We start from the raw sequence: 71,896 nt of genomic DNA, 5'->3' as shown, positions 1-71,896 counted from the left end.
AGACTATAGGGCCAAAGGAAATATCCTCGGATAACAAAGGGAAAGAAGCTTTCTGAGAAACTTCTTTGTGTTCTGTGAAATCATCTCACAGAGTTACAGCTTTCCCCTCAAGAAGCCTTTCGCTTGGACAGTTCTTGTGGAATTGGCAAAGTGATATTTGGAAGCCCATAGAGGGCTATGGTGAAAAAGGAAATATCGTCAGATGAAATCTGGAAAGAAGCTTTCTGCGAAACTGCTTAGTGTTCTGTTAATTCATCTCACAGAGTTACATGTGTATTTCGAGGATCTCTTTGCTAGTCCTATTTCTGTGGAATCTGAAAACAGATATTTCGGATCCCTTTGAAGACTATAGGGCCAAAGGAAATATCCACGGATAACAAAGAGAAAGAAGCTTTCTGAGAAACTTCTTTGTGTTCTGTGAAATCATCTCACAGAGTTACAGCTTTCACCTGAAAAAGGCTTTCGCTAAGACAGTTCTTGTGGAATTGGCAAAGTGATATTTGGAAGCCCATAGAGGGCTATGGTGAAAAAGGAAATATCGTCAGATGAAATCTGGAAAGAAGCTTTCTGAGAAACTGCTTAGTGTTCTGTTAATTCATCTCACAGAGTTCCATGTGTATTTCGAGGATCTCCTTGCTAGCCCTATTTCTGTGGAATCTGAAAACAGATATTTCGGATCCCTTTGAAGACTATAGGGCCAAAGGAAAAATCCTCCGATAACAAAGAGAAGGAAGCGTTCTGAGAAACTTCTTTGTGTTCTGTGAAATCATCTCACAGAGTTACAGCTTTCCCCTCAAGAAGCCTTTCGCTAAGACAATTCTTGTGGAAATGGCAAAGTGATATTTGGAAGCCCATAGAGGACTATGGTGAAAAAGGAAATATCGTCAGATGAAATCTGGAAAGAAGCTTTCTGCGAAACTGCTTAGTGTTTTTTTAATTCATCTCACAGAGTTACATGTGTATTTCGAGGATCTCTTTGCTAGCTCTATTTCTGTGGAATCTGAGAACAGATATTTCGGATCCCTTTGAAGACTATAGGGCCAAAGGAAATATCCTCGGATAACAAAGAGAAAGAAGCTTTCTGAGAAACTTCTTTGTGTTCTGTGAAATCATCTCACAGAGTTACAGCTTTCCCCTCAAGAAGCCTTTCGCTAAGACAGTTCTTGTGGAATAGGCAAAGTGATATTTGGAAGCCCATAGAGGGCTATGGTGAAAAAGGAAATATCATCAGATGAAATCTGGAAAGAAGCTTTCTGAGACACTGCTTAGTTTTCTGTTAATTCATCTCACAGAGTTACATGTGTATTTCGAGGATCTCTTTGCTAGCCCTATTTCTGTGGAATCTGAGAACAGATATTTCGGATCCCTTTGAAGACTATAGGGCCAAAGGAAATATCCTCCGATAACAAAGAAAAGAAGCTTTCTGAGAAACTTCTTTGTGTTCTGTGAAATCATCTCACAGAGTTACAGCTTTCCCCTCAAGAAGCCTTTCGCTAAGACAGTTCTTGTGGAATAGGCAAAGTGATATTTGGAAGCCCATAGAGGGCAATGGTGAAATAGGAAATATAGTCAGATGAAATCTGGAAAGAAGCTTTCTGAGAAACTGCTTAGTGTTCTGTGAATTCATCTCACAGAGTTACATGTGTATTTCGAGGATCTCTTTGCTAGTCCTATTTCTGTGGAATCTGAAAACAGATATTTCGGATCCCTTTGAAGACTATAGGGCCAAAGGAAATATCCTCGGATAACAAAGAGAAAGAAGCTTTCTGAGAAACTTCTTTGTGTTCTGTGAAATCATCTCACAGAGTTACAGCTTTCCCCTCAAGAAGCCTTTCGCTAAGACAGTTCTTGTGGAATTGGCAAAGTGATATTTGGAAGCCCATAGAGGGCTATGGTGAAAAAGGAAATATCCTCAGATGAAATCTGGAAAGAAGCTTTCTGAGAAACTGCTTAGTGTTCTGTGAATTCATCTCACAGAGTTACATGTGTATTTCGAGGATCTCTTTGCTAGCCCTATTTCTGTGGAATCTGAGAACAAATATTTCGGATCCCTTTGAAGACTATAGGGCCAAAGGAAATATCCTCCGATAACAAAGAGAAAGAAGCTTTCTGAGAAACTTCTTTGTGTTCTGTGAAATCATCTCACAGAGTTACAGCTTTCCCCTGAAGAAGCCTTTCGCTAAGACAGTTCTTGTGGAATTGGCAAAGTGATATTTGGAAGCCCATAGAGGGCTATGGTGAAAAAGGAAATATCGTCAGATGAAAACTGGAAAGAAGCTTTCTGCGAAACTGCTTAGTGTTCTGTTAATTCATCCCACAGAGTTACATGTGTATTTCGAGGATTTCTTTGCTAGTCCTATTTCTGTGGAATCTGAAAACAGATATTTCGGATCCCTTTGAAGACTATAGGGCCAAAGGAAATATCCTCGGATAACAAAGAGAAAGAAGCTTTCTGAGAAACTTCTTTGTGTTCTGTGAAATCATCTCACAGAGTTACAGCTTTCCCCTCAAGAAGCCTTTCGCTAAGACAGTTCTTGTGGAATTGGCAAAGTGATATTTGGAAGCCCATAGAGGGCTATGGTGAAAAAGGAAATATCCTCAGATGAAATCTGGAAAGAAGCTTTCTGAGAAACTGCTTAGTGTTCTGTTAATTCATCTCACAGAGTTACATGTGTATTTCGAGGATCTCTTTGCTAGCCCTATTTCTGTGGAATCTGAGAACAGATATTTCGGATCCCTTTGAAGACTATAGGGCCAAAGGAAATATCCTCCGATAACAAAGAGAAAGAAGCTTTCTGAGTAACTTCTTTGTGTTCTGTGAAATCATCTCACAGAGTTACAGCTTTCCCCTCAAGAAGCCTTTCGCTAAGACAGTTCTTGTGGAATTGGCAAAGTGATATTTGGAAGCCCATAGAGGGCTATGGTGAAAAAGGAAATATCCTCAGATGAAATCTGGAAAGAAGCTTTCTGAGAAACTGCTTAGTGTTCTGTGAATTCATCTCACAGAGTTACATGTGTATTTCGAGGATCTCTTTGCTAGCCCTATTTCTGTGGAAACTGAGAAAAGATATTTCGGATCACTTTGAAGACTATAGGGCCAAAGGAAAAATCCTCCGATAACAAAGAGAAGGAAGCGTTCTGAGAAACTTCTTTGTGTTCTGTGAAATCATCTCACAGAGTTACAGCTTTCCCCTCAAGAAGCCTTTCGCTAAGACAGTTCTTGTGGAATTGGCAAAGTGGTATTTGGAAGCCCATAGAGGGCTATGGTGAAAAAGGAAATATCGTCAGATGAAATCTGGAAAGAAGCTTTCTGCGAAACTGCTTAGTGTTTTTTTAATTCATCTCACAGAGTTACATGTGTATTTCGAGGATCTCTTTGCTAGCTCTATTTCTGTGGAATCTGAGAACAGGTATTTCGGATCCCTTTGGAGACTATAGGGCCAAAGGAAATATCCTCGGATAACAAAGAGAAAGAAGCTTTCTGAGAAACTTCTTTGTGTTCTGTGAAATCATCTCACAGAGTTACAGCTTTCCCCTCAAGAAGCCTTTCGCTAAGACAGTTCTTGTGGAATTGGCAAAGTGATATTTGGAAGCCCATAGAGGGCTATGGTGAAAAAGGAAATATCGTCAGATGAAATCTGGAAAGAAAGTTTCTGCGAAACTGCTTAGTGTTCTGTTAATTCATCTCACAGAGTTACATGTGTATTTCGAGGATCTCTTTGCTAGTCCTATTTCTGTGGAATCTGAAAACAGATATTTCGGATCCCTTTGAAGATTATAGGGCCAAAGGAAATATCCTCGGATAACAAAGGGAAAGAAGCTTTCTGAGAAACTTCTTTGTGTTCTGTGAAATCATCTCACAGAGTTACAGCTTTCCCCTCAAGAAGCCTTTCGCTAAGACAGTTCTTGTGGAATTGGCAAAGTGATATTTGGAAGCCGATAGAGGGCTATGGTGAAAAAGGAAATATCCTCAGATGAAATCTGGAAAGAAGCTTTCTGAGAAACTGCTTAGTGTTCTGTGAATTCATCTCACAGAGTTACATGTGTATTTCGAGGATCTCTTTGCTAGCCCTATTTCTGTGGAATCTGAGAACAAATATTTCGGATCCCTTTGAAGACTATAGGGCCAAAGGAAATATCCTCCGATAACAAAGAGAAAGAAGCTTTCTGAGAAACTTCTTTGTGTTCTGTGAAATCATCTCACAGAGTTACAGCTTTCCCCTGAAGAAGCCTTTCGCTAAGACAGTTCTTGTGGAATTGGCAAAGTGATATTTGGAAGCCCATAGAGGGCTATGGTGACAAAGGAAATATCGTCAGATGAAAACTGGAAAGAAGCTTTCTGCGAAACTGCTTAGTGTTCTGTTAATTCATCCCACAGAGTTACATGTGTATTTCGAGGATCTCTTTGCTAGTCCTATTTCTGTGGAATCTGAAAACAGATATTTCGGATCCCTTTGAAGACTATAGGGCCAAAGGAAATATCCTCGGATAACAAAGAGAAAGAAGCTTTCTGAGAAACTTCTTTGTGTTCTGTGAAATCATCTCACAGAGTTACAGCTTTCCCCTCAAGAAGCCTTTCGCTAAGACAGTTCTTGTGGAATTGGCAAAGTGATATTTGGAAGCCCATAGAGGGCTATGGTGAAAAAGGAAATATCCTCAGATGAAATCTGGAAAGAAGCTTTCTGAGAAACTGCTTAGTGTTCTGTTAATTCATCTCACAGAGTTACATGTGTATTTCGAGGATCTCTTTGCTAGCCCTATTTCTGTGGAATCTGAGAACAGATATTTCGGATCCCTTTGAAGACTATAGGGCCAAAGGAAATATCCTCCGATAACAAAGAGAAAGAAGCTTTCTGAGAAACTTCTTTGTGTTCTGTGAAATCATCTCACAGAGTTACAGCTTTCCCCTCAAGAAGCCTTTCGCTAAGACAGTTCTTGTGGAATTGGCAAAGTGATATTTGGAAGCCCATAGAGGGCTATGGTGAAAAAGGAAATATCCTCAGATGAAATCTGGAAAGAAGCTTTCTGAGAAACTGCTTAGTGTTCTGTGAATTCATCTCACAGAGTTACATGTGTATTTCGAGGATCTCTTTGCTAGCCCTATTTCTGTGGAAACTGAGAAAAGATATTTCGGATCACTTTGAAGACTATAGGGCCAAAGGAAAAATCCTCCGATAACAAAGAGAAGGAAGCGTTCTGAGAAACTTCTTTGTGTTCTGTGAAATTATCTCACAGAGTTACAGCTTTCCCCTCAAGAAGCCTTTCGCTAAGACAATTCTTGTGGAATTGGCAAAGTGATATTTGGAAGCCCATAGAGGGCTATGGTGAAAAAGGAAATATCGTCAGATGAAATCTGGAAAGAAGCTTTCTGCGAAACTGCTTAGTGTTTTTTTAATTCATCTCACAGAGTTACATGTGTATTTCGAGGATCTCTTTGCTAGCTCTATTTCTGTGGAATCTGAGAACAGATATTTCGGATCACTTTGAAGACTATAGGGCCAAAGGAAATATCCTCGGATAACAAAGAGAAAGAAGCTTTCTGAGAAACTTCTTTGTGTTCTGTGAAATCATCTCACAGAGTTACAGCTTTCCCCTGAAGAAGGCTTTCGCTAAGACAGTTCTTGTGGAATTGGCAAAGTGATATTTGGAAGCCCATAGAGGGCTATGGTGAAAAAGGAAATATCGTCAGATGAAATCTGGAAAGAAGCTTTCTGCGAAACTGCTAAGTGTTCTGTTAATTCATCTCACAGAGTTACATGTGTATTTCGAGGATCTCTTTGCTAGTCCTATTTCTGTGGTATCTGAAAACAGATATTTCGGATCCCTTTGAAGATTATAGGGCCAAAGGAAATATCCTCGGATAACAAAGAGAAAGAAGCTTTCTGAGAAACTTCTTTGTGTTCTGTGAAATCATCTCACAGAGTTACAGCTTTCCCCTCAAGAAGCCTTTCGCTAAGACAGTTCTTGTGGAATTGGCAAAGTGATATTTGGAAGCCGATAGAGGGCTATGGTGAAAAAGGAAATATGCTCAGATGAAAGCTGGAAAGAAGCTTTCTGAGAAACTGCTTAGTGTTCTGTGAATTCATCTCACAGAGTTCCATGTGTATTTCGAGGATCTCTTTGCTAGCCCTATTTCTGTGGAATCTGAGAACAAATATTTCGGATCCCTTTGAAGACTATAGGGCCAAAGGAAATATCCTCCGATAACAAAGAGAAACAAGCTTTCTGAGAAACTTCTTTGTGTTCTGTGAAATCATCTCACAGAGTTACAGCTTTCCCTTAAGAAGCCTTTCCCTAAGACAGTTCTTGTGGAATTGGCAAAGTGATATTTGGAAGCCCATAGAGGGCTATGGTGGAAAAGGAAATATCCTCAGATGAAATCTGGAAAGAAGCTTTCTGAGAAACTGCTTACTGTTCTGTGAATTCATCTCACAGAGTTACATGTGTATTTCGAGGATCTCTTTGCTAGCCCTATTTCTTTGAAAACTGAGAAAAGATATTTCGGATCCCTTTGAAGACTATAGGGCCAAAGGAAAAATCCTCCGATAACAAAGAGAAGGAAGCGTTCTCAGAAACTTCTTTGTGTTCTGTGAGATCATCTCACAGAGTTACAGCTTTCCCCTCAAGAAGCCTTTCGCTAAGACAATTCTTGTGGAATTGGCAAAGTGATATTTGGAAGCCCATAGAGGACTATGGTGAAAAAGGAAATATCGTCAGATGAAATCTGGAAAGAAGCTTTCTGCGAAACTGCTTAGTGTTTTTTTAATTCATCTCACAGAGTTACATGTGTATTTCGAGGATCTCTTTGCTAGCTCTATTTCTGTGGAATCTGAGAACAGATATTTCGGATCCCTTTGAAGACTATAGGGCCAAAGGAAATATCCTCGGATAAAAAAGAGAAAGAAGCTTTCTGAGAAACTTCTTTGTGTTCTGTGAAATCATCTCACAGAGTTACAGCTTTCCCCTCAAGAAGCCTTTCGCTAAGACAGTTCTTGTGGAATAGGCAAAGTGATATTTGGAAGCCCATAGAGGGCTACGGTGAAAAAGGAAATATCGTCAGATGAAATCTGGAAAGAAGCTTTCTGAGAAACTGCTTAGTGTTCTGTTAATTCATCTCACAGAGTTACATGTGTATTTCGAGGATCTCTTTGCTAGCCCTATATCTGTGGAATCTGAAAACAGATATTTCGGATCCCTTTGAAGACTATAGTGCCTAAGGAAATATCCTCGGATAACAAAGAGAAAGAAGCTTTCTGAGAAACTTCTTTGTGTTCTGTGAAATCATCTCACAGAGTTACAGCTTTCCCGTCAAGAAGCCTTTCGCTAAGACAGTTCTTGTGGAATTGGCAAAGTGATATTTGGAAGCCCATAGAGGGCTATGGTGAAAAAGGAAATATCGTCAGATGAAATCTGGAAAGAAGCTTTCTGAGAAACTGCTTAGTGTTCTGTTAATTCATCTCACAGAGTTACATGTGTATTTCGAGGATCTCTTTGCTAGCCCTATTTCTGTGGAATCTGAGAACAGATATATCGGATCCCTTTGAAGACTATAGGGCCAAAGGAAATATCCTCGGATAACAAAGGGAAAGAAGCTTTCTGAGAAACTTCTTTGTGTTCTGTGAAATCATCTCACAGAGTTACAGCTTTCCCCTCAAGAAGCCTTTCGCTAGGACTGTTCTTGTGGAATTGGCAAAGTGATATTTGGAAGCCCATAGAGGGCTATGGTGAAAAAGGAAATATCGTCAGATGAAATCTGGAAAGAAGCTTTCTGCGAAACTGCTTAGTGTTCTGTTAATTCATCTCACAGAGTTACATGTGTATTTCGAGGATCTCTTTGCTAGTCCTATTTCTGTGGAATCTGAAAACAGATATTTCGGATCCCTTTGAAGACTATAGGGCCAAAGGAAATATCCTCGGATAACAAAGAGAAAGAAGCTTTCTGAGAAACTTCTTTGTGTTCTGTGAAATCATCTCACAGAGTTACAGCTTTCCCCTGAAAAAGGCTTTCGCTAAGACAGTTCTTGTGGAATTGGCAAAGTGATATTTGGAAGCCCATAGAGGGCTATGGTGAAAAAGGAAATATCGTCAGATGAAATCTGGAAAGAAGCTTTCTGAGAAACTGCTTAGTGTTCTGTTAATTCATCTCACAGAGTTCCATGTGTATTTCGAGGATCTCCTTGCTAGCCCTATTTCTGTTGAATCTGAAAACAGATATTTCGGATCCCTTTGAAGACTATAGGGCCAAAGGAAAAATCCTCCGATAACAAAGAGAAGGAAGCGTTCTGAGAAACTTCTTTGTGTTCTGTGAAATCATATCACAGAGTTACAGCTTTCCCCTCAAGAAGCCTTTCGCTAATACAATTCTTGTGGAAATGGCAAAGTGATATTTGGAAGCCCATAGAGGACTATGGTGAAAAAGGAAATATCGTCAGATGAAATCTGGAAAGAAGCTTTCTGCGAAACTGCTTAGTGTTTTTTTAATTCATCTCACAGAGTTACATGTGTATTTCGAGGATCTCTTTGCTAGCTCTATTTCTGTGGATTCTGAGAACAGATATTTCGGATCCCTTTGAAGACTATAGGGCCAAAGGAAATATCCTCGGATAACAAAGAGAAAGAAGCTTTCTGAGAAACTTCTTTGTGTTCTGTGAAATCATCTCACAGAGTTACAGCTTTCCCCTCAAGAAGCCTTTCGCTAAGACAGTTCTTGTGGAATAGGCAAAGTGATATTTGGAAGCCCATAGAGGGCTATGGTGAAAAAGGAAATATCATCAGATGAAATCTGGAAAGAAGCTTTCTGAGACACTGCTTAGTTTTCTGTTAATTCATCTCACAGAGTTACATGTGTATTTCGAGGATCTCTTTGCTAGCCCTATTTCTGTGGAATCTGAGAACAGATATTTCGGATCCCTTTGAAGACTATAGGGCCAAAGGAAATATCCTCCGATAACAAAGAAAAGAAGCTTTCTGAGAAACTTCTTTGTGTTCTGTGAAATCATCTCACAGAGTTACAGCTTTCCCCTCAAGAAGCCTTTCGCTAAGACAGTTTTTGTGGAATAGGCAAAGTGATATTTGGAAGCCCATAGAGGGCAATGGTGAAATAGGAAATATAGTCAGATGAAATCTGGAAAGAAGCTTTCTGAGAAACTGCTTAGTGTTCTGTGAATTCATCTCACAGAGTTACATGTGTATTTCGAGGATCTCTTTGCTAGTCCTATTTCTGTGGAATCTGAAAACAGATATTTCGGATCCCTTTGAAGACTATAGGGCCAAAGGAAATATCCTCGGATAACAAAGAGAAAGAAGCTTTCTGAGAAACTTCTTTGTGTTCTGTGAAATCATCTCACAGAGTTACAGCTTTCCCCTCAAGAAGCCTTTCGCTAAGACAGTTCTTGTGGAATTGGCAAAGTGATATTTGGAAGCCCATAGAGGGCTATGGTGAAAAAGGAAATATCCTCAGATGAAATCTGGAAAGAAGCTTTCTGAGAAACTGCTTAGTGTTCTGTGAATTCATCTCACAGAGTTACATGTGTATTTCGAGGATCTCTTTGCTAGCCCTATTTCTGTGGAATCTGAGAACAAATATTTCGGATCCCTTTGAAGACTATAGGGCCAAAGGAAATATCCTCCGATAACAAAGAGAAAGAAGCTTTCTGAGAAACTTCTTTGTGTTCTGTGAAATCATCTCACAGAGTTACAGCTTTCCCCTGAAGAAGCCTTTCGCTAAGACAGTTCTTGTGGAATTGGCAAAGTGATATTTGGAAGCCCATAGAGGGCTATGGTGAAAAAGGAAATATCGTCAGATGAAAACTGGAAAGAAGCTTTCTGCGAAACTGCTTAGTGTTCTGTTAATTCATCCCACAGAGTTACATGTGTATTTCGAGGATCTCTTTGCTAGTCCTATTTCTGTGGAATCTGAAAACAGATATTTCGGATCCCTTTGAAGACTATAGGGCCAAAGGAAATATCCTCGGATAACAAAGAGAAAGAAGCTTTCTGAGAAACTTCTTTGTGTTCTGTGAAATCATCTCACAGAGTTACAGCTTTCCCCTCAAGAAGCCTTTCGCTAAGACAGTTCTTGTGGAATTGGCAAAGTGATATTTGGAAGCCCATAGAGGGCTATGGTGAAAAAGGTAATATCCTCAGATGAAATCTGGAAAGAAGCTTTCTGAGAAACTGCTTAGTGTTCTGTTAATTCATCTCACAGAGTTACATGTGTATTTCGAGGATCTCTTTGCTAGCCCTATTTCTGTGGAATCTGAGAACAGATATTTCGGATCCCTTTGAAGACTATAGGGCCAAAGGAAATATCCTCCGATCACAAAGAGAAAGAAGCTTTCTGAGAAACTTCTTTGTGTTCTGTGAAATCATCTCACAGAGTTACAGCTTTCCCCTCAAGAAGCCTTTCGCTAAGACAGTTCTTGTGGAATTGGCAAAGTGATATTTGGAAGCCCATAGAGGGCTATGGTGAAAAAGGAAATATCCTCAGATGAAATCTGGAAAGAAGCTTTCTGAGAAACTGCTTAGTGTTCTGTGAATTCATCTCACAGAGTTACATGTGTATTTCGAGGATCTCTTTGCTAGCCCTATTTCTGTGGAAACTGAGAAAAGATATTTCGGATCACTTTGAAGACTATAGGGCCAAAGGAAAAATCCTCCGATAACAAAGAGAAGGAAGCGTTCTGAGAAACTTCTTTGTGTTCTGTGAAATCATCTCACAGAGTTACAGCTTTCCCCTCAAGAAGCCTTTCGCTAAGACAGTTCTTGTGGAATTGGCAAAGTGGTATTTGGAAGCCCATAGAGGGCTATGGTGAAAAAGGAAATATCGTCAGATGAAATCTGGAAAGAAGCTTTCTGCGAAACTGCTTAGTGTTTTTTTAATTCATCTCACAGAGTTACATGTGTATTTCCAGGATCTCTTTGCTAGCTCTATTTCTGTGGAATCTGAGAACAGATATTTCGGATCCCTTTGAAGACTATAGGGCCAAAGGAAATATCCTCGGATAACAAAGAGAAAGAAGCTTTCTGAGAAACTACTTTGTGTTCTGTGAAATCATCTCACAGAGTTACAGCTTTCCCCTCAAGAAGCCTTTCGCTAAGACAGTTCTTGTGGAATTGGCAAAGTGATATTTGGAAGCCCATAGAGGGCTATGGTGAAAAAGGAAATATCGTCAGATGAAAACTGGAAAGAAGCTTTCTGCGAAACTGCTTAGTGTTCTGTTAATTCATCCCACAGAGTTACATGTGTATTTCGAGGATCTCTTTGCTAGTCCTATTTCTGTGGAATCTGAAAACAGATATTTCGGATCCCTTTGAAGACTATAGGGCCAAAGGAAATATCCTCGGATAACAAAGAGAAAGAAGCTTTCTGAGAAACTTCTTTGTGTTCTGTGAAATCATCTCACAGAGTTACAGCTTTCCCCTCAAGAAGCCTTTCGCTAAGACAGTTCTTGTGGAATTGGCAAAGTGATATTTGGAAGCCCATAGAGGGCTATGGTGAAAAAGGAAATATCCTCAGATGAAATCTGGAAAGAAGCTTTCTGAGAAACTGCTTAGTGTTCTGTTAATTCATCTCACAGAGTTACATGTGTATTTCGAGGATCTCTTTGCTAGCCCTATTTCTGTGGAATCTGAGAACAGATATTTCGGATCCCTTTGAAGACTATAGGGCCAAAGGAAATATCCTCCGATAACAAAGAGAAAGAAGCTTTCTGAGAAACTTCTTTGTGTTCTGTGAAATCATCTCACAGAGTTACAGCTTTCCCCTCAAGAAGCCTTTCGCTAATACAGTTCTTGTGGAATTGGCAAAGTGATATTTGGAAGCCCATAGAGGGCTATGGTGAAAAAGGAAATATCGTCAGATGAAATCTGGAAAGAAGCTTTCTGAGAAACTGCTTAGTGTTCTGTTAATTCATCTCACAGAGTTACATGTGTATTTCGAGGATCTCTTTGCTAGCCCTATTTCTGTGGAATCTGAGAACAGATATTTCGGATCCCTTTGAAGACTATAGGACCAAAGGAAATATCCTCCGATAACAAAGAGAAAGAAGCTTTCTGAGAAACTTCTTTGTGTTCTGTGAAATCATCTCACAGAGTTACAGCTTTCCCCTCAAGAAGCCTTTCGCTAAGACAGTTCTTGTGGAATTGGCAAAGTGATATTTGGAAGCCCATAGAGGGCTATTGTGAAAAAGGAAATATCGTCAGATGAAATCTGTAAAGAAGCTTTCTGCGAAACTTCTTAGGGTTTTGTTAATTCATCTCACAGAGTTACATGTGTATTTCGAGGATCTCTTTGCTAGCTCTATTTCTGTGGAATCTGAGAACAGATATTTCGGATCCCTTTGAAGACTATAGGGCCAAAGGAAATATCCTCGGATAACAAAGAGAAAGAAGCTTTCTGAGAAACTTCTTTGTGTTCTGTGAAATCATCTCACAGAGTTACAGCTTTCCCCTCAAGAAGCCTTTCGCTAAGACAGTTCTTGTGGTATTGGCAAAGTGATATTTGGAAGCCCATAGAGGGCTATGGTGAAAAAGGAAATATCGTCAGATGAAATCTGGAAAGAAACTTTCTGCGAAACTGCTTAGTGTTCTGTTAATTCATCTCACAGAGTTACATGTGTATTTCGAGGATCTCTTTGCTAGTCCTATTTCTGTGGTATCTGAAAACAGATATTTCGGATCCCTTTGAAGATTATAGGGCCAAAGGAAATATCCTCGGATAACAAAGAGAAAGAAGCTTTCTGAGAAACTTCTTTGTGTTCCGTGAAATCATCTCACAGAGTTACAGCTTTCCCCTCAAGAAGCCTTTCGCTAAGACAGTTCTTGTGGAATTGGCAAAGTGATATTTGGAAGCCCATAGAGGGCTATGGTGAAAAAGGAAATATCCTCAGATGAAATCTGGAAAGAAGCTTTCTGAGAAACTGCTTACTGTTCTGTGAATTCATCTCACAGAGTTACATGTGTATTTCGAGGATCTCTTTGCTAGCCCTATTTCTTTGGAAACTAAGAAAAGATATTTCGGATCCCTTTGAAGACTATAGGGCCAAAGGAAAAATCCTCCGATAACAAAGAGAAGGAAGCGTTCTCAGAAACTTCTTTGTGTTCTGTGAAATCATCTCACAGAGTTACAGCTTTCCCCTCAAGAAGCCTTTCGCTAAGACAATTCTTGTGGAATTGGCAAAGTGATATTTGGAAGCCCATAGAGGACTATGGTGAAAAAGGAAATATCGTCAGATGAAATCTGGAAAGAAGCTTTCTGCGAAACTGCTTAGTGTTTTTTTAATTCATCTCACAGAGTTACATGTGTATTTCGAGGATCTCTTTGCTAGCTCTATTTCTGTGGAATCTGAGAACAGATATTTCGGATCCCTTTGAAGACTATAGGGCCAAAGGAAATATCCTCGGATAAAAAAGAGAAAGAAGCTTTCTGAGAAACTTCTTTGTGTTCTGTGAAATCATCTCACAGAGTTACAGCTTTCCCCTCAATAAGCCTTTCGCTAAGACAGTTCTTGTGAAATAGGCAAAGTGATATTTGGAAGCCCATAGAGGGCTATGGTGAAAAAGGAAATATCGTCAGATGAAATCTGGAAAGAAGCTTTCTGAGAAACTGCTTAGTGTTCTGTTAATTCATCTCACAGAGTTACATGTGTATTTCGAGGATCTCTTTGCTAGCCCTATTTCTGTGGAATCTGAAAACAGATATTTCGGATCCCTTTGAAGACTATAGTGCCTAAGGAAATATCCTCGGATAACAAAGAGAAAGAAGCTTTCTGAGAAACTTCTTTGTGTTCTGTGAAATCATCTCACAGAGTTACAGCTTTCCCGTCAAGAAGCCTTTCGCTAAGACAGTTCTTGTGGAATTGGCAAAGTGATATTTGGAAGCCCATAGAGGGCTATGGTGAAAAAGGAAATATCGTCAGATGAAATCTGAAAAGAAGCTTTCTGAGAAACTGCTTAGTGTTCTGTTAATTCATCTCACAGAGTTACATGTGTATTTCGAGGATCTCTTTGCTAGCCCTATTTCTGTGGAATCTGAGAACAGATATATCGGATCCCTTTGAGGACTATAGGGCCAAAGGACATATCCTCGGATAACAAAGGGAAAGAAGCTTTCTGAGAAACTTCTTTGTGTTCTGTGAAATCATCTCACAGAGTTACAGCTTTCCCCTCAAGAAGCCTTTCGCTAAGACAGTTCTTGTGGAATTGGCAAAGTGATATTTGGAAGCCCATAGAGGGCTATGGTGAAAAAGGAAATATCGTCAGATGAAATCTGGAAAGAAGCTTTCTGCGAAACTGCTTAGTGTTCTGTTAATTCATCTCACAGAGTTACATGTGTATTTCGAGGATCTCTTTGCTAGTCCTATTTCTGTGGAATCTGAAAACAGATATTTCGGATCCCTTTGAAGACTATAGGGCCAAAGGAAATATCCTCGGATAACAAAGAGAAAGAAGCTTTCTGAGAAACTTCTTTGTGTTCTGTGAAATCATCTCACAGAGTTACAGCTTTCCCCTGAAAAAGGCTTTCGCTAAGACAGTTCTTGTGGAATTGGCAAAGTGATATTTGGAAGCCCATCGAGGGCTATGGTGAAAAAGGAAATATCCTCAGATGAAATCTGGAAAGAAGCTTTCTGAGAAACTGCTTAGTGTTCTGTTAATTCATCTCACAGAGTTCCATGTGTATTTCGAGGATCTCCTTGCTAGCCCTATTTCTGTGGAATCTGAAAACAGATATTTCGGATCCCTTTGAAGACTATAGGGCCAAAGGAAAAATCCTCCGATAACAAAGAGAAGGAAGCGTTCTGAGAAACTTCTTTGTGTTCTGTGAAATCATGTCACAGAGTTACAGCTTTCCCCTCAAGAAGCCTTTCGCTAAGACAATTCTTGTGGAAATGGCAAAGTGATATTTGGATACCCATAGAGGACTATGGTGAAAAAGGAAATATTGTCAGATGAAATCTGGAAAGAAGCTTTCTGCGAAACTGCTTAGTGTTTTTTTAATTCATCTCACAGAGTTACATGTGTATTTCGAGGATCTCTTTGCTAGCTCTATTTCTGTGGAATCTGAGAACAGATATTTCGGATCCCTTTGAAGACTATAGGGCCAAAGGAAATATCCTCGGATAACAAAGAGAAAGAAGCTTTCTGAGAAACTTCTTTGTGTTCTGTGAAATCATCTCACAGAGTTACGGCTTTCCCCTCAAGAAGCCTTTCGCTAAGACAGTTCTTGTGGAATAGGCAAAGTGATATTTGGAAGCCCATAGAGGGCTATGGTGAAAAAGGAAATATCATCAGATGAAATCTGGAAAGAAGCTTTCTGAGAAACTGCTTAGTGTTCTGTTAATTCATCTCACAGAGTTCCATGTGTATTTCGAGGATCTCTTTGCTAGCCCTATTTCTGTGGAATCTGAAAACAGATATTTGGGATCCCTTTGAAGACTATAGTGCCTAAGGAAATATCCTCGGATAACAAAGAGAAAGAAGCTTTCTGAGAAACTTGTTTGTGTTCTGTGAAATCATCTCACAGAGTTACAGCTTTCCCGTCAAGAAGCCTTTCGCTAAGACAGTTCTTGTGGAATTGGCAAAGTGATATTAGGAAGCCCATAGAGGGCTATGGTGAAATAGGAAATATAGTCAGATGAAATCTGGAAAGAAGCTTTCTGAGAAACTGCTTAGTGTTCTGTGAATTCATCTCACAGAGTTACATGTGTATTTCGAGGATCTCTTTGCTAGCCCTATTTCTGTGGAAACTGAGAAAAGATATTTCGGATCCCTTTGAAGACTATAGCGCCAAAGGAAAAATCCTCCGATAACAAAGAGAAAGAAGCTTTCTGAGAAACTTCTTTGTGTTCTGTGAAATCATCTCACAGAGTTACAGCTTTCCCCTCAAGAAGCCTTTCGCTAAGACAGTTCTTGTGGAATTGACAAAGTGATATTTGGAAGCCCATAGAGGGCTATGGTGAAAAAGGAAATATCGTCAGATGAAATCTGGAAAGAAGCTTTCTGCGAAACTGCTAAGTGTTCTGTTAATTCATCTCACAGAGTTACATGTGTATTTCGAGGATCTCTTTGCTAGTCCTATTTCTGTGGTATCTGAAAACAGATATTTCGGATCCCTTTGAAGATTATAGGGCCAAAGGAAATATCCTCGGATAACAAAGAGAAAGAAGCTTTCTGAGAAACTTCTTTGTGTTCTGTGAAATCATCTCACAGAGTTACAGCTTTCCCCTCAAGAAGCCTTTCGCTAAGACAGTTCTTGTGGAATTGGCAAAGTGATATTTGGAAGCCCATAGAGGGCTATGGTGAAAAAGGAAATATCCTCAGATGAAAGCTGGAAAGAAGCTTTCTGAGAAACTGCTTAGTGTTCTGTGAATTCATCTCACAGAGTTACATGTGTATTTCGAGGATCTCTTTGCTAGCCCTATTTCTGTGGAATCTGAGAACAAATATTTCGGATCCCTTTGAAGACTGTAGGGCCAAAGGAAATATCCTCCGATAACAAAGAGAAACAAGCTTTCTGAGAAACTTCTTTGTGTTCTGTGAAATCATCTCACAGAGTTACAGCTTTCCCTTAAGAAGCCTTTCGCTAAGACAGTTCTTGTGGAATTGGCAAAGTGATATTTGGAAGCCCATAGAGGGCTATGGTGAAAAAGGAAATATCCTCAGATGAAATCTGGAAAGAAGCTTTCTGAGAAACTGCTTACTGTTCTGTGAATTCATCTCACAGAGTTACATGTGTATTTCGAGGATCTCTTTGCTAGCTCTATTTCTGTGGAATCTGAGAACAGATATTTCGGATCCCTTTGAAGACTATAGGGCCAAAGGAAATATCCTCGGATAAAAAAGAGAAAGAAGCTTTCTGAGAAACTTCTTTGTGTTCTGTGAAATCATCTCACAGAGTTACAGCTTTCCCCTCAAGAAGCCTTTCGCTAAGACAGTTCTTGTGGAATAGGCAAAGTGATATTTGGAAGCCCATAGAGGGCTATGGTGAAAAAGGAAATATCGTCAGATGAAACCTGTAAAGAAGCTTTCTGAGAAACTGCTTAGTGTTCTGTTAATTCATCTCACAGAGTTACATGTGTATTTCGAGGATCTCTTTGCTAGCCCTATATCTGTGGAATCTGAAAACAGATATTTCGGATCCCTTTGAAGACTATAGTGCCTAAGGAAATATCCTCGGATAACAAAGAGAAAGAAGCTTTCTGAGAAACTTCTTTGTGTTCTGTGAAATCATCTCACAGAGTTACAGCTTTCCCGTCAAGAAGCCTTTCGCTAAGACAGTTCTTGTGGAATTGGCAAAGTGATATTTGGAAGCCCATAGAGGGCTATGGTGAAAAAGGAAATATCGTCAGATGAAATCTGGAAAGAAGCTTTCTGAGAAACTGCTTAGTGTTCTGTTAATTCATCTCACAGAGTTACATGTGTATTTCGAGGATCTCTTTGCTAGCCCTATTTCTGTGGAATCTGAGAACAGATATATCGGATCCCTTTGAAGACTATAGGGCCAAAGGAAATATCCTCGGATAACAAAGGGAAAGAAGCTTTCTGAGAAACTTCTTTGTGTTCTGTGAAATCATCTCACAGAGTTACAGCTTTCCCCTCAAGAAGCCTTTCGCTTGGACAGTTCTTGTGGAATTGGCAAAGTGATATTTGGAAGCCCATAGAGGGCTATGGTGAAAAAGGAAATATCGTCAGATGAAATCTGGAAAGAAGCTTTCTGCGAAACTGCTTAGTGTTCTGTTAATTCATCTCACAGAGTTACATGTGTATTTCGAGGATCTCTTTGCTAGTCCTATTTCTGTGGAATCTGAAAACAGATATTTCGGATCCCTTTGAAGACTATAGGGCCAAAGGAAATATCCTCGGATAACAAAGAGAAAGAAGCTTTCTGAGAAACTTCTTTGTGTTCTGTGAAATCATCTCACAGAGTTACAGCTTTCCCCTCAAGAAGCCTTTCGCTAAGACAGTTCTTGTGGTATTGGCAAAGTGATATTTGGAAGCCCATAGAGGGCTATGGTGAAAAAGGAAATATCGTCAGATGAAATCTGGAAAGAAACTTTCTGCGAAACTGCTTAGTGTTCTGTTAATTCATCTCACAGAGTTACATGTGTATTTCGAGGATCTCTTTGCTAGTCCTATTTCTGTGGTATCTGAAAACAGATATTTCGGATCCCTTTGAAGATTATAGGGCCAAAGGAAATATCCTCGGATAACAAAGAGAAAGAAGCTTTCTGAGAAACTTCTTTGTGTTCCGTGAAATCATCTCACAGAGTTACAGCTTTCCCCTCAAGAAGCCTTTCGCTAAGACAGTTCTTGTGGAATTGGCAAAGTGATATTTGGAAGCCCATAGAGGGCTATGGTGAAAAAGGAAATATCCTCAGATGAAATCTGGAAAGAAGCTTTCTGAGAAACTGCTTACTGTTCTGTGAATTCATCTCACAGAGTTACATGTGTATTTCGAGGATCTCTTTGCTAGCCCTATTTCTTTGGAAACTAAGAAAAGATATTTCGGATCCCTTTGAAGACTATAGGGCCAAAGGAAAAATCCTCCGATAACAAAGAGAAGGAAGCGTTCTCAGAAACTTCTTTGTGTTCTGTGAAATCATCTCACAGAGTTACAGCTTTCCCCTCAAGAAGCCTTTCGCTAAGACAATTCTTGTGGAATTGGCAAAGTGATATTTGGAAGCCCATAGAGGACTATGGTGAAAAAGGAAATATCGTCAGATGAAATCTGGAAAGAAGCTTTCTGCGAAACTGCTTAGTGTTTTTTTAATTCATCTCACAGAGTTACATGTGTATTTCGAGGATCTCTTTGCTAGCTCTATTTCTGTGGAATCTGAGAACAGATATTTCGGATCCCTTTGAAGACTATAGGGCCAAAGGAAATATCCTCGGATAAAAAAGAGAAAGAAGCTTTCTGAGAAACTTCTTTGTGTTCTGTGAAATCATCTCACAGAGTTACAGCTTTCCCCTCAATAAGCCTTTCGCTAAGACAGTTCTTGTGAAATAGGCAAAGTGATATTTGGAAGCCCATAGAGGGCTATGGTGAAAAAGGAAATATCGTCAGATGAAATCTGGAAAGAAGCTTTCTGAGAAACTGCTTAGTGTTCTGTTAATTCATCTCACAGAGTTACATGTGTATTTCGAGGATCTCTTTGCTAGCCCTATTTCTGTGGAATCTGAAAACAGATATTTCGGATCCCTTTGAAGACTATAGTGCCTAAGGAAATATCCTCGGATAACAAAGAGAAAGAAGCTTTCTGAGAAACTTCTTTGTGTTCTGTGAAATCATCTCACAGAGTTACAGCTTTCCCGTCAAGAAGCCTTTCGCTAAGACAGTTCTTGTGGAATTGGCAAAGTGATATTTGGAAGCCCATAGAGGGCTATGGTGAAAAAGGAAATATCGTCAGATGAAATCTGAAAAGAAGCTTTCTGAGAAACTGCTTAGTGTTCTGTTAATTCATCTCACAGAGTTACATGTGTATTTCGAGGATCTCTTTGCTAGCCCTATTTCTGTGGAATCTGAGAACAGATATATCGGATCCCTTTGAGGACTATAGGGCCAAAGGACATATCCTCGGATAACAAAGGGAAAGAAGCTTTCTGAGAAACTTCTTTGTGTTCTGTGAAATCATCTCACAGAGTTACAGCTTTCCCCTCAAGAAGCCTTTCGCTAAGACAGTTCTTGTGGAATTGGCAAAGTGATATTTGGAAGCCCATAGAGGGCTATGGTGAAAAAGGAAATATCGTCAGATGAAATCTGGAAAGAAGCTTTCTGCGAAACTGCTTAGTGTTCTGTTAATTCATCTCACAGAGTTACATGTGTATTTCGAGGATCTCTTTGCTAGTCCTATTTCTGTGGAATCTGAAAACAGATATTTCGGATCCCTTTGAAGACTATAGGGCCAAAGGAAATATCCTCGGATAACAAAGAGAAAGAAGCTTTCTGAGAAACTTCTTTGTGTTCTGTGAAATCATCTCACAGAGTTACAGCTTTCCCCTGAAAAAGGCTTTCGCTAAGACAGTTCTTGTGGAATTGGCAAAGTGATATTTGGAAGCCCATCGAGGGCTATGGTGAAAAAGGAAATATCCTCAGATGAAATCTGGAAAGAAGCTTTCTGAGAAACTGCTTAGTGTTCTGTTAATTCATCTCACAGAGTTCCATGTGTATTTCGAGGATCTCCTTGCTAGCCCTATTTCTGTGGAATCTGAAAACAGATATTTCGGATCCCTTTGAAGACTATAGGGCCAAAGGAAAAATCCTCCGATAACAAAGAGAAGGAAGCGTTCTGAGAAACTTCTTTGTGTTCTGTGAAATCATGTCACAGAGTTACAGCTTTCCCCTCAAGAAGCCTTTCGCTAAGACAATTCTTGTGGAAATGGCAAAGTGATATTTGGATACCCATAGAGGACTATGGTGAAAAAGGAAATATTGTCAGATGAAATCTGGAAAGAAGCTTTCTGCGAAACTGCTTAGTGTTTTTTTAATTCATCTCACAGAGTTACATGTGTATTTCGAGGATCTCTTTGCTAGCTCTATTTCTGTGGAATCTGAGAACAGATATTTCGGATCCCTTTGAAGACTATAGGGCCAAAGGAAATATCCTCGGATAACAAAGAGAAAGAAGCTTTCTGAGAAACTTCTTTGTGTTCTGTGAAATCATCTCACAGAGTTACGGCTTTCCCCTCAAGAAGCCTTTCGCTAAGACAGTTCTTGTGGAATAGGCAAAGTGATATTTGGAAGCCCATAGAGGGCTATGGTGAAAAAGGAAATATCATCAGATGAAATCTGGAAAGAAGCTTTCTGAGAAACTGCTTAGTGTTCTGTTAATTCATCTCACAGAGTTCCATGTGTATTTCGAGGATCTCTTTGCTAGCCCTATTTCTGTGGAATCTGAAAACAGATATTTGGGATCCCTTTGAAGACTATAGTGCCTAAGGAAATATCCTCGGATAACAAAGAGAAAGAAGCTTTCTGAGAAACTTGTTTGTGTTCTGTGAAATCATCTCACAGAGTTACAGCTTTCCCGTCAAGAAGCCTTTCGCTAAGACAGTTCTTGTGGAATTGGCAAAGTGATATTAGGAAGCCCATAGAGGGCTATGGTGAAATAGGAAATATAGTCAGATGAAATCTGGAAAGAAGCTTTCTGAGAAACTGCTTAGTGTTCTGTGAATTCATCTCACAGAGTTACATGTGTATTTCGAGGATCTCTTTGCTAGCCCTATTTCTGTGGAAACTGAGAAAAGATATTTCGGATCCCTTTGAAGACTATAGCGCCAAAGGAAAAATCCTCCGATAACAAAGAGAAAGAAGCTTTCTGAGAAACTTCTTTGTGTTCTGTGAAATCATCTCACAGAGTTACAGCTTTCCCCTCAAGAAGCCTTTCGCTAAGACAGTTCTTGTGGAATTGACAAAGTGATATTTGGAAGCCCATAGAGGGCTATGGTGAAAAAGGAAATATCGTCAGATGAAATCTGGAAAGAAGCTTTCTGCGAAACTGCTAAGTGTTCTGTTAATTCATCTCACAGAGTTACATGTGTATTTCGAGGATCTCTTTGCTAGTCCTATTTCTGTGGTATCTGAAAACAGATATTTCGGATCCCTTTGAAGATTATAGGGCCAAAGGAAATATCCTCGGATAACAAAGAGAAAGAAGCTTTCTGAGAAACTTCTTTGTGTTCTGTGAAATCATCTCACAGAGTTACAGCTTTCCCCTCAAGAAGCCTTTCGCTAAGACAGTTCTTGTGGAATTGGCAAAGTGATATTTGGAAGCCCATAGAGGGCTATGGTGAAAAAGGAAATATCCTCAGATGAAAGCTGGAAAGAAGCTTTCTGAGAAACTGCTTAGTGTTCTGTGAATTCATCTCACAGAGTTACATGTGTATTTCGAGGATCTCTTTGCTAGCCCTATTTCTGTGGAATCTGAGAACAAATATTTCGGATCCCTTTGAAGACTGTAGGGCCAAAGGAAATATCCTCCGATAACAAAGAGAAACAAGCTTTCTGAGAAACTTCTTTGTGTTCTGTGAAATCATCTCACAGAGTTACAGCTTTCCCTTAAGAAGCCTTTCGCTAAGACAGTTCTTGTGGAATTGGCAAAGTGATATTTGGAAGCCCATAGAGGGCTATGGTGAAAAAGGAAATATCCTCAGATGAAATCTGGAAAGAAGCTTTCTGAGAAACTGCTTACTGTTCTGTGAATTCATCTCACAGAGTTACATGTGTATTTCGAGGATCTCTTTGCTAGCTCTATTTCTGTGGAATCTGAGAACAGATATTTCGGATCCCTTTGAAGACTATAGGGCCAAAGGAAATATCCTCGGATAAAAAAGAGAAAGAAGCTTTCTGAGAAACTTCTTTGTGTTCTGTGAAATCATCTCACAGAGTTACAGCTTTCCCCTCAAGAAGCCTTTCGCTAAGACAGTTCTTGTGGAATAGGCAAAGTGATATTTGGAAGCCCATAGAGGGCTATGGTGAAAAAGGAAATATCGTCAGATGAAACCTGTAAAGAAGCTTTCTGAGAAACTGCTTAGTGTTCTGTTAATTCATCTCACAGAGTTACATGTGTATTTCGAGGATCTCTTTGCTAGCCCTATATCTGTGGAATCTGAAAACAGATATTTCGGATCCCTTTGAAGACTATAGTGCCTAAGGAAATATCCTCGGATAACAAAGAGAAAGAAGCTTTCTGAGAAACTTCTTTGTGTTCTGTGAAATCATCTCACAGAGTTACAGCTTTCCCGTCAAGAAGCCTTTCGCTAAGACAGTTCTTGTGGAATTGGCAAAGTGATATTTGGAAGCCCATAGAGGGCTATGGTGAAAAAGGAAATATCGTCAGATGAAATCTGGAAAGAAGCTTTCTGAGAAACTGCTTAGTGTTCTGTTAATTCATCTCACAGAGTTACATGTGTATTTCGAGGATCTCTTTGCTAGCCCTATTTCTGTGGAATCTGAGAACAGATATATCGGATCCCTTTGAAGACTATAGGGCCAAAGGAAATATCCTCGGATAACAAAGGGAAAGAAGCTTTCTGAGAAACTTCTTTGTGTTCTGTGAAATCATCTCACAGAGTTACAGCTTTCCCCTCAAGAAGCCTTTCGCTTGGACAGTTCTTGTGGAATTGGCAAAGTGATATTTGGAAGCCCATAGAGGGCTATGGTGAAAAAGGAAATATCGTCAGATGAAATCTGGAAAGAAGCTTTCTGCGAAACTGCTTAGTGTTCTGTTAATTCATCTCACAGAGTTACATGTGTATTTCGAGGATCTCTTTGCTAGTCCTATTTCTGTGGAATCTGAAAACAGATATTTCGGATCCCTTTGAAGACTATAGGGCCAAAGGAAATATCCTCGGATAACAAAGAGAAAGAAGCTTTCTGAGAAACTTCTTTGTGTTCTGTGAAATCATCTCACAGAGTTACAGCTTTCCCCTGAAAAAGGCTTTCGCTAAGACAGTTCTTGTGGAATTGGCAAAGTGATATTTGGAAGCCCATAGAGGGCTATGGTGAAAAAGGAAATATCGTCAGATGAAATCTGGAAAGAAGCTTTCTGAGAAACTGCTTAGTGTTCTGTTAATTCATCTCACAGAGTTCCATGTGTATTTCGAGGATCTCCTTGCTAGCCCTATTTCTGTGGAATCTGAAAACAGATATTTCGGATCCCTTTGAAGACTATAGGGCCAAAGGAAAAATCCTCCGATAACAAAGAGAAGGAAGCGTTCTGAGAAACTTCTTTGTGTTCTGTGAAATCATATCACAGAGTTACAGCTTTCCCCTCAAGAAGCCTTTCGCTAAGACAATTCTTGTGGAAATGGCAAAGTGATATTTGGAAGCCCATAGAGGACTATGGTGAAAAAGGAAATATCGTCAGATGAAATCTGGAAAGAAGCTTTCTGCGAAACTGCTTAGTGTTTTTTTAATTCATCTCACAGAGTTACATATGTATTTCGAGGATCTCTTTGCTAGCTCTATTTCTGTGGAATCTGAGAACAGATATTTCGGATCCCTTTGAAGACTATAGGGCCAAAGGAAATATCCTCGGATAACAAAGAGAAAGAAGCTTTCTGAGAAACTTCTTTGTGTTCTGTGAAATCATCTCACAGAGTTACAGCTTTCCCCTCAAGAAGCCTTTCGCTAAGACAGTTCTTGTGGAATAGGCAAAGTGATATTTGGAAGCCCATAGAGGGCTATGGTGAAAAAGGAAATATCATCAGATGAAATCTGGAAAGAAGCTTTCTGAGACACTGCTTAGTTTTCTGTTAATTCATCTCACAGAGTTACATGTGTATTTCGAGGATCTCTTTGCTAGCCCTATTTCTGTGGAATCTGAGAACAGATATTTCGGATCCCTTTGAAGACTATAGGGCCAAAGGAAATATCCTCCGATAACAAAGAAAAGAAGCTTTCTGAGAAACTTCTTTGTGTTCTGTGAAATCATCTCACAGAGTTACAGCTTTCCCCTGAAGAAGCCTTTCGCTAAGACAGTTCTTGTGGAATAGGCAAAGTGATATTTGGAAGCCCATAGAGGGCAATGGTGAAATAGGAAATATCGTCAGATGAAAACTGGAAAGAAGCTTTCTGCGAAACTGCTTAGTGTTCTGTTAATTCATCCCACAGAGTTACATGTGTATTTCGAGGATTTCTTTGCTAGTCCTATTTCTGTGGAATCTGAAAACAGATATTTCGGATCCCTTTGAAGACTATAGGGCCAAAGGAAATATCCTCGGATAACAAAGAGAAAGAAGCTTTCTGAGAAACTTCTTTGTGTTCTGTGAAATCATCTCACAGAGTTACAGCTTTCCCCTCAAGAAGCCTTTCGCTAAGACAGTTCTTGTGGAATTGGCAAAGTGATATTTGGAAGCCCATAGAGGGCTATGGTGAAAAAGGAAATATCCTCAGATGAAATCTGGAAAGAAGCTTTCTGAGAAACTGCTTAGTGTTCTGTTAATTCATCTCACAGAGTTACATGTGTATTTCGAGGATCTCTTTGCTAGCCCTATTTCTGTGGAATCTGAGAACAGATATTTCGGATCCCTTTGAAGACTATAGGGCCAAAGGAAATATCCTCCGATAACAAAGAGAAAGAAGCTTTCTGAGAAACTTCTTTGTGTTCTGTGAAATCATCTCACAGAGTTACAGCTTTCCCCTCAAGAAGCCTTTCGCTAAGACAGTTCTTGTGGAATTGGCAAAGTGATATTTGGAAGCCCATAGAGGGCTATGGTGAAAAAGGAAATATCCTCAGATGAAATCTGGAAAGAAGCTTTCTGAGAAACTGCTTAGTGTTCTGTGAATTCATCTCACAGAGTTACATGTGTATTTCGAGGATCTCTTTGCTAGCCCTATTTCTGTGGAAACTGAGAAAAGATATTTCGGATCACTTTGAAGACTATAGGGCCAAAGGAAAAATCCTCCGATAACAAAGAGAAGGAAGCGTTCTGAGAAACTTCTTTGTGTTCTGTGAAATCATCTCACAGAGTTACAGCTTTCCCCTCAAGAAGCCTTTCGCTAAGACAGTTCTTGTGGAATTGGCAAAGTGGTATTTGGAAGCCCATAGAGGGCTATGGTGAAAAAGGAAATATCGTCAGATGAAATCTGGAAAGAAGCTTTCTGCGAAACTGCTTAGTGTTTTTTTAATTCATCTCACAGAGTTACATGTGTATTTCGAGGATCTCTTTGCTAGCTCTATTTCTGTGGAATCTGAGAACAGATATTTCGGATCCCTTTGAAGACTATAGGGCCAAAGGAAATATCCTCGGATAACAAAGAGAAAGAAGCTTTCTGAGAAACTTCTTTGTGTTCTGTGAAATCATCTCACAGAGTTACAGCTTTCCCCTCAAGAAGCCTTTCGCTAAGACAGTTCTTGTGGAATTGGCAAAGTGATATTTGGAAGCCCATAGAGGGCTATGGTGAAAAAGGAAATATCGTCAGATGAAATCTGGAAAGAAAGTTTCTGCGAAACTGCTTAGTGTTCTGTTAATTCATCTCACAGAGTTACATGTGTATTTCGAGGATCTCTTTGCTAGTCCTATTTCTGTGGAATCTGAAAACAGATATTTCGGATCCCTTTGAAGATTATAGGGCCAAAGGAAATATCCTCGGATAACAAAGGGAAAGAAGCTTTCTGAGAAACTTCTTTGTGTTCTGTGAAATCATCTCACAGAGTTACAGCTTTCCCCTCAAGAAGCCTTTCGCTAAGACAGTTCTTGTGGAATTGGCAAAGTGATATTTGGAAGCCGATAGAGGGCTATGGTGAAAAAGGAAATATCCTCAGATGAAATCTGGAAAGAAGCTTTCTGAGAAACTGCTTAGTGTTCTGTGAATTCATCTCACAGAGTTACATGTGTATTTCGAGGATCTCTTTGCTAGCCCTATTTCTGTGGAATCTGAGAACAAATATTTCGGATCCCTTTGAAGACTATAGGGCCAAAGGAAATATCCTCCGATAACAAAGAGAAAGAAGCTTTCTGAGAAACTTCTTTGTGTTCTGTGAAATCATCTCACAGAGTTACAGCTTTCCCCTGAAGAAGCCTTTCGCTAAGACAGTTCTTGTGGAATTGGCAAAGTGATATTTGGAAGCCCATAGAGGGCTATGGTGACAAAGGAAATATCGTCAGATGAAAACTGGAAAGAAGCTTTCTGCGAAACTGCTTAGTGTTCTGTTAATTCATCCCACAGAGTTACATGTGTATTTCGAGGATCTCTTTGCTAGTCCTATTTCTGTGGAATCTGAAAACAGATATTTCGGATCCCTTTGAAGACTATAGGGCCAAAGGAAATATCCTCGGATAACAAAGAGAAAGAAGCTTTCTGAGAAACTTCTTTGTGTTCTGTGAAATCATCTCACAGAGTTACAGCTTTCCCCTCAAGAAGCCTTTCGCTAAGACAGTTCTTGTGGAATTGGCAAAGTGATATTTGGAAGCCCATAGAGGGCTATGGTGAAAAAGGAAATATCCTCAGATGAAATCTGGAAAGAAGCTTTCTGAGAAACTGCTTAGTGTTCTGTTAATTCATCTCACAGAGTTACATGTGTATTTCGAGGATCTCTTTGCTAGCCCTATTTCTGTGGAATCTGAGAACAGATATTTCGGATCCCTTTGAAGACTATAGGGCCAAAGGAAATATCCTCCGATAACAAAGAGAAAGAAGCTTTCTGAGAAACTTCTTTGTGTTCTGTGAAATCATCTCACAGAGTTACAGCTTTCCCCTCAAGAAGCCTTTCGCTAAGACAGTTCTTGTGGAATTGGCAAAGTGATATTTGGAAGCCCATAGAGGGCTATGGTGAAAAAGGAAATATCCTCAGATGAAATCTGGAAAGAAGCTTTCTGAGAAACTGCTTAGTGTTCTGTGAATTCATCTCACAGAGTTACATGTGTATTTCGAGGATCTCTTTGCTAGCCCTATTTCTGTGGAAACTGAGAAAAGATATTTCGGATCACTTTGAAGACTATAGGGCCAAAGGAAAAATCCTCCGATAACAAAGAGAAGGAAGCGTTCTGAGAAACTTCTTTGTGTTCTGTGAAATCATCTCACAGAGTTACAGCTTTCCCCTCAAGAAGCCTTTCGCTAAGACAATTCTTGTGGAATTGGCAAAGTGATATTTGGAAGCCCATAGAGGGCTATGGTGAAAAAGGAAATATCGTCAGATGAAATCTGGAAAGAAGCTTTCTGCGAAACTGCTTAGTGTTTTTTTAATTCATCTCACAGAGTTACATGTGTATTTCGAGGATCTCTTTGCTAGCTCTATTTCTGTGGAATCTGAGAACAGATATTTCGGATCACTTTGAAGACTATAGGGCCAAAGGAAATATCCTCGGATAACAAAGAGAAAGAAGCTTTCTGAGAAACTTCTTTGTGTTCTGTGAAATCATCTCACAGAGTTACAGCTTTCCCCTGAAGAAGGCTTTCGCTAAGACAGTTCTTGTGGAATTGGCAAAGTGATATTTGGAAGCCCATAGAGGGCTATGGTGAAAAAGGAAATATCGTCAGATGAAATCTGGAAAGAAGCTTTCTGCGAAACTGCTAAGTGTTCTGTTAATTCATCTCACAGAGTTACATGTGTATTTCGAGGATCTCTTTGCTAGTCCTATTTCTGTGGTATCTGAAAACAGATATTTCGGATCCCTTTGAAGATTATAGGGCCAAAGGAAATATCCTCGGATAACAAAGAGAAAGAAGCTTTCTGAGAAACTTCTTTGTGTTCTGTGAAATCATCTCACAGAGTTACAGCTTTCCCCTCAAGAAGCCTTTCGCTAAGACAGTTCTTGTGGAATTGGCAAAGTGATATTTGGAAGCCCATAGAGGGCTATGGTGAAAAAGGAAATATCCTCAGATGAAATCTGGAAAGAAGCTTTCTGAGAAACTGCTTAGTGTTCTGTGAATTCATCTCACAGAGTTACATGTGTATTTCGAGGATCTCTTTGCTAGCCCTATTTCTGTGGAAACTGAGAAAAGATATTTCGGATCCCTTTGAAGACTATAGGGCCAAAGGAAAAATCCTCCGATAACAAAGAGAAGGAAGCGTTCTGAGAAACTTCTTTGTGTTCTGTGAAATCATCTCACAGAGTTACAGCTTTCCCCTCAAGAAGCCTTTCGCTAAGACAATTCTTGTGGAATTGGCAAAGTGATATTTGGAAGCCCATAGAGGGCTATGGTGAAAAAGGAAATATCGTCAGATGAAATCTGGAAAGAAGCTGTCTGCGAAACTGCTTAGTGTTTTTTTAATTCATCTCACAGAGTTACATGTGTATTTCGAGGATCTCTTTGCTAGCTCTATTTCTGTGGAATCTGAGAACAGATATTTCGGATCACTTTGAAGACTATAGGGCCAAAGGAAATATCCTCGGATAACAAAGAGAAAGAAGCTTTCTGAGAAACTTCTTTGTGTTCTGTGAAATCATCTCACAGAGTTACAGCTTTCCCCTGAAGAAGGCTTTCGCTAAGACAGTTCTTGTGGAATTGGCAAAGTGATATTTGGAAGCCCATAGAGGGCTATGGTGAAAAAGGAAATATCGTCAGATGAAATCTGGAAAGAAGCTTTTGTGAGAAACTGCTTAGTGTTCTGTGAATTCATCTCACAGAGTTACATGCGTATTTCGAGGATCTCTTTGCTAGCCCTATTTCTGTGGAAACTGAGAACAGATATTTCGGATCCCTTTGAAGACTATAGGGCCAAAGGAAAAATCCTCCGATAACAAAGAGAAAGAAGCTTTCTGAGAAACTTCTTTGTGTTCTGTGAAATCATCTCACAGAGTTACAGCTTTCCCCTCAAGAAGCCTTTCGCTAAGACAGTTCTTGTGGAATTGGCAAAGTGATATTTGGAAGCCGATAGAGGGCTATGGTGAAAAAGGAAATATCCTCAGATGAAATCTGGAAAGAAGCTTTCTGAGAAACTGCTTAGTGTTCTGTTAATTCATCTCACAGAGTTACATGTGTATTTCGAGGATCTCTTTGCTAGCCCTATTTCTGTGGAATCTGAGAACAAATATTTCGGATCCCTTTGAAGACTATAGGGCCAAAGGAAATATCCTCCGATAACAAAGAGAAAGAAGCTTTCTGAGAAACTTCTTTGTGTTCTGTGAAATCATCTCACAGAGTTACAGCTTTCCCCTGAAGAAGCCTTTCGCTAAGACAGTTCTTGTGGAATTGGCAAAGTGATATTTGGAAGCCCATAGAGGGCTATTTTGAAAAAGGAAATATCGTCAGATGAAATCTGGAAAGAAGCTTTCTGCGAAACTGCTTAGTGTTCTGTTAATTCATCTCACAGAGTTACATGTGTATTTCGAGGATCTCTTTCCTAGTCCTATTTCTGTGGAATCTGAAAACAGATATTTCGGATCCCTTTGAAGACTATAGGGCCAAAGGAAATATCCTTGGATAACAAAGAGAAAGAAGCTTTCTGAGAAACTTCTTTGTGTTCTGTGAAATCATCTCACAGAGTTACAGCTTTCCCCTCAAGAAGCCTTTCGCTAAGACAGTTCTTGTGGAATTGGCAAAGTGATATTTGGAAGCCCATAGAGGGCTATGGTGAAAAAGGAAATATCCTCAGATGAAATCTGGAAGGAAGCTTTCTGAGAAACTGCTTAGTGTTCTGCGAATTCATCTCACAGAGTTACATGTGTATTTCGAGGATCTCTTTCCTAGACCTATTTCTGTGGAAACTGAGAAAAGATATTTCGGATCCCTTTGAGGACTATAGGGCCAAAGGAAAAATCCTCGGATAACAAAGAGAAAGAAGCTTTCTGAGAAACTTCTTTGTGTTCTGTGAAATCATCTCACGGAGTTACAGCTTTCCCCTCAAGAAGCCTTTCGCTAAGACAGTTCTTGTGGAATTGGCAAAGTGATATTTGGAAGCCCATAGAGGGCTATGGTGAAAAAGGAAATATCGTCAGATGAAATCTGGAAAGAGGCTTGCTGCGAAACTGCTTAGTGTTCTGTTAATTCATCTCACAGAGTTACATATGTATTTCGAGGATCTCTTTGCTAGCCCTATTTCTGTGGAATCTGAAAACAGATATTTCGGATCCCTTTGAAGACTATAGGGGCAAAGGAAATATCCTCCGATAACAAAGAGAAAGAAGCTTCCTGAGAAACTTCTTTGTGTTCTGTGAAATCATCTCACAGAGTTACAGCTTTCCCCTCAAGAAGCCTTTCGCTAAGACACTTCTTGTGGAATTGGAAAGTGATATTTGGAAGCCCATAGAGGGCTATGGTGAAAAAGGAAATATCCTCAGATGAAATCTGGAGAGAAGCTTTCTGAGAAACTGCTTAGTGTTCTGTTAATTCATCTCACAGAGTTACATGTGTACTTCGAGGATCTCTTTGCTAGCCCTATTTCTGCGGAATCTGAGAACAGATATTTCGGATCCCTTTGAAGACTATAGGGCCAAAGGAAATATCCTCGGATAACAAAGAGAAAGAAGCTTTCTGAGAAACTTCTTTGTGTTCTGTGAAATCATCTCACAGAGTTACAGCTTTCCCCTGAAGAAGCCTTTCGCTAAGACAGTTCTTGTGGAATTGGCAAAGTGATATTTGGAAGCCCATAGAGGGCTATGGTGAAAAAGGAAATATCCTCAGATGAAATCTGGAAAGAAGCTTTCTGAGACACTGCTTAGTTTTCTGTTAATTCATCTCACAGAGTTACATGTGTATTTCGAGTATCTCTTTGCGAGCCCTATTTCTGTGGAATCTGAGAACAGATATTTCGGATCCCTTTGAAGACTATAGGGCCAAAGGAAATATCCTCCGATAACAAAGAGAAAGAAGCTTTCTGAGAAACTTCTTTGTGTTCTGTGAAATCATCTCACAGAGTTACAGCTTTCCCCTCAAGAAGCCTTTCGCTAAGACAGTTCTTGTGGAATAGGCAAAGTGATATTTGGAAGCCCATAGAGGGTTATGGTGAAATAGGAAATATAGTCAGATGAAATCTGGAAAGAAGCTTTCTGAGAAACTGCTTAGTGTTCTGTGAATTCATCTCACAGAGTTACATGTGTATTTCGAGGATCTCTTTGCTAGCCCTATTTCTGTGGAAACTGGGAAAAGATATTTCGGATCCCTTTGAAGACTATAGGGCCAAAGGAAAAATCCTCCGATAACAAAGAGAAAGAAGCTTTCTGAGAAACTTCTTTATGTTCTGTGAAATCATCTCACAGAGTTACATCTTTCCCCTGAAGAAGCCTTTCGCTAAGACAGTTCTTGTGGAATTGGCAAAGTGATATTTGGAAGCCCATAGAGGGCTATGGTGAAAAAGGAAATATCGTCAGATGAAATCTGGAAAGAAAGTTTCTGCGAAACTTCTTAGTGTTCTGTTAATTCATCTCACAGAGTTACATGTGTATTTCGAGGATCTCTTTGCTAGTCCTATTTCTGTGGAATCTGAAAACAGATATTTCGGATCCCTTTGAAGATTATAGGGCCAAAGGAAATATCCTCGGATAACAAAGAGAAAGAAGCTTTCTGAGAAACTTCTTTGTGTTCTGTGAAATCATCTCACAGAGTTACAGCTTTGCCCTCAAGAAGCCTTTCGCTAAGACAGTTCTTGTGGAATTGGCAAAGTGATATTTGGAAGCCCATAGAGGGCTATGGTGAAAAAGGAAATATCGTCAGATGAAATCTGGAAAGAAGCTTTCTGCGAAACTGCTTAGTGTTCTGTTAATTCATCTCACAGAGTTACATGTGTATTTCGAGGATCTCTTTGCTAGTCCTATTTCTGTGGAATCTGAAAACAGATATTTCGGATCCCTTTGAAGACTATAGGGCCAAAGGAAATATCCTCGGATAAAAAAGAGAAAGAAGCTTTCTGAGAAACTTCTTTGTGTTTGTGAAATCATCTCAGAGAGTTACAGCTTTCCCCTGAAGAAGCCTTTCGCTAAGACAGTTCTTGTGGAATTGGCAAAGTGATATTTGGAAGCCGATAGAGGGCTATGGTGAAAAAGGAAATATCCTCAGATGAAATCTGGAAAGAAGCTTTCTGAGAAACTGCTTAGTGTTCTGTTAATTCATCTCACAGAGTTACATGTGTATTTCGAGGATCTCTTTGCTAGCCCTATTTCTGTGGAATCTGAGAACAAATATTTCGGATCCCTTTGAAGACTATAGGGCCAAAGTAAATATCCTCCGATAACAAAGAGAAAGAAGCTTTCTGAGAAACTTCTTTGTGTTCTGTGAAATCATCTCACAGAGTTACAGCTTTCCCCTGAAGAAGCCTTTCGCTAAGACAGTTCTTGTGGAATTGGCAAAGTGATATTTGGAAGCCCATAGAGGGCTATGGTGAAAAAGGAAATATCGTCAGATGAAATCTGGAAAGAAGCTTTCTGCGAAACTGCTTAGTGTTCTGTTAATTCATCTCACAGAGTTACATGTGTATTTCGAGGATCTCTTTGCTAGTCCTATTTCTGTGGAATCTGAAAACAGATATTTCGGATCCCTTTGAAGACTATAGGGCCAAAGGAAATATCCTCGGATAACAAAGAGAAAGAAGCTTTCTGAGAAACTTCTTTGTGTTCTGTGAAATCATCTCACAGAGTTACAGCTTTCCCGTCAAGAAGCCTTTCGCTAAGACAGTTCTTGTGGAATTGGCAAAGTGATATTTGGAAGCCCATAGAGGGCTATGGTGAAAAAGGAAATATCCTCAGATGAAATCTGGAAAGAAGCTTTCTGAGAAACTGCTTAGTGTTCTGCGAATTCATCTCACAGAGTTACATGTGTATTTCGAGGATCTCTTTCCTAGACCTATTTCTGTGGAAACTGAGAAAAGATATTTCGGATCCCTTTGAGGACTATAGGGCCAAAGGAAAAATCCTCGGATAACAAAGAGAAAGAAGCTTTCTGAGAAACTTCTTTGTGTTCTGTGAAATCATCTCACGGAGTTACAGCTTTCCCCTCAAGAAGCCTTTCGCTAAGACAGTTCTTGTGGAATTGGCAAAGTGATATTTGGAAGCCCATAGAGGGCTATGGTGAAAAAGGAAATATCGTCAGATGAAATCTGGAAAGAAGCTTGCTGCGAAACTGCTTAGTGTTCTGTTAATTCATCTTACAGAGTTACATATGTATTTCGAGGATCTCTTTGCTAGCCCTATTTCTGTGGAATCTGAAAACAGATATTTCGGATCCCTTTGAAGACTATAGGGGCAAAGGAAATATCCTCCGATAACAAAGAGAAAGAAGCTTCCTGAGAAACTTCTTTGTGTTCTGTGAAATCATCTCACAGAGTTACAGCTTTCCCCTCAAGAAGCCTTTCGCTAAGACACTTCTTGTGGAATTGGCAAAGTGATATTTGGAAGCCCATAGAGGGCTATGGTGAAAAAGGAAATATCCTCAGATGAAATCTGGAAAGAAGCTTTCTGAGAAACTGCTTAGTGTTCTGTTAATTCATCTCACAGAGTTACATGTGTATTTCGAGGATCTCTTTGCTAGCCCTATTTCTGCGGAATCTGAGAACAGATATTTCGGATCCCTTTGAAGACTATAGGGCCAAAGGAAATATCCTCGGATAACAAAGAGAAAGAAGCTTTCTGAGAAACTTCTTTGTGTTCTGTGAAATCATCTCACAGAGTTACAGCTTTCCCCTCAAGAAGCCTTTCGCTAAGACAGTTCTTGTGGAATTGGCAAAGTGATATTTGGAAGCCCATAGAGGGCTATGGTGAAAAAGGAAATATCCTCAGATGAAATCTGGAAAGAAGCTTTCTAAGACACTGCTTAGTTTTCTGTTAATTCATCTCACAGAGTTACATGTGTATTTCGAGTATCTCTTTGCGAGCCCTATTTCTGTGGAATCTGAGAAGAGATATTTCGGATCCCTTTGAAGACTATAGGGCCAAAGGAAATATCCTCCGATAACAAAGAGAAAGAAGCTTTCTGAGAAACTTCTTTGTGTTCTGTGAAATCATCTCACAGAGTTACAGCTTTCCCCTCAAGAAGCCTTTCGCTAAGACAGTTCTTGTGGAATAGGCAAAGTGATATTTGGAAGCCCATAGAGGGCTATGGTGAACTAGGAAATATAGTCAGATGAAATCTGGAAAGAAGCTTTCTGAGAAACTGCTTAGTGTTCTGTGAATTCATCTCACAGAGTTACATGTGTATTTCGAGGATCTCTTTGCTAGCCCTATTTCTGTGGAAACTGGGAAAAGATATTTCGGATCCCTTTGAAGACTATAGGGCCAAAGGAAAAATCCTCCGATAACAAAGAGAAAGAAGCTTTCTGCGAAACTTCTTTATGTTCTGTGAAATCATCTCACAGAGTTACATCTTTCCCCTGAAGAAGCCTTTCGCTAAGACAGTTCTTGTGGAATTGGCAAAGTGATATTTGGAAGCCCATAGAGGGCTATGGTGAAAAAGGAAATATCGTCAGATGAAATCTGGAAAGAAAGTTTCTGCGAAACTTCTTAGTGTTCTGTTAATTCATCTCACAGAGTTACATGTGTATTTCGAGGATCTCTTTGCTAGTCCTATTTCTGTGGAATCTGAAAACAGATATTTCGGATCCCTTTGAAGATTATAGGGCCAAAGGAAATATCCTCGGATAACAAAGAGAAAGAAGCTTTCTGAGAAACTTCTTTGTGTTCTGTGAAATCATCTCACAGAGTTACAGCTTTCCCCTCAAGAAGCCTTTCGCTAAGACAGTTCTTGTGGAATTGGCAAAGTGATATTTGGAAGCCGATAGTGGGCTATGGTGGAAAAGGAAATATCCTCAGATGAAATCTGGAAAGAAGCTTTCTGAGAAACTGCTTAGTGTTCTGTGAATTCATCTCACAGAGTTACATGTGTATTTCGAGGATCTCTTTGCTAGCCCTATTTCTGTGGAATCTGAGAACAAATATATCGGATCCCTTTGAAGACTATAGGGCCAAAGGAAATATCCTCCGATAACAAAGAGAAAGAAGCTTTCTGAGAAACTTCTTTGTGTTCTGTGAAATCATCTCACAGAGTTACAGCTCTCTCCTGAAGAAGCCTTTCGCTAAGACAGTTCTTGTGGAATTGGCAAAGTGATATTTGGAAGCCCATAGAGGGCTATGGTGAAAAAGGAAATATCGTCAGATGAAATCTGGAAAGAAGCTTTCTGAGAAACTGCTTAGTGTTCTGTTAATTCATCTCACAGAGTTCTATGTGTATTTCGAGGATCTCTTTGCTAGCCCTATTTCTGTGGAATCTGAAAACAGATATTTCGGATCCCTTTGAAGACTATAGGGGCAAAGGAAATATCCTCCGATAACAAAGAGAAAGAAGCTTTCTGAGAAACTTCTTTGTGTTCTGTGAAATCATCTCACAGAGTTACAGCTTTCCCCTCAAGAAGCCTTTCGCTAAGACACTTCTTGTGGAATTGGCAAAGTGATATTTGGAAGCCCATAGAGGGCTATGGTGAAAAAGGAAATATCCTCAGATGAAATCTGGAAAGAAGCTTTCTGAGAAACTGCTTAGTGTTCTGTTAATTCATCTCACAGAGTTACATGTGTATTTCGAGGATCTCTTTTCTAGTCCTATTTCTGTGGAATCTGAAAACAGATATTTCGGATCCCTTTGAAGATTATAGGGCCAAAGGAAATATCCTCGGATAACAAAGAGAAAGAAGCTTTCTGAGAAACTTCTTTGTGTTCTGTGAAATCATCTCACAGAGTTACAGCTTTCCCCTCAAGAAGCCTTTCGCTAAGACAGTTCTTGTGGAATTGGCAAAGTGATATTTGGAAGCCGATAGAGGGCTATGGTGAAAAAGGAAATATCCTCAGATGAAATCTGGAAAGAAGCTTTCTGAGAAACTGCTTAGTGTTCTGTGAATTCATCTCACAGAGTTACATGTGTATTTCGAGGATCTCTTTGCTAGCCCTATTTCTGTGGAATCTGAGAACAAATATTTCGGATCCCTTTGAAAACTATAGGGCCAAAGGAAATATCCTCCGATAACAAAGAGAAAGAAGCTTTCTGAGAAACTTCTTTGTGTTCTGTGAAATCATCTCACAGAGTTACAGCTTTCCCCTGAAGAAGCCTTTCGCTAAGACAGTTCTTGTGGAATTGGCAAAGTGATATTTGGAAGCCCATAGAGGGCTATGGTGAAAAAGGAAATATCGTCAGATGAAAACTGGAAAGAAGCTTTCTGCGAAACTGCTTAGTGTTCTGTTAATTCATCCCACAGAGTTACATGTGTATTTCGAGGATCTCTTTGCTAGTCCTATTTCTGTGGAATCTGAAAACAGATATTTCGGATCCCTTTGAAGACTATAGGGCCAAAGGAAATATCCTCGGATAACAAAGAGAAAGAAGCTTTCTGAGAAACTTCTTTGTGTTCTGTGAAATCATCTCACAGAGTTACAGTTTTCCCCTCAAGAAGCCTTTCGATAAGACAGTTCTTGTGGAATTGGCAAAGTGATATTTGGAAGCCCATAGAGGGCTATGGTGAAAAAGGAAATATCCTCAGATGAAAACTGGAAAGAAGCTTTCTGCGAAACTGCGTAGTGTTCTGTTAATTCATCCCACAGAGTTACATGTGTATTTCGAGGATCTCTTTGCTAGTCCTATTTCTGTGGAATCTGAAAACAGATATTTCGGATCCCTTTGAAGACTATAGGGCCAAAGGAAATATCCTCGGATAACAAAGAGAAAGAAGCTTTCTGAGAAACTTCTTTGTGTTCTGTGAAATCATCTCACAGAGTTACAGCTTTCCCCTCAAGAAGCCTTTCGCTAAGACAGTTCTTGTGGAATTGGCAAAGTGATATTTGGAAGCCCATAGAGGGCTATGGTGAAAAAGGAAATATCCTCAGATGAAATCTGGAAAGAAGCTTTCTGAGAAACTGCTTAGTGTTCTGTTAATTCATCTCACAGAGTTACATGTGTATTTCGAGGATCTCTTTGCTAGCCCTATTTCTGTGGAATCTGAGAACAGATATTTCGGATCCCTTTGAAGACTATAGGGCCAAAGGAAATATCCTCCGATAACAAAGAGAAAGAAGCTTTCTGAGAAACTTCTTTGTGTTCTGTGAAATCATCTCACAGAGTTACAGCTTTCCCCTCAAGAAGCCTTTCGCTAAGACAGTTCTTGTGGAATTGGCAAAGTGATATTTGGAAGCCCATAGAGGGCTATGGTGAAAAAGGAAATATCCTCAGATGAAATCTGGAAAGAAGCTTTCTGAGAAACTGCTTAGTGTTCTGTGAATTCATCTCACATAGTTACATGTGTATTTCGAGGATCTCTTTGCTAGCCCTATTTCTGTGGAAACTGAGAAAAGATATTTCGGATCCCTTTGAAGACTATAGGGCCAAAGGAAAAATCCTCCGATAACAAAGAGATGGAAGCGTTCTGAGAAACTTCTTTGTGTTCTGTGAAATCATCTCACAGAGTTACAGCTTTCCCCTCAAGAAGCCTTTCGCTAAGACAATTCTTGTGGAATTGTCAAAGTGATATTTGGAAGCCCATAGAGGACTATGGTGAAAAAGGAAATATCGTCAGATGAAATCTGGAAAGAAGCTTTCTGCGAAACTGCTTAGTGTTTTTTTAATTCATCTCACAGAGTTACATGTGTATTTCGAGGATCTCTTTGCTAGCTCTATTTCTGTGGAATCTGAGAACAGATATTTCGGATCCCTTTGAAGACTATAGGGCCAAAGGAAATATCCTCGGATAACAAAGAGAAAGAAGCTTTCTGAGAAACTTCTTTGTGTTCTGTGAAATCATCTCACAGAGTTACAGCTTTCCCCTGAAGAAGCCTTTCGCTAAGACAGTTCTTGCGGAATTGGCAAAGTGATATTTGGAAGCCCATAGAGGGCTATGGTAAAAAAGGAAATATCCTCAGATGAAATCTGGAAAGAAGCTTTCTGAGAAACTGCTTAGTGTTCTGTTAATTCATCTCACAGAGTTCCATGTGTATTTCGAGGATCTCCTTGCTAGCCCTATTTCTGTGGAATCTGAAAACAGATATTTCGGATCCCTTTGAAGACTATAGGGCCAAAGGAAATATCCTCCGATAACAAAGAGAAAGAAGCTTTCTGAGAAACTTCTTTGTGTTCTGTGAAATCATCTCACAGAGTTACAGCTTTCCACTCAAGAAGCCTTTCGCAAAGACAGTTCTTGTGGAATTGGCAAAGTGATATTTGGAAGCCCATAGAGGGCTATGGTGAAATAGGAAATATCGTCAGATGAAATCTGGAAAGAAACTTTCTGAGAAACTGCTTAGTGTTCTGTGAATTCATCTCACAGAGTTACATGTGTATTTCGAGGATCTCTTTGCTAGCCCTATTTCTGTGGAAACTGAGAAAAGATATTTCGGATCCCTTTGAAGACTATAGGGCCAAAGGAAAAATCCTCCGATAACAAAGAGAAAGAAGCTGTCTGAGAATCTTCTTTGTGTTCTGAGAAATCATCTCACAGAGTTACAGCTTTCCCCTGAAGAAGCCTTTCGCTAAGACAGTTCTTGTGGAATTGGCAAAGTGATATTTGGAAGCCCATAGAGGGCTATGGTGAAAAAGGAAATATCGTCAGATGAAATCTGGAAAGAAGCTTTCTGAGAAACTGCTTAGTGTTCTGTTAATTCATCTCACAGAGTTCCATGTGTATTTCGAGGATCTCTTTGCTAGCCCTATTTCTGTGGAATCTGAAAACAGATATTTCGGATCCCTTTGAAAACTATAGGGCCAAAGGAAATATCCTCCGATAACAAAGAGAAAGAAGCTTTCTGAGAAACTTCTTTGTGTTCTGTGAAATCATCTCACAGAGTTACAGCTTTCCCCTCAAGAAGCCTTTCGCTAAGACAGTTCTTGTGGAATTGGCAAAGTTATATTTGGAAGCCCATAGAGGGCTATGGTGAAATAGGAAATATCGTCAGATGAAATCTGGAAAGAAGCTTTCTGAGAAACTGCTTAGTGTTCTGTTAATTCATCTCACAGAGTTACATGTGTATATCGAGGATCTCTTTGCTAGCCCTATTTCTGTGGAAACTGAGAAAAGATATTTCGGATCCCTTGGAAGACTATAGGGCCAAAGGAAAAATACTCCGATAACAAAGAGAAAGAAGCTTTCTGAGAAACTTCTTTGTGTTCTGTGAAATCATCTCACAGAGTTACAGCTTTCCCCTCTAGAAGCCTTTCGCTAAGACAGTTCTTGTGGAATTGGCAAAGTGATATTTGGAAGCCCATAGAGGGCTATGGTGAAAAAGGAAATATCGTCAGATGAAATCTGGAAAGAAGCTTTCTGAGAAACTGCTTAGTGTTCTGTTAATTCATCTCACAGAGTTACATGTGTATTTCGAGGATCTCTTTGCTAGCCCTATTTCTGTGGAATCTGAGAACAGATATTTCGGATCCCGTTGAAGACTATAGGGCCAAAGGAAATATCCTCGGATAACAAAGAGAAAGAAGCTTTCTGAGAAACTTCTTTGTGTTCTGTGAAATCATCTCACAGAGTTACAGCTTTCCCCTCAAGAAGCCTTTCGCTAAGACAGTTCTTGTGGAATTGGCAAAGTGATATTTGGAAGCCCATAGAGGGCTATGGTGAAAAAGGAAATATCGTCAGATGAAATCTGGAAAGAAGCTTTCTGCGAAACTGCTTAGTGTTCTGTTAATTCATCTCACAGAGTTACATGTGTATTTCGAGGATCTCTTTGCTAGTCCTATTTCTGTGGAATCTGAAAACAGATATTTCGGATCCCTTTGAAGACTATAGGGCCAAAGGAAATATCCTCGGATAAAAAAGAGAAAGAAGCTTTCTGAGAAACTTCTTTGTGTTTGTGAAATCATCTCACAGAGTTACAGCTTTCCCCTGAAGAAGCCTTTCGCTAAGACAGTTCTTGTGGAATTGGCAAAGTGATATTTGGAAGCCGATAGAGGGCTATGGTGAAAAAGGAAATATCCTCAGATGAAATCTGGAAAGAAGCTTTCTGAGAAACTGCTTAGTGTTCTGTTAATTCATCTCACAGAGTTACATGTGTATTTCGAGGATCTCTTTGCTAGCCCTATTTCTGTGGAATCTGAGAACAAATATTTCGGATCCCTTTGAAGACTATAGGGCCAAAGGAAATATCCTCCAATAACAAAGAGAAAGAAGCTTTCTGAGTACTTCTTTGTGTTCTGTGAAATCATCTCACAGAGTTACAGCTTTCCCCTCAAGAAGCCTTTCGCTAATACAGTTCTTGTGGAATTGGCAAAGTGATATTTGGAAGCCCATAGAGGGCTATGGTGAAAAAGGAAATATCCTCAGATGAAATCTGGAATGAAGCTTTCTGCGAAACTGATTAGTGTTTTGTTAATTCATCTCACAGAGTTACATGTGTATTTCGAGGATCTCTTTGCTAGCTCTATTTCTGTGGAATCTGAGAAGAGATATTTCGGATCCCTTTGAAGACTATAGGGCCAAAGGAAATATCCTCCGATAACAAAGAGAAAGAAGCTTTCTGAGAAACTTCTTTGTGTTCTGTGCAATCATCTCACAGAGTTACAGCTTTCCCCTCAAGAAGCCTTTCGCTAAGACAGTTCTTGTGGAATAGGCAAAGGGATATTTGGAAGCCCATAGAGGGCTATGGTGAAAAAGGAAATATCGTCAGATGAAATCTGGAAAGAAGCTTTCTGAGAAACTGCTTAGTGTTCTGTTAATTCATCTCACAGAGTTCCATGTGTATTTCGAGGATTTCTTTGCTAGCCCTATTTCTGTGGAATCTGAAAACAGATATTTCGGATCCCTTTGAAAACTATAGGGCCTAAGGAAATATCCTCCGATAACAAAGAGAAAGAAGCTTTCTGAGAAACTTCTTTGTGTTCTGTGAAATCATCTCACAGAGTTACATCTTTCCCCTCAAGAAGCCTTTCGCTAAGACAGTTCTTGTGGAATTTGCAAAGTGATATTTGGAAGCCCATAGAGGGCTATGGTGAAATAGGAAATATCGTCAGATGAAATCTGGAAAGAAGCTTTCTGAGAAACTGCTTAGTGTTCTGTTAATTCATCTCACAGAGTTACATGTGTATTTCGAGGATCTCTTTGCTAGCCCTATTTCTGTGGAAACTGAGAAAAGATATTTCGGATCCCTTTGAAGACTATAGGGACAAAGGAAATATCCTCCGAGAACAAAGAGAAAGAAGCTTTCTGAGAAACTTCTTTGTGTTCTGTGAAATCATCTCACAGAGTTACAGCTTTCCCCTCAAGAAGCCTTTCGCTAAGACAGTTCTTGTGGAATTGGCAAAGTGATATTTGGAAGCCCATAGAGGGCTATGGTGAAAAAGGAAATATCGTCAGATGAAATCTGGAAAGAAGCTTTCTGAGAAACTGCTTAGTGTTCTGTTAATTCATCTCACAGAGTTACATGTGTATTTCGAGGATGTCTTTGCTAGCCCTATTTCTGTGGAATCTGAGAACAGATATTTCGGATCCCTTTGAAGACTATAGGGCCAAAGGAAATATCCTCCGATAACAAAGAGAAAGAAGCTTTCTGAGAAACTGCTTTGTGTTCTGTGAAATCATCTCACAGAGTTACAGCTTTCCCCTCAAGAAGCCTTTCGCTAAGACAGTTCTTGTGGAATTGGCAAAGTGATATTTGGAAGCCCATAGAGGGCTATGGTGAAAAAGGAAATATCGTCAGATGAAATCTGGAAAGAAGCTTTCTGCGAAACTGCTTAGTGTTCTGTTAATTCATCTCACAGAGTTACATGTGTATTTCGAGGATCTCTTTGCTAGTCCTATTTCTGTGTAATCTGAAAACAGATATTTCGGATCCCTTTGAAGACTATAGGGCCAAAGGAAATATCCTCGGATAACAAAGAGAAAGAAGCTTTCTGAGAAACTTCTTTGTGTTCTGTGAAATCATCTCACAGAGTTACAGCTTTCCCCTCAAGAAGCCTTTCGCTAAGACAGTTCTTGTGGAATTGGCAAAGTGATATTTGGAAGCCCATAGAGGGCTATGGTGAAAAAGGAAATATCCTCAGATGAAATCTGGAAAGAAGCTTTCTGAGAAACTGCTTAGTGTTCTGCGAATTCATCTCACAGAGTTACATGTGTATTTCGAGGATCTCTTTCCTAGCCCTATTTCTGTGGAAACTGAGAAAAGATATTTCGGATCCCTTTGAGGACTATAGGGCCAAAGGAAAAATCCTCGGATAACAAAGAGAAAGAAGCTTTCTGAGAAACTTCTTTGTGTTCTGTGAAATCATCTCACGGAGTTACAGCTTTCCCCTCAAGAAGCCTTTCGCTAAGACAGTTCTTGTGGAATTGGCAAAGTGATATTTGGAAGCCCATAGAGGGCTATGGTGAAAAAGGAAATATCGTCAGATGAAATCTGGAAAGAAGCTTTCTGCGAAACTGCTTAGTGTTCTGTTAATTCATCTCACAGTGTTACATATGTATTTCGAGGATCTCTTTGCTAGCCCTATTTCTGTGGAATCTGAAAACAGATATTTCGGATCCCTTTGAAGACTATAGGGGCAAAGGAAATATCCTCCGATAACAAAGAGAAAGAAGCTTCCTGAGAAACTTCTTTGTGTTCTGTGAAATCATCTCACAGAGTTACAGCTTTCCCCTCAAGAAGCCTTTCGCTAAGACAGTTCTTGTGGAATTGGCAAAGTGATATTTGGAAGCCCATAGAGGGCTATGGTGAAAAAGGAAATATCCTCAGATGAAATCTGGAAAGAAGCTTTCTGAGAAACTGCTTAGTGTTCTGTTAATTCATCTCACAGAGTTACATGTGTATTTCGAGGATCTCTTTGCTAGCCCTATTTCTGCGGAATCTGAGGACAGATATTTCGGATCCCTTTGAAGACTATAGGGCCAAAGGAAATATCCTCGGATAACAAAGAGAAAGAAGCTTTCTGAGAAACTTCTTTGTGTTCTGTGAAATCATCTCACAGAGTTACAGCTTTCCCCTCAAGAAGCCTTTCGCTAAGACAGTTCTTGTGGAATTGGCAAAGTGATATTTGGAAGCCGATAGAGGGCTATGGTGAAAAAGGAAATATCCTCAGATGAAATCTGGAAAGAAGCTTTCTGAGACACTGCTTAGTTTTCTGTTAATTCATCTCACAGAGTTACATGTGTATTTCGAGGATCTCTTTGCTAGCCCTATTTCTGTGGAATCTGAGAACAGATATTTCGGATCCCTTTGAAGACTATAGGGCCAAAGGAAATATCCTCCGATAACAAAGAGAAAGAAGCTTTCTGAGAAACTTCTTTGTGTTCTGTGAAATCATCTCACAGAGTTACAGCTTTCCCCTGAAGAAGCCTTTCGCTAAGACAGTTCTTGTGGAATTGGCAAAGTGATATTTGGAAGCCCATAGAGGGCTATGGTGAAAAAGGAAATATCGTCAGATGAAAACTGGAAAGAAGCTTTCTGCGAAACTGCTTAGTGTTCTGTTAATTCATCCCACAGAGTTACATGTGTATTTCGAGGATCTCTTTGCTAGCCCTATTTCTGTGGAATCTGAAAACAGATATTTCGGATCCCTTTGAAGACTATAGGGCCTAAGGAAATATCCTCGGATAACAAAGAGAAAGAAGCTTTCTGAGAAACTTCTTTGTGTTCTGTGAAATCATCTCACAGAGTTACAGCTTTCCCCTCAAGAAGCCTTTCGCTAAGACAGTTCTTGTGGAATTGGCAAAGTGATATTTGGAAGCCCATAGAGGGCTATGGTGAAAAAGGAAATATCGTCAGATGAAATCTGGAAAGAAGCTTTCTGCGAAACTGCTTAGTGTTCTGTTAATTCATCCCACAGAGTTACATGTGTATTTCGAGGATCTCTTTGCTAGTCCTATTTCTGTGGAAACTGAGAAAAGATATTTCGGATCCCTTTGAAGACTATAGGGACAAAGGAAATATCCTCGGATAACAAAGAGAAAGAAGCTTTCTGAGAAACTTCTTTGTGTTCTGTGAAATCATCTCACAGAGTTACAGCTTTCCCCTCAAGAAGCCTTTCGCTAAGACAGTTCTTGTGGAATTGGCAAAGTGATATTTGGAAGCCCATAGAGGGCTATGGTGAAAAAGGAAATATCGTCAGATGAAATCTGGAAAGAAGCTTTCTGAGAAACTGCTTAGTGTTCTGTTAATTCATCTCACAGAGTTACATGTGTATTTCGAGGATGTCTTTGCTAGCCCTATTTCTGTGGAATCTGAGAACAGATATTTCGGATCCCTTTGAAGACTATAGGGCCAAAGGAAATATCCTCCGATAACAAAGAGAAAGAAGCTTTCTGAGAAACTGCTTTGTGTTCTGTGAAATCATCTCACAGAGTTACAGCTTTCCCCTCAAGAAGCCTTTCGCTAAGACAGTTCTTGTGGAATTGGCAAAGTGATATTTGGAAGCCCATAGAGGGCTATGGTGAAAAAGGAAATATCGTCAGATGAAATCTGGAAAGAAGCTTTCTGCGAAACTGCTTAGTGTTCTGTTAATTCATCTCACAGAGTTACATGTGTATTTCGAGGATCTCTTTGCTAGTCCTATTTCTGTGTAATCTGAAAACAGATATTTCGGATCCCTTTGAAGACTATAGGGCCAAAGGAAATATCCTCGGATAACAAAGAGAAAGAAGCTTTCTGAGAAACTTCTTTGTGTTCTGTGAAATCATCTCACAGAGTTACAGCTTTCCCCTCAAGAAGCCTTTCGCTAAGACAGTTCTTGTGGAATTGGCAAAGTGATATTTGGAAGCCCATAGAGGGCTATGGTGAAAAAGGAAATATCCTCAGATGAAATCTGGAAAGAAGCTTTCTGAGAAACTGCTTAGTGTTCTGCGAATTCATCTCACAGAGTTACATGTGTATTTCGAGGATCTCTTTCCTAGACCTATTTCTGTGGAAACTGAGAAAAGATATTTCGGATCCCTTTGAGGACTATAGGGCCAAAGGAAAAATCCTCGGATAACAAAGAGAAAGAAGCTTTCTGAGAAACTTCTTTGTGTTCTGTGAAATCATCTCACGGAGTTACAGCTTTCCCCTCAAGAAGCCTTTCGCTAAGACAGTTCTTGTGGAATTGGCAAAGTGATATTTGGAAGCCCATAGAGGGCTATGGTGAAAAAGGAAATATCGTCAGATGAAATCTGGAAAGAAGCTTTCTGCGAAACTGCTTAGTGTTCTGTTAATTCATCTCACAGAGTTACATGTGTATTTCGAGGATCTCTTTGCTAGCCCTATTTCTGTGGAATCTGAAAACAGATATTTCGGATCCCTTTGAAGACTATAGGGGCAAAGGAAATATCCTCCGATAACAAAGAGAAAGAAGCTTTCTGAGAAACTTCTTTGTGTTCTGTGAAATCATCTCACAGAGTTACAGCTTTCCCCTCAAGAAGCCTTTCGCTAAGACAGTTCTTGTGGAATAGGCAAAGTGATATTTGGAAGCCCATAGAGGGCTATGGTGAAATAGGAAATATAGTCAGATGAAATCTGGAAAGAAGCTTTCTGAGAAACTGCTTAGTGTTCTGTGAATTCATCTCACAGAGTTACATGTGTATTTCGAGGATCTCTTTGCTAGCCCTATTTCTGTGGAAACTGGGAAAAGATATTTCGGATCCCTTTGAAGACTATAGGGCCAAAGGAAATATCCTCCGATAACAAAGAGAAAGAAGCTTTCTGAGAAACTTCTTTATGTTCTGTGAAATCATCTCACAGAGTTACAGCTTTCCCCTCAAGAAGCCTTTCGCTAAGACAGTTCTTGTGGAATTGGCAAAGTGATATTTGGAAGCCGATAGAGGGCTATGGTGAAAAAGGAAATATCCTCAGATGAAATCTGGAAAGAAGCTTTCTGAGAAACTGCTTAGTGTTCTGTGAATTCATCTCACAGAGTTACATGTGTTTTTCGAGGATCTCTTTGCTAGCCCTATTTCTGTGGAATCTGAAAACAAATATTTCGGATCCCTTTGAAGACTATAGGGCCAAAGGAAATATCCTCCGATAACAAAGAGAAAGAAGCTTTCTGAGAAACTTCTTTGTGTTCTGTGAAATCATCTCACAGAGTTACAGCTTTCCCCTGAAGAAGCCTTTCGCTAAGACAGTTCTTGTGGAATTGGCAAAGTGATATTTGGAAGCCCATAGAGGGCTATGGTGAAAAAGGAAATATCGTCAGATGAAAACTGGAAAGAAGCTTTCTGCGAAACTGCTTAGTGTTCTGTTAATTCATCCCACAGAGTTACATGTGTATTTCCAGGATCTCTTTGCTAGTCCTATTTCTGTGGAATCTGAAAACAGATATTTCGGATCCCTTTGAAGACTATAGGGCCAAAGGAAATATCCTCGGATAACAAAGAGAAAGAAGCTTTCTGAGAAACTTCTTTGTGTTCTGTGAAATCATCTCACAGAGTTACAGCTTTCCCCTCAAGAAGCCTTTCGCTAAGACCGTTCTTGTGGAATTGGCAAAGTGATATTTGGAAGCCCATAGAGGGCTATGGTGAAAAAGGAAATATCCTCAGATGAAAACTGGAAAGAAGCTTTCTGCGAAACTGCTTAGTGTTCTGTTAATTCATCCCACAGAGTTACATGTGTATTTCGAGGATCTCTTTGCTAGTCCTATTTCTGTGGAATCTGAAAACAGATATTTCGGATCCCTTTGAAGACTATAGGGCCAAAGGAAATATCCTCCGATAACAAAGAGAAAGAAGCTTTCTGAGAAACTTCTTTGTGTTCTGTGAAATCATCTCACAGAGTTACAGCTTTCCCCTCAAGAAGCCTTTCGCTAAGATAGTTCTTGTGGAATTGGCAAAGTGATATTTGGAAGCCCATAGAGGGCTATGGTGAAAAAGGAAATATCCTCAGATGAAATCTGGAAAGAAGCTTTCTGAGAAACTGCTTAGTGTTCTGTGAATTCATCTCACAGAGTTACATGTGTATTTCGAGGATCTCTTTGCTAGCCCTATTTCTGTGGAATCTGAGAACAGATATTTCGGATCCCTTTGAAGACTATAGGGCCAAAGGAAATATCCTCCGATAACAAAGAGAAAGAAGCTTTCTGAGAAACTTCTTTGTGTTCTGTGAAATCATCTCACAGAGTTACAGCTTTCCCCTCAAGAAGCCTTTCGCTAAGACAGTTCTTGTGGAATTGGCAAAGTGATATTTGGAAGCCCATAGAGGGCTATGGTGAAAAAGGAAATATCCTCAGATGAAATCTGGAAAGAAGCTTTCTGAGAAACTGCTTAGTGTTCTGTGAATTCATCTCACATAGTTACATGTGTATTTCGAGGATCTCTTTGCTAACCCTATTTCTGTGGAAACTGAGAAAAGATATTTCGGATCCCTTTGAAGACTATAGGGCCAAAGGAAAAATCCTCCGATAACAAAGAGAAGGAAGCGTTCTGAGAAACTTCTTTGTGTTCTGTGAAATCATCTCACAGAGTTACAGCTTCCCCCTCAAGAAGCCTTTCGCTAAGACAATTCTTGTGGAATTGGCAAAGTGATATTTGGAAGCCCATAGAGGACTATGGTGAAAAAGGAAATATCCTCAGATGAAATCTGGAAAGAAGCTTTCTGCGAAACTGCTTAGTGTTTTTTTAATTCATCTCACAGAGTTACATGTGTATTTCGAGGATCTCTTTGCTAGCTCTATTTCTGTGGAATCTGAGAACAGATATTTCGGATCCCTTTGAAGACTATAGGGCCAAAGGAAATATCCTCGGATAACAAAGAGAAAGAAGCTTTCTGAGAAACTTCTTTGTGTTCTGTGAAATCATCTCACAGAGTTACAGCTTTCCCCTGAAGAAGGCTTTCGCTAAGACAGTTCTTGTGGAATTGGCAAAGTGATATTTGGAAGCCCATAGAGGGCTATGGTAAAAAAGGAAATATCCTCAGATGAAATCTGGAAAGAAGCTTTCTGAGAAACTGCTTAGTGTTCTGTTAATTCATCTCACAGAGTTCCATGTGTATTTCGAGGATCTCCTTGCTAGCCCTATTTCTGTGGAATCTGAAAACAGATATTTCGGATCCCTTTGAAGACTATAGGGCCAAAGGAAATATCCTCGGATAACAAAGAGAAAGAAGCTTTCTGAGAAACTTCTTTGTGTTCTGTGAAATCATCTCACAGAGTTACAGCTTTCCACACAAGAAGCCTTTCGCAAAGACAGTTCTTGTGGAATTGGCAAAGTGATATTTGGAAGCCCATAGAGGGCTATGGTGAAATAGGAAATATCGTCAGATGAAATCTGGAAAGAAGCTTTCTGAGAAACTGCTTAGTGTTCTGTGAATTCATCTCACAGAGTTACATGTGTATTTCGAGGATCTCTTTGCTAGCCCTATTTCTGTGGAAACTGAGAAAAGATATTTCGGATCCCTTTGAAGACTATAGGGCCAAAGGAAAAATCCTCCGATAACAAAGAGAAAGAAGCTTTCTGAGAAACTTCTTTGTGTTCTGTGAAATCATCTCACAGAGTTACAGCTTTCCCCTTAAGAAGCCTTTCGCTAAGACAGTTCTTGTGGAATTGGCAAAGTGATATTTGGAAGCCCATAGAGGGCTATGGTGAAAAAGGAAATATCGTCAGATGAAATCTGGAAAGAAGCTTTCTGAGAAACTGCTTAGTGTTCTGTTAATTCATCTCACAGAGTTCCATGTGTATTTCGAGGATCTCTTTGCTAGCCCTATTTCTGTGGAATCTGAAAACAGATATTTCGGATCCCTTTGAAAACTATAGGGCCAAAGGAAATATCCTCCGATAACAAAGAGAAAGAAGCTTTCTGAGAAACTTCTTTGTGTTCTGTGAAATCATCTCACAGAGTTACAGCTTTCCCCTCTAGAAGCCTTTCGCTAAGACAGTTCTTGTGGAATTGGCAAAGTGATATTTGGAAGCCCATAGAGGGCTATGGTGAAAAAGGAAATATCGTCAGATGAAATCTGGAAAGAAGCTTTCTGAGAGACTGCTTAGTGTTCTGTTAATTCATCTCACAGAGTTACATGTGTATTTCGAGGATCTCTTTGCTAGCCCTATTTCTGTGGAATCTGAGAACAGATATTTCGGATCCCGTTGAAGACTATAGGGCCAAAGGAAATATCCTCGGATAACAAAGAGAAAGAAGCTTTCTGAGAAACTTCTTTGTGTTTGTGAAATCATCTCACAGAGTTACAGCTTTCCACTGAAGAAGCCTTTCGCTAAGACAGTTCTTGTGGAATTGGCAAAGTGATATTTGGAAGCCGATAGAGGGCTATGGTGAAAAAGGAAATATCCTCAGATGAAATCTGGAAAGAAGCTTTCTGAGAAACTGCTTAGTGTTCTGTTAATTCATCTCACAGAGTTACATGTGTATTTCGAGGATCTCTTTGCTAGCCCTATTTCTGTGGAATCTGAGAACAAATATTTCGGATCCCTTTGAAGACTATAGGGCCAAAGGAAATATCCTCCGATAACAAAGAGAAAGAAGCTTTCTGAGAAACTTCTTTGTGTTCTGTGAAATCATCTCACAGAGTTACAGCTTTCCCCTCAAGAAGCCTTTCGCTAAGACAGTTCTTGTGGAATTGGCAAAGTGATATTTGGAAGCCCATAGAGGGCTATGGTGAAAAAGGAAATATCGTCAGATGAAATCTGGAAAGAAGCTTTCTGCGAAACTGCTTAGTGTTCTGTTAATTCATCTCACAGAGTTACATGTGTATTTCGAGGATCTCTTTGTTAGTCCTATTTCTGTGGAATCTGAAAACAGATATTTCGGATCCCTTTGAAGACTATAGGGCCAAAGGAAATATCCTCGGATAACAAAGAGAAAGAAGCTTTCTGAGAAACTTCTTTGTGTTCTGTGAAATCATCTCACAGAGTTACAGCTTTCCCGTCAAGAAGCCTTTCGCTAAGACAGTTCTTGTGGAATTGGCAAAGTGATATTTGGAAGCCCATAGAGGGCTATGGTGAAAAAGGAAATATCCTCAGATGAAATCTGGAATGAAGCTTTCTGCGAAACTGATTAGTGTTTTGTTAATTCATCTCACAGAGTTACATGTGTATTTCGAGGATCTCTTTGCTAGCTCTATTTCTGTGGAATCTGAGAAGAGATATTTCGGATCCCTTTGAAGACTATAGGGCCAAAGGAAATATCCTCCGATAACAAAGAGAAAGAAGCTTTCTGAGAAACTTCTTTGTGTTCTGTGAAATCATCTCACAGAGTTACAGCTTTCCCCTCAAGAAGCCTTTCGCTAAGACAGTTCTTGTGGAATAGGCAAAGTGATATTTGGAAGCCCATAGAGGGCTATGGTGAAAAAGGAAATATCGTCAGATGAAATCTGGAAAGAAGCTTTCTGAGAAACTGCTTAGTGTTCTGTGAATTCATCTCACAGAGTTCCATGTGTATTTCGAGGATCTCTTTGCTAGCCCTATTTCTGTGGAATCTGAAAACAGATATTTCGGATCCCTTTGAAAACTATAGGGCCAAAGGAAATATCCTCCGATAACAAAGAGAAAGAAGCTTTCTGAGAAACTTCTTTGTGTTCTGTGAAATCATCTCACAGAGTTACATCTTTCCCCTCAAGAAGCCTTTCGCTAAGACAGTTCTTGTGGAATTTGCAAAGTGATATTTGGAAGCCCATAGAGGGCTATGGTGAAATAGGAAATATCGTCAGATGAAATCTGGAAAGAAGCTTTCTGAGAAACTGCTTAGTGTTCTGTTAATTCATCTCACAGAGTTACATGTGTATTTCGAGGATCTCTTTGCTAGCCCTATTTCTGTGGAAACTGAGAAAAGATATTTCTGATCCCTTTGAAGACTATAGGGACAAAGGAAAAATCCTCCGATAACAAAGAGAAAGAAGCTTTCTGAGAAACTTCTTTGTGTTCTGTGAAATCATCTCACAGAGTTACAGCTTTCCCTTCAAGAAGCCTTTCGCTAAGACAGTACTTGTGGAATTGGCAAAGTGATATTTGGAAGCCCATAGAGGGCTATGGTGAAAAAGGAAATATCGTCAGATGAAATCTGGAAAGAAGCTTTCTGAGAAACTGCTTAGTGTTCTGTTAATTCATCTCACAGAGTTACATGTGTATTTCGAGGATCTCTTTGCTAGCCCTATTTCTGTGGAATCTGAGAACAAATATTTCGGATCCCTTGGAAGACTATAGGGCCAAAGGAAATATCCTCCGATAACAAAGAGAAAGAAGCTTTCTGAGAAACTGCTTTGTGTTCTGTGAAATCATCTCACAGAGTTACAGCTTTCCCCTGAAGAAGCCTTTCGCTAAGACAGTTCTTGTGGAATTGGCAAAGTGATATTTGGAAGCCCATAGAGGGCTATGGTGAAAAAGGAAATATCGTCAGATGAAATCTGGAAAGAAGCTTTCTGCGAAACTGCTTAGTGTTCTGTTAATTCATCTCACAGAGTTACATGTGTATTTCGAGGATCTCTTTGCTAGTCCTATTTCTGTGGAATCTGAAAACAGATATTTCGGATCCCTTTGAAGACTATAGGGCCAAAGGAAATATCCTCGGATAAAAAAGAGAAAGAAGCTTTCTGAGAAACTTCTTTGTGTTTGTGAAATCATCTCACAGAGTTACAGCTTTCCCCTCAAGAAGCCTTTCGCTAAGACAGTTCTTGTGGAATTGGCAAAGTGATATTTGGAAGCCGATAGAGGGCTATGGTGAAAAAGGAAATATCCTCAGATGAAATCTGGAAAGAAGCTTTCTGAGAAACTGCTTAGTGTTCTGCGAATTCATCTCATAGAGTTACATGTGTATTTCGAGGATCTCTTTCCTAGACCTATTTCTGTGGAAACTGAGAAAAGATATTTCGGATCCCTTTGAGGACTATAGGGCCAAAGGAAAAATCCCCGGATAACAAAGAGAAAGAAGCTTTCTGAGAAACTTCTTTGTGTTCTGTGAAATCATCTCACGGAGTTACAGCTTTCCCCTCAAGAAGCCTTTCGCTAAGACAGTTCTTGTGGAATTGGCAAAGTGATATTTGGAAGCCCATAGAGGGCTATGGTGAAAAAGGAAATATCGTCAGATGAAATCTGGAAAGAAGCTTGCTGCGAAACTGCTTAGTGTTCTGTTAATTCATCTCACAGAGTTACATATGTATTTCGAGGATCTCTTTGCTAGCCCTATTTCTGTGGAATCTGAAAACAGATATTTCGGATCCCTTTGAAGACTATAGGGGCAAAGGAAATATCCTCCGATAACAAAGAGAAAGAAGCTTCCTGAGAAACTTCTTTGTGTTCTGTGAAATCATCTCACAGAGTTACAGCTTTCCCCTCAAGAAGCCTTTCGCTAAGACAGTTCTTGTGGAATTGGCAAAGTGATATTTGGAAGCCCATAGAGGCCTATGGTGAAAAAGGAAATATCCTCAGATGAAATCTGGAAAGAAGCTTTCTGAGAAACTGCTTAGTGTTCTGTTAATTCATCTCACAGAGTTACATGTGTATTTCGAGGATCTCTTTGCTAGCCCTATTTCTGCGGAATCTGAGAACAGATAGTTCGGATCCCTTTGAAGACTATAGGGCCAAAGGAAATATCCTCCGATAACAAAGAGAAAGAAGCTTTCTGAGAAACTTCTTTGTGTTCTGTGAAATCATCTCACAGAGTTAAAGCTTTCCCCTCAAGAAGCCTTTCGCTAAGACACTTCTTGTGGAATTGGCAAAGTGATATTTGGAAGCCCACAGAGGGCTATGGTGAAAAAGGAAATATCGTCAGATGAAATCTGGAAAGAAGCTTTCTGCGAAACTGCTTAGTGTTATGTTAATTCATCTCACAGAGTTACATGTGTATTTCGAGGATCTCTTTGCTAGCTCTATTTCTGTGGAATCTGAGAACAGATATTTCGGATCCCTTTGAGGACTATAGGGCCAAAGGAAATATCCTCTGATAACAAAGAGAAAGAAGCTTTCTGAGAAACTTCTTTGTGTTCTGTGAAATCATCTCACAGAGTTACAGCTTTCCCCTCAAGAAGCCTTTCGCTAAGACAGTTCTTGTGGAATAGGCAAAGTGATATTTGGAAGCCCATAGAGGGCTATGGTGAAAAAGGAAATATCGTCAGATGAAATCTGGAAAGAAGCTTTCTGAGAAACTGCTTAGTGTTCTGTGAATTCATCTCACAGAGTTACATGTGTATTTCGAGGATCTCTTTGCTAGCCCTATTTCTGTGGAATCTGAGAACAGATATTTCGGATCCCTTTGAAGACTATAGGGCCAAAGGAAATATCCTCCGATAACAAAGAGAAAGAAGCTTTCTGAGAAACTTCTTTGTGTTCTGTGAAATCATCTCACAGAGTTACAGCTTTCCCCTGAAGAAGCCTTTCGCTAAGACAGTTCTTGTGGAATTGGCAAAGTGATATTTGGAAGCCCATAGAGGGCTATGGTGAAAAAGGAAATATCCTCAGATGAAATCTGGAAAGAAGCTTTCTGAGAAACTGCTTAGTGTTCTGTTAATTCATCTCACAGAGTTACATGTGTATTTCGAGGATCTCTTTGCTAGCCTTATTTCTGTGGAATCTGAGAACAGATATTTCGGATCCCTTTGAAGACTATAGGGCCAAAGGAAATATCCTCGGATAACAAAGAGAAAGAAGCTTTCTGAGAAACTTCTTTGTGTTCTGTGAAATCATCTCACAGAGTTACAGCTTTCCCCTGAAGAAGCCTTTCGCTAAGACAGTTCTTGTGGAATTGGCAAAGTGATATTTGGAAGCCCATAGAGGGCTATGGTGAAAAAGGAAATATCGTCAGATGAAATCTGGAAAGAAGCTTTCTGCGAAACTGCTCAGTGTTCTGTTAATTCATCTCACAGAGTTACATGTGTATTTCGAGGATCTCTTTGCTAGTCGTATTTCTGTGGAATCTGAAAACAGATATTTCGGATCCCTTTGAAGACTATAGGGCCAAAGGAAATATCCTCGGATAACAAAGAGAAAGAAGCTTTCTGAGAAACTTCTTTGTGTTCTGTGAAATCATCTCACAGAGTTACAGCTTTCCCCTCAAGAAGCCTTTCGCTAAGACAGTTCTTGTGGAATTGGCAAAGTGATATTTGGAAGCCGATAGAGGGCTATGGTGAAAAAGGAAATATCCTCAGATGAAATCTGGAAAGAAGCTTTCTGAGAAACTGCTTAGTGTTCTGTGAATTCATCTCACAGAGTTACATGTGTATTTCGAGGATCTCTTTGCTAGCCCTATTTCTGTGGAAACTGAGAACAGATATTTCGGATCCCTTTGAAGACTATAGGGCCAAAGGAAATATCCTCCGATAACAAAGAGAAAGAAGCTTTCTGAGAAACTTCTTTGTGTTCTGTGAAATCATCTCACAGAGTTAAAGCTTTCCCCTCAAGAAGCCTTTCGCTAAGACACTTCTTGTGGAATTGGCAAAGTGATATTTGGAAGCCCATAGAGGGCTATGGTGAAAAAGGAAATATCGTCAGATGAAATCTGGAAAGAAGCTTTCTGCGAAACTGCTTAGTGTTATGTAAATTCATCTCACAGAGTTACATGTGTATGTCGAGGATCTCTTTGCTAGCTCTATTTCTGTGGAATCTGAGAACAGATATTTCGGATCCCTTTGAAGACTATAGGGCCAAAGGAAATATCCTCCGATAACAAAGAGAAAGAAGCTTTCTGAGAAACTTCTTTGTGTTCTGTGAAATCATCTCACAGAGTTACAGCTTTCCCCTCAAGAAGCCTTTCGCTAAGACAGTTCTTGTGGAATTGGCAAAGTGATATTTGGAAGCCCATAGAGGGCTATGGTGAAAAAGGAAATATAGTCAGATGAAATCTGGAAAGAAGCTTTCTGAGAAACTGCTTAGTGTTCTGTTAATTCATCTCACAGAGTTACATGTGTATTTCGAGGATCTCTTTGCTAGCCCTATTTCTGTGGAATCTGAGAACAGATATTTCGGATCCCTTTGAAGACTATAGGGCCAAAGGAAATATCCTCGGATAACAAAGAGAAAGAAGCTTTCTGAGAAACTTCTTTGTGTTCTGTGAAATCATCTCACAGAGTTACAGCTTTCCCCTCAAGAAGCCTTTCGCTAAGACAGTTCTTGTGGAATTGGCAAAGTGATATTTGGAAGCCCATAGAGGGCTATGGTGAAAAAGGAAATATCGTCAGATGAAATCTGGAAAGAAGCTTTCTGCAAAACTGCTCAGTTTTCTGTTAATTCATCTCACAGAGTTACATGTGTATTTCGAGGATCTCTTTGCTAGTCCTATTTCTGTGGAATCTGAAAACAGATATTTCGGATCCCTTTGAAGACTATAGGGCCAAAGGAAATATCCTCGGATAACAAAGAGAAAGAAGCTTTCTGAGAAACTTCTTTGTGTTCTGTGAAATCATCTCACAGAGTTACAGCTTTCCCCTCAAGAAGCCTTTCGCTAAGACAGTTCTTGTGGAATTGGCAAAGTTATATTTGGAAGCCCATAGAGGGCTATGGTGAAATAGGAAATATCGTCAGATGAAATCTGGAAAGAAGCTTTATTAGAAACTGCTTAGTGTTCTGTTAATTCATCTCACAGAGTTACATGTGTATTTCGAGGATCTGCTTGCTAGCCCTATTTCTGTGGAAACTGAGAAAAGATATTTCGGATCCCTTTGAAGACTATAGGGCCAAAGGAAAAATCCTCCGATAACAAAGAGAAAGAAGCTTTCTGAGAAACTTCTTTGTGTTCTGTGAAATCATCTCACAGAGTTACAGCTTTCCCCTCAAGAAACCTTTCGCTAAGACAGTTCTTGTGGAATTGGCAAAGTGATATTTGGAAGCCCATAGAGGGCTATGGTGAAAAAGGAAATATCGTCAGATGAAATCTGGAAAGAAGCTTTCTGAGAAACTGCTTAGTCTTCTGTTAATTCATCTCACAGAGTTACATGTGTATTTCGAGGATGTCTTTGCTAGCCCTATTTCTGTGGAATCTGAGAACAGATATTTCGGATCCCTTTGAAGACTATAGGGCCAAAGGAAATATCCTCGGATAACAAAGAGAAAGAAGCTTTCTGAGAAACTTCTTTGTGTTCTGTGAAATCATCTCACAGAGTTACAGCTTTCCCCTCAAGAAGCCTTTCGCTAAGACCGTTCTTGTGGAATTGGCAAAGTGATATTTGGAAGCCCATAGAGGGCTATGGTGAAAAAGGAAATATCCTCAGATGAAATCTGGAAAGAAGCTTTCTGTGAAACTGCTTAGTGTTCTGTTAATTCATCTCACAGAGTTACATGTGTATTTCGAGGATCTCTTTGCTAGTCCTATTTCTGTGGAATCTGAAAACAGATATTTCGGATCCCTTTGAAGACTATAGGGCCAAAGGAAATATCCTCGGATAAAAAAGAGAAAGAAGCTTTCTGAGAAACTTCTTTGTGTTTGTGAAATCATCTCACAGAGTTACAGCTTTCCCCTCAAGAAGCTTTTCGCTAAGACAGTTCTTGTGGAATTGGCAAAGTGATATTTGGAAGCCGATAGAGGGCTATGGTGAAAAAGGAAATATCCTCAGATGAAATCTGGAAAGAAGCTTTCTGAGAAACTGCTTAGTGTTCTGTTAATTCATCTCACAGAGTTACATGTGTATTTCGAGGATCTCTTTGCTAGCCCTATTTCTGTGGAATCTGAGAACAAATATTTCGGATCCCTTTGAAGACTATAGGGCCAAGGGAAATATCCTCCGATAACAAAGAGAAAGAAGCTTTCTGAGAAACTTCTTTGTGTTCTGTGAAATCATCTCACAGAGTTACAGCTTTCCCCTGAAGAAGCCTTTCGCTAAGACAGTTCTTGTGGAATTGGCAAAGTGATATTTGGAAGCCCATAGAGGGCTATGGTGAAAAAGGAAATATCGTCAGATGAAATCTGGAAAGAAGCTTTCTGCGAAACTGCTTAGGGTTTTGTTAATTCATATCACAGAGTTCCATGTGTATTTCGAGAATCTCTTTGCTAGCTCTATTTCTGTGGAATCTGAGAACAGATATTTCGGATCCCTTTGAAGACTATAGTGCCAAAGGAAATATCCTCGGATAACAAAGAAAAAGAAGCTTTCTGAGAAACTTCTTTGTGTTCTGTGAAATCATCTCACAGAGTTACAGCTTTCCCCTCAAGAAGCCTTTCGCTAAGACAGTTCTTGTGGAATTGGCAAAGTGATATTTGGAAGCCCATAGAGGGCTACGGTGAAAAAGGAAATATCGTCAGATGAAATCTGGAAAGAAGCTTTCTGAGAACCTGCTTAGTGTTCTGTTAATTCATCTCACAGAGTTACATGTGTATTTCGAGGATCTCTTTGCTAGCCCTATTTCTGTGGAATCTGAGAACAGATATTTCGGATCCCTTTGAAGACTATAGGGCCAAAGGAAATATCCTCGGATAACAAAGAGAAAGAAGCTTTCTGAGAAACTTCTTTGTTTTCTGTGAAATCATCTCACAGAGTTACAGCTCTCCCCTGAAGAAGCCTTTCGCTAAGACAGTTCTTGTGGAATTGGCAAAGTGATATTTGGAAGCCCATAGAGGGCTATGGTGAAAAAGGAAATATCCTCAGATGAAATCTGGAAAGAAGCTTTCTGAGAAACTGCTTAGTGTTCTGTTAATTCATCTCACAGAGTTACATGTGTATTTCGAGGATCTCTTTGCTAGCCCTATTTCTGTGGAAACTGAGAAAAGATATTTCGGATCCCTTTGAAGACTATAGGGCCAAAGGAAAAATCCTCCGATAACAAAGAGAAAGAAGCTTTCTGAGAAACTTCTTTGTGTTCTGTGAAATCATCTCACAGAGTTACAGCTTTCCCCTGAAGAAGCCTTTCGCTAAGACAGTTCTTGTGGAATTGGCAAAGTGATATTTGGAAGCCCATAGAGGGCTATGGTGAAAAAGGAAATATCGTCAGATGAAATCTGGAAAGAAGCTTTCTGCGAAACTGCTTAGTGTTCTGTTAATTCATCCCACAGAGTTACATGTGTATTTCGAGGATCTCTTTGCTAGTCCTATTTCGGTGGAATCTGAAAACAGATCTTTCGGATCCCTTTGAAGACTATAGGGCCAAAGGAAAAATCCTCCGATAACAAAGAGAAAGAAGCTTTCTGAGAAAGTTCTTTGTTTTCTGTGAAATCATCTCACAGAGTTACAGCTTTCCCCTCAAGAAGCCTTTCGCTAAGACAGTTCTTGTGGAACTGGCAAAGTGATATTTGGAAGCCCATAGAGGGCTATGGTGAAAAAGGAAATATCGTCAGATGAAATCTGAAAAGAAGCTTTCTGAGAAACTGCTTAGTGTTCTGTTAATTCATCTCACAGAGTTACATGTGTATTTCGAGGATGTCTTTGCTAGCCCTATTTCTGTGGAATCTGAGAACAGATATTTCGGATCCCTTTGAAGACTATAGGGCCAAAGGAAATATCCTCGGATAACAAAGAGAAAGAAGCTTTCTGAGAAACTTCTTTGTGTTCTTTGAAATCATCTCACAGAGTTACAGCTTTCCCCTCAAGAAGCCTTTCGCTAAGACAGTTCTTGTGGAATTGGCAAAGTGATATTTGGAAGCCCATAGAGGACTATGGTGAAAAAGGAAATATCGTCAGATGAAATCTGGAAAGAAGCTTTCTGCGAAACTGCTTAGTGTTTTTTTAATTTATCTCACAGAGTTACATGTGTATTTCGAGGATCTCTTTGCTAGCCCTATTTCTGTGGAATCTGAAAACAGATATTTCGGATCCCTTTGAAGACTATAGTGCCTAAGGAAATATCCTCGGATAACAAAGAGAAAGAAGCTTTCTGAGAAACTTCTTTGTGTTCTGTGAAATCATCTCACAGAGTTACAGCTTTCCCGTCAAGAAGCCTTTCGCTAAGACAGTTCTTGTGGAATTGGCAAAGTGATATTTGGAAGCCTATAGAGGGCTATGGTGAAATAGGAAATATCGTCAGATGAAATCTGGAAAGAAGCTTTCTGAGAAACTGCTTAGTGTTCTGTGAATTCATCTCACAGAGTTACATGTGTATTTCGAGGATCTCTTTGCTAGCCCTATTTCTGTGGAAACTGAGAAAAGATATTTCGGATCCCTTTGAAGACTATAGGGCCAAAGGAAAAATCCTCCGATAACAAAGAGAAAGAAGCTTTCTGAGAAACTTCTTTGTGTTCTGTGAAATCATCTCACAGAGTTACAGCTTTCCCCTCAAGAAGCCTTTCGCTAAGACAGTTCTTGTGGAATTGGCAAAGTGATATTTGGAAGCCTATAGAGGGCTATGGTGAAAAAGGAAATATCGTCAGATGAAATCTGGAAAGAAGCTTTCTGAGAAACTGCTTAGTGTTCTGTTAATTCATCTCACAGAGTTACATGTGTATTTCGAGGATTTCTTTGCTAGCCCTATTTCTGTGGAATCTGAGAACAGATATTTCGGATCCCTTTGAAGACTATAGGGCCAAAGGAAATATCCTCGGATAACAAAGAGAAAGAAGCTTTCTGAGAAACTTCTTTGTGTTCTGTGAAATCATCTCACAGAGTTACAGCTTTTCCCTCAAGAAGACTTTCGCTAAGACAGTTCTTGTGGAATTGGCAAAGTGATATTTGGAAGCCCATAGAGGGCTATGGTGAAAAAGGAAATATCGTCAGATGAAATCTGGAAAGAAGCTTTCTGCGAAACTGCTTAGTGTTCTGTTAATTCATCTCACAGAGTTCCATGTGTATTTCGAGGATCTCTTTGCTAGCCCTATTTCTGTGGAATCTGAAAACAGATATTTCGGATCCCATTGAAGACTATAGGGCCAAAGGAAATATCCTCCGATAACAAAGAGAAAGAAGCTTTCTGAGAAACTTCTTTGTGTTCTGTGAAATCATCTCACAGAGTTACAGCTTTCCCCTCAAGAAGCCTTTCGCTAAGACAGTTCTTGTGGAATTGGCAAAGTGATATTTGGAAGCCCATAGAGGGCTATTGTGAAATAGGAAATATCGTCAGATGAAATCTGGAAAGAAGCTTTCTGAGAAACTGCTTAGTGTTCTGTGAATTCATCTCACAGAGTTACATGTGTATTTCGAGGATCTCTTTGCTAGCCCTATTTCTGTGGAAACTGAGAAAAGATATTTCGGATCCCTTTGAAGACTATAGGGCCAAAGGAAAAATCCTCCGATAACAAAGAGAAAGAAGCTTTCTGAGAAACTTCTTTGTATTCTGTGAAATCATCTCACAGAGTTACAGCTTTCCCCTGAAGAAGCCTTTCGCTAAGACAGTTCTTGTGGAATTGGCAAAGTGATATTTGGAAGCCCATAGAGGGCTATGGTGAAAAAGGAAATATCGTCAGATGAAATCTGGAAAGAAGCTTTCTGCGAAACTGCTTAGTGTTCTGTTAATTCATCTCACAGAGTTACATGTGTATTTTGAAGATGTCTTTGCTAGCCCTATTTCTGTGGAATCTGAGAACAGATATTACGGATCCCTTTGAAGACTATAGGGCCAAAGTAAATATCCTCGGATAACAAAGAGAAAGAAGCTTTCTGAGAAACTTCTTTGTGTTCTGTGAAATCATCTCACAGAGTTACAGCTTTCCCCTCAAGAAGCCTTTCGCTAAGACAGTTCTTGTGGAATTGGCAAAGTGATATTTGGAAGCCGATAGAGGGCTATGGTGAAAAAGGAAATATCCTCAGATGAAATCTGGAAAGAAGCTTTCTGAGAAACTGCTTAGTGTTCTGTGAATTCATCTCACAGAGTTACATGTGTATTTCGAGGATCTCTTTGCTAGCCTATTTCTGTGGAATCTTAGAACAGATATTTCGGATCCCTTTGAAGACTATAGGGCCAAAGGAAATATCCTCCGATAACAAAGAGAAAGAAGCTTTCTGAGAATCTTCTTTGTGTTCTGTGAAATCATCTCACAGAGTTACAGCTTTCCCCTCAAGAAGCCTTTCGCTAAGACAGTTCTTGTGGAATTGGCAAAGTGATATTTGGAAGCCCATAGAGGGCTATGGTGAAATAGGAAATATCGTCAGATGAAATCTGGAAAGAAGCTTTCTGAGAAACTGCTTAGTGTTCTGTGAATTCATCTCACAGAGTTCCATGTGTATTTCGAGGATCTCTTTGCTAGCCCTATTTCTGTGGAAACTGAGAAAAGATATTTCGGATCCCTTTGAAGACTATAGGGCCAAAGGAAATATCCTCGGATAACAAAGAGAAAGAAGCTTTCTGAGAAACTTCTTTGTGTTCTGTGAAATCATCTCACAGAGTTACAGCTTTTCCCTCAAGAAGACTTTCGCTAAGACAGTTCTTGTGGAATTGGCAAAGTGATATTTGGAAGCCCATAGAGGGCTATGGTGAAAAAGGAAATATCGTCAGATGAAATCTGGAAAGAAGCTTTCTGCGAAACTGCTTAGTGTTCTGTTAATTCATCTCACAGAGTTCCATGTGTATTTCGAGGATCTCTTTGCTAGCCCTATTTCTGTGGAATCTGAAAACAGATATTTCGGATCCCTTTGAAGACTATAGGGCCAAAGGAAATATCCTCCGATAACAAAGAGAAAGAAGCTTTCTGAGAAACTTCTTTGTGTTCTGTGAAATCATCTCACAGAGTTACAGCTTTCCCCTCAAGAAGCCTTTCGCTAAGACAGTTCTTGTGGAATTGGCAAAGTGATATTTGGAAGCCCATAGAGGGCTATGGTGAAATAGGAAATATCGTCAGATGAAATCTGGAAAGAAGCTTTCTGAGAAACTGCTTAGTGTTCTGTGAATTCATCTCACAGAGTTACATGTGTATTTCGAGGATCTCTTTGCTAGCCCTATTTCTGTGGAAACTGAGAAAAGATATTTCGGATCCCTTTGAAGACTATAGGGCCAAAGGAAAAATCCTCCGATAACAAAGAGAAAGAAGCTTTCTGAGAAACTTCTTTGTATTCTGTGAAATCATCTCACAGAGTTACAGCTTTCCCCTGAAGAAGCCTTTCGCTAAGACAGTTCTTGTGGAATTGGCAAAGTGATATTTGGAAGCCCATAGAGGGCTATGGTGAAAAAGGAAATATCGTCAGATGAAATCTGAAAAGAAGCTTTCTGAGAAACTGCTTAGTGTTCTGTTAATTCATCTCACAGAGTTACATGTGTATTTCGAGGATGTCTTTGCTAGCCCTATTTCTGTGGAATCTGAGAACAGATATTTCGGATCCCTTTGAAGACTATAGGGCCAAAGGAAATATCCTCGGATAACAAAGAGAAAGAAGCTTTCTGAGAAACTTCTTTGTGTTCTGTGAAATCATCTCACAGAGTTACAGCTTTCCCCTCAAGAAGCCTTTCGCTAAGACAGTTCTTGTGGAATTGGCAAAGTGATATTTGGAAGCCCATAGAGGACTATGGTGAAAAAGGAAATATCGTCAGATGAAATCTGGAAAGAAGCTTTCTGAGAAACTGCTTAGTGTTTTTTTAATTTATCTCACAGAGTTACATGTGTATTTCGAGGATCTCTTTGCTAGCCCTATTTCTGTGGAATCTGAAAACAGATATTTCGGATCCCTTTGAAGACTATAGTGCCTAAGGAAATATCCTCGGATAACAAAGAGAAAGAAGCTTTCTGAGAAACTTCTTTGTGTTCTGTGAAATCATCTCACAGAGTTACAGCTTTCCCGTCAAGAAGCCTTTCGCTAAGACAGTTCTTGTGGAATTGGCAAAGTGATATTTGGAAGCCTATAGAGGGCTATGGTGAAATAGGAAATATCGTCAGATGAAATCTGGAAAGAAGCTTTCTGAGAAACTGCTTAGTGTTCTGTGAATTCATCTCACAGAGTTACATGTGTATTTCGAGGATCTCTTTGCTAGCCCTATTTCTGTGGAAACTGAGAAAAGATATTTCGGATCCCTTTGAAGACTATAGGGCCAAAGGAAAAATCCTCCGATAACAAAGAGAAAGAAGCTTTCTGAGAAACTTCTTTGTGTTCTGTGAAATCATCTCACAGAGTTACAGCTTTCCCCTCAAGAAGCCTTTCGCTAAGACAGTTCTTGTGGAATTGGCAAAGTGATATTTGGAAGCCTATAGAGGGCTATGATGAAAAAGGAAATATCGTCAGATGAAATCTGGAAAGAAGCTTTCTGAGAAACTGCTTAGTGTTCTGTTAATTCATCTCACAGAGCTACATGTGTATTTCGAGGATTTCTTTGCTAGCCCTATTTCTGTGGAATCTGAAAACAGATATTTCGGATCCCTTTGAAGACTATAGGGCCAAAGGAAATATCCTCGGATAACAAAGAGAAAGAAGCTTTCTGAGAAACTTCTTTGTGTTCTGTGAAATCATCTCACAGAGTTACAGCTTTTCCCTCAAGAAGACTTTCGCTAAGACAGTTCTTGTGGAATTGGCAAAGTGATATTTGGAAGCCCATAGAGGGCTATGGTGAAAAAGGAAATATCGTCAGATGAAATCTGGAAAGAAGCTTTCTGCGAAACTGCTTAGTGTTCTGTTAATTCATCTCACAGAGTTCCATGTGTATTTCGAGGATCTCTTTGCTAGCCCTATTTCTGTGGAATCTGAAAACAGATATTTCGGATCCCTTTGAAGACTATAGGGCCAAAGGAAATATCCTCCGATAACAAAGAGAAAGAAGCTTTCTGAGAAACTTCTTTGTGTTCTGTGAAATCATCTCACAGAGTTACAGCTTTCTCCTCAAGAAGCCTTTCGCTAAGACAGTTCTTGTGGAATTGGCAAAGTGATATTTGGAAGCCCATAGAGGGCTATGGTGAAATAGGAAATATCGTCAGATGAAATCTGGAAAGAAGCTTTCTGAGAAACTGCTTAGTGTTCTGTGAATTCATCTCACAGAGTTACATGTGTATTTCGAGGATCTCTTTGCTAGCCCTATTTCTGTGGAAACTGAGAAAAGATATTTCGGATCCCTTTGAAGACTATAGGGCCAAAGGAAAAATCCTCCGATAACAAAGAGAAAGAAGCTTTCTGAGAAACTTCTTTGTATTCTGTGAAATCATCTCACAGAGTTACAGCTTTCCCCTGAAGAAGCCTTTCGCTAAGACAGTTCTTGTGGAATTGGCAAAGTGATATTTGGAAGCCCATAGAGGGCTATGGTGAAAAAGGAAATATCGTCAGATGAAATCTGGAAAGAAGCTTTCTGCGAAACTGCTTAGTGTTCTGTTAATTCATCTCACAGAGTTACATGTGTATTTTGAAGATGTCTTTGCTAGCCCTATTTCTGTGGAATCTGAGAACAGATATTACGGATCCCTTTGAAGACTATAGGGCCAAAGTAAATATCCTCCGATAACAAAGAGAAAGAAGCTTTCTGAGAAACTTCTTTGTGTTCTGTGAAATCATCTCACAGAGTTACAGCTTTCCCCTCAAGAAGCCTTTCGCTAAGACAGTTCTTGTGGAATTGGCAAAGTGATATTTGGAAGCCGATAGAGGGCTATGGTGAAAAAGGAAATATCCTCAGATGAAATCTGGAAAGAAGCTTTCTGAGAAACTGCTTAGTGTTCTGTGAATTCATCTCACAGAGTTACATGTGTATTTCGAGGATCTCTTTGCTAGCCTATTTCTGTGGAATCTTAGAACAGATATTTCGGATCCCTTTGAAGACTATAGGGCCAAAGGAAATATCCTCCGATAACAAAGAGAAAGAAGCTTTCTGAGAAACTTCTTTGTGTTCTGTGAAATCATCTCACAGAGTTACAGCTTTCCCCTCAAGAAGCCTTTCGCTAAGACAGTTCTTGTGGAATTGGCAAAGTGATATTTGGAAGCCCATAGAGGGCTATGGTGAAAAAGGAAATATCGTCAGATGAAATCTGGAAAGAAGCTTTCTGAGAAACTGCTTAGTGTTCTGTGAATTCATCTCACAGAGTTCCATGTGTATTTCGAGGATCTCTTTGCTAGCCCTATTTCTGTGGAATCTGAAAACAGATATTTCGGATCCCTTTGAAGACTATAGTGCCTAAGGAAATATCCTCGGATAACAAAGAGAAAGAAGCTTTCTGAGAAACTTCTTTGTGTTCTGTGAAATCATCTCACAGAGTTACAGCTTTCCCGTCAAGAAGCCTTTCGCTAAGACAGTTCTTGTGGAATTGGCAAAGTGATATTTGGAAGCCCATAGAGGGCTATGGTGAAATAGGAAATATCGTCAGATGAAATCTGGAAAGAAGCTTTCTGAGAAACTGCTTAGTGTTCTGTGAATTCATCTCACAGAGTTCCATGTGTATTTCGAGGATCTCTTTGCTAGCCCTATTTCTGTGGAAACTGAGAAAAGATATTTCGGATCCCTTTGAAGACTATAGGGCCAAAGGAAAAATCCTCCGATAACAAAGAGAAAGAAGCTTTCTGAGAAACTTCTTTGTGTTCTGTGAAATCATCTCACAGAGTTACAGCTTTCCCCTCAAGAAGCCTTTCGCTAAGACAGTTCTTGTGGAATTGGGAAAGTGATATTTGGAACCCCATAGAGGGCTATGGTGAAAAAGGAAATATCGTCAGATGAAATCTGGAAAGAAGCTTTCTGCGAAACTGCTTAGTGTTCTGTTAATTCATCTCACAGAGTTACATGTGTATTTCGAGGTTCTCTTTGCTAGTCCTATTTCTGTGGAATCTGAAAACAGATATTTCGGATCCCTTTGAAGACTATAGGGCCAAAGGAAATATCCTCGGATAACAAAGAGAAAGAAACTTTCTGAGAAACTTCTTTGTGTTCTGTGAAATCATCTCACAGAGTTACAGCTTTCCCCTCAAGAAGCCTTTCGCTAAGACAGTTTTTGTGGAATTGGCAAAGTGATATTTGGAAGCCCATAGAGGGCTATGGTGAAAAAGGAAATATCGTCAGATGAAATCTGGAAAGAAGCTTTCTGAGAAACTGCTTAGTGTTCTGTTAATTCATCTCACAGAGTTACATGTGTATTTCGAGGATTTCTTTGCTAGCCCTATTTCTGTGTAATCTGAAAACAGATATTTCGGATCCCTTTGAAGACTATAGGGCCAAAGGAAATATCCTCGGATAACAAAGAGAAAGAAGCTTTCTGAGAAACTTCTTTGTGTTCTGTGAAATCATCTCACAGAGTTACAGCTTTTCCCTCAAGAAGACTTTCGCTAAGACAGTTCTTGTGGAATTGGCAAAGTGATATTTGGAAGCCCATAGAGGGCTATGGTGAAAAAGGAAATATCGTCAGATGAAATCTGGAAAGAAGCTTTCTGCGAAACTGCTTAGTGTTCTGTTAATTCATCTCACAGAGTTCCATGTGTATTTCGAGGATCTCTTTGCTAGCCCTATTTCTGTGGAATCTGAAAACAGATATTTCGGATCCCTTTGAAGACTATAGGGCCAAAGGAAATATCCTCCGATAACAAAGAGAAAGAAGCTTTCTGAGAAACTTCTTTGTGTTCTGTGAAATCATCTCACAGAGTTACAGCTTTCCCCTCAAGAAGCCTTTCGCTAAGACAGTTCTTGTGGAATTGGCAAAGTGATATTTGGAAGCCCATAGAGGGCTATGGTGAAATAGGAAATATCGTCAGATGAAATCTGGAAAGAAGCTTTCTGAGAAACTGCTTAGTGTTCTGTGAATTCATCTCACAGAGTTACATGTGTATTTCGAGGATCTCTTTGCTAGCCTATTTCTGTGGAATCTTAGAACAGATATTTCGGATCCCTTTGAAGACTATAGGGCCAAAGGAAATATCCTCCGATAACAAAGAGAAAGAAGCTTTCTGAGAATCTTCTTTGTGTTCTGTGAAATCATCTCACAGAGTTACAGCTTTCCCCTCAAGAAGCCTTTCGCTAAGACAGTTCTTGTGGAATTGGCAAAGTGATATTTGGAAGCCCATAGAGGGCTATGGTGAAATAGGAAATATCGTCAGATGAAATCTGGAAAGAAGCTTTCTGAGAAACTGCTTAGTGTTCTGTGAATTCATCTCACAGAGTTCCATGTGTATTTCGAGGATCTCTTTGCTAGCCCTATTTCTGTGGAAACTGAGAAAAGATATTTCGGATCCCTTTGAAGACTATAGGGCCAAAGGAAATATCCTCGGATAACAAAGAGAAAGAAGCTTTCTGAGAAACTTCTTTGTGTTCTGTGAAATCATCTCACAGAGTTACAGCTTTTCCCTCAAGAAGACTTTCGCTAAGACAGTTCTTGTGGAATTGGCAAAGTGATATTTGGAAGCCCATAGAGGGCTATGGTGAAAAAGGAAATATCGTCAGATGAAATCTGGAAAGAAGCTTTCTGCGAAACTGCTTAGTGTTCTGTTAATTCATCTCACAGAGTTCCATGTGTATTTCGAGGATCTCTTTGCTAGCCCTATTTCTGTGGAATCTGAAAACAGATATTTCGGATCCCTTTGAAGACTATAGGGCCAAAGGAAATATCCTCCGATAACAAAGAGAAAGAAGCTTTCTGAGAAACTTCTTTGTGTTCTGTGAAATCATCTCACAGAGTTACAGCTTTCCCCTCAAGAAGCCTTTCGCTAAGACAGTTCTTGTGGAATTGGCAAAGTGATATTTGGAAGCCCATAGAGGGCTATGGTGAAATAGGAAATATCGTCAGATGAAATCTGGAAAGAAGCTTTCTGAGAAACTGCTTAGTGTTCTGTGAATTCATCTCACAGAGTTACATGTGTATTTCGAGGATCTCTTTGCTAGCCCTATTTCTGTGGAAACTGAGAAAAGATATTTCGGATCCCTTTGAAGACTATAGGGCCAAAGGAAAAATCCTCCGATAACAAAGAGAAAGAAGCTTTCTGAGAAACTTCTTTGTATTCTGTGAAATCATCTCACAGAGTTACAGCTTTCCCCTGAAGAAGCCTTTCGCTAAGACAGTTCTTGTGGAATTGGCAAAGTGATATTTGGAAGCCCATAGAGGGCTATGGTGAAAAAGGAAATATCGTCAGATGAAATCTGAAAAGAAGCTTTCTGAGAAACTGCTTAGTGTTCTGTTAATTCATCTCACAGAGTTACATGTGTATTTCGAGGATGTCTTTGCTAGCCCTATTTCTGTGGAATCTGAGAACAGATATTTCGGATCCCTTTGAAGACTATAGGGCCAAAGGAAATATCCTCGGATAACAAAGAGAAAGAAGCTTTCTGAGAAACTTCTTTGTGTTCTGTGAAATCATCTCACAGAGTTACAGCTTTCCCCTCAAGAAGCCTTTCGCTAAGACAGTTCTTGTGGAATTGGCAAAGTGATATTTGGAAGCCCATAGAGGACTATGGTGAAAAAGGAAATATCGTCAGATGAAATCTGGAAAGAAGCTTTCTGAGAAACTGCTTAGTGTTTTTTTAATTTATCTCACAGAGTTACATGTGTATTTCGAGGATCTCTTTGCTAGCCCTATTTCTGTGGAATCTGAAAACAGATATTTCGGATCCCTTTGAAGACTATAGTGCCTAAGGAAATATCCTCGGATAACAAAGAGAAAGAAGCTTTCTGAGAAACTTCTTTGTGTTCTGTGAAATCATCTCACAGAGTTACAGCTTTCCCGTCAAGAAGCCTTTCGCTAAGACAGTTCTTGTGGAATTGGCAAAGTGATATTTGGAAGCCTATAGAGGGCTATGGTGAAATAGGAAATATCGTCAGATGAAATCTGGAAAGAAGCTTTCTGAGAAACTGCTTAGTGTTCTGTGAATTCATCTCACAGAGTTACATGTGTATTTCGAGGATCTCTTTGCTAGCCCTATTTCTGTGGAAACTGAGAAAAGATATTTCGGATCCCTTTGAAGACTATAGGGCCAAAGGAAAAATCCTCCGATAACAAAGAGAAAGAAGCTTTCTGAGAAACTTCTTTGTGTTCTGTGAAATCATCTCACAGAGTTACAGCTTTCCCCTCAAGAAGCCTTTCGCTAAGACAGTTCTTGTGGAATTGGCAAAGTGATATTTGGAAGCCTATAGAGGGCTATGATGAAAAAGGAAATATCGTCAGATGAAATCTGGAAAGAAGCTTTCTGAGAAACTGCTTAGTGTTCTGTTAATTCATCTCACAGAGCTACATGTGTATTTCGAGGATTTCTTTGCTAGCCCTATTTCTGTGGAATCTGAAAACAGATATTTCGGATCCCTTTGAAGACTATAGGGCCAAAGGAAATATCCTCGGATAACAAAGAGAAAGAAGCTTTCTGAGAAACTTCTTTGTGTTCTGTGAAATCATCTCACAGAGTTACAGCTTTTCCCTCAAGAAGACTTTCGCTAAGACAGTTCTTGTGGAATTGGCAAAGTGATATTTGGAAGCCCATAGAGGGCTATGGTGAAAAAGGAAATATCGTCAGATGAAATCTGGAAAGAAGCTTTCTGCGAAACTGCTTAGTGTTCTGTTAATTCATCTCACAGAGTTCCATGTGTATTTCGAGGATCTCTTTGCTAGCCCTATTTCTGTGGAATCTGAAAACAGATATTTCGGATCCCTTTGAAGACTATAGGGCCAAAGGAAATATCCTCCGATAACAAAGAGAAAGAAGCTTTCTGAGAAACTTCTTTGTGTTCTGTGAAATCATCTCACAGAGTTACAGCTTTCTCCTCAAGAAGCCTTTCGCTAAGACAGTTCTTGTGGAATTGGCAAAGTGATATTTGGAAGCCCATAGAGGGCTATGGTGAAATAGGAAATATCGTCAGATGAAATCTGGAAAGAAGCTTTCTGAGAAACTGCTTAGTGTTCTGTGAATTCATCTCACAGAGTTACATGTGTATTTCGAGGATCTCTTTGCTAGCCCTATTTCTGTGGAAACTGAGAAAAGATATTTCGGATCCCTTTGAAGACTATAGGGCCAAAGGAAAAATCCTCCGATAACAAAGAGAAAGAAGCTTTCTGAGAAACTTCTTTGTATTCTGTGAAATCATCTCACAGAGTTACAGCTTTCCCCTGAAGAAGCCTTTCGCTAAGACAGTTCTTGTGGAATTGGCAAAGTGATATTTGGAAGCCCATAGAGGGCTATGGTGAAAAAGGAAATATCGTCAGATGAAATCTGGAAAGAAGCTTTCTGCGAAACTGCTTAGTGTTCTGTTAATTCATCTCACAGAGTTACATGTGTATTTTGAAGATGTCTTTGCTAGCCCTATTTCTGTGGAATCTGAGAACAGATATTACGGATCCCTTTGAAGACTATAGGGCCAAAGTAAATATCCTCCGATAACAAAGAGAAAGAAGCTTTCTGAGAAACTTCTTTGTGTTCTGTGAAATCATCTCACAGAGTTACAGCTTTCCCCTCAAGAAGCCTTTCGCTAAGACAGTTCTTGTGGAATTGGCAAAGTGATATTTGGAAGCCGATAGAGGGCTATGGTGAAAAAGGAAATATCCTCAGATGAAATCTGGAAAGAAGCTTTCTGAGAAACTGCTTAGTGTTCTGTGAATTCATCTCACAGAGTTACATGTGTATTTCGAGGATCTCTTTGCTAGCCTATTTCTGTGGAATCTTAGAACAGATATTTCGGATCCCTTTGAAGACTATAGGGCCAAAGGAAATATCCTCCGATAACAAAGAGAAAGAAGCTTTCTGAGAAACTTCTTTGTGTTCTGTGAAATCATCTGACAGAGTTACAGCTTTCCCCTCAAGAAGCCTTTCGCTAAGACAGTTCTTGTGGAATTGGCAAAGTGATATTTGGAAGCCCATAGAGGGCTATGGTGAAAAAGGAAATATCGTCAGATGAAATCTGGAAAGAAGCTTTCTGAGAAACTGCTTAGTGTTCTGTGAATTCATCTCACAGAGTTCCATGTGTATTTCGAGGATCTCTTTGCTAGCCCTATTTCTGTGGAATCTGAAAACAGATATTTCGGATCCCTTTGAAGACTATAGTGCCTAAGGAAATATCCTCGGATAACAAAGAGAAAGAAGCTTTCTGAGAAACTTCTTTGTGTTCTGTGAAATCATCTCACAGAGTTACAGCTTTCCCGTCAAGAAGCCTTTCGCTAAGACAGTTCTTGTGGAATTGGCAAAGTGATATTTGGAAGCCCATAGAGGGCTATGGTGAAATAGGAAATATCGTCAGATGAAATCTGGAAAGAAGCTTTCTGAGAAACTGCTTAGTGTTCTGTGAATTCATCTCACAGAGTTCCATGTGTATTTCGAGGATCTCTTTGCTAGCCCTATTTCTGTGGAAACTGAGAAAAGATATTTCGGATCCCTTTGAAGACTATAGGGCCAAAGGAAAAATCCTCCGATAACAAAGAGAAAGAAGCTTTCTGAGAAACTTCTTTGTGTTCTGTGAAATCATCTCACAGAGTTACAGCTTTCCCCTCAAGAAGCCTTTCGCTAAGACAGTTCTTGTGGAATTGGGAAAGTGATATTTGGAACCCCATAGAGGGCTATGGTGAAAAAGGAAATATCGTCAGATGAAATCTGGAAAGAAGCTTTCTGCGAAACTGCTTAGTGTTCTGTTAATTCATCTCACAGAGTTACATGTGTATTTCGAGGTTCTCTTTGCTAGTCCTATTTCTGTGGAATCTGAAAACAGATATTTCGGATCCCTTTGAAGACTATAGGGCCAAAGGAAATATCCTCGGATAACAAAGAGAAAGAAACTTTCTGAGAAACTTCTTTGTGTTCTGTGAAATCATCTCACAGAGTTACAGCTTTCCCCTCAAGAAGCCTTTCGCTAAGACAGTTTTTGTGGAATTGGCAAAGTGATATTTGGAAGCCCATAGAGGGCTATGGTGAAAAAGGAAATATCGTCAGATGAAATCTGGAAAGAAGCTTTC

The sequence above is a fragment of the Macaca nemestrina genome, chromosome 11 (genome assembly GCF_043159975.1).
Source record: "Macaca nemestrina isolate mMacNem1 chromosome 11, mMacNem.hap1, whole genome shotgun sequence".
Classification (NCBI taxonomy): Eukaryota; Metazoa; Chordata; class Mammalia; order Primates; family Cercopithecidae; genus Macaca; species Macaca nemestrina.
This window is presented reverse-complemented; position numbering follows the sequence as displayed.